The sequence below is a fragment of the Entelurus aequoreus genome, linkage group LG02 (genome assembly GCF_033978785.1).
Source record: "Entelurus aequoreus isolate RoL-2023_Sb linkage group LG02, RoL_Eaeq_v1.1, whole genome shotgun sequence".
Classification (NCBI taxonomy): Eukaryota; Metazoa; Chordata; class Actinopteri; order Syngnathiformes; family Syngnathidae; genus Entelurus; species Entelurus aequoreus.
Window position 1 is genome coordinate 96,213,977 of NC_084732.1, and position 69,334 is coordinate 96,283,310.

A 69,334-nucleotide genomic window follows, 5' to 3' on the forward strand; every position below is an offset into this window, starting at 1 on the left:
AACCATCCATCTTCCTCATTTTATTATTAACCCTCATCAACCATCCATCTTATTAACCCTCATCAACCATCCATCTTCCTCCTTTTATTATTAACTCTGGCTTTCCCGTCCTAGAGAATCTTTGCTGAACCAGGAAGTCTTTCCCTCGCCACGCTGACCAAACTGCGAGTGACGTGTCGAGATGTTATCAACGCTCAGGAAGACAACTGACTTTTTTTTACATTCCTTGTAGCACCTTCTAACATTCTCACTCTAATGTACAATTATCATGTACATGTACCATTATTACTAATTATCATGTACATGTACCATTATTACTATGTAGATGTGCAATTCTATCATATTTCTGTCTACCTGGTGAAAGGAGCTCAACTGATTAATTGTTCGTCTTAATTTGCACTTTTTCTTCAGACATGAATTGTTTTGTACACTAAGAAGATATTTGAGTCATCCTGACTCTTGCGACATACATTTCTTGCACATAAACTGTAGAAGCTGACATTTCAACATGGAATATAAAATATTTTTGCAGATATTACAGTGTGCACTTTGTTCAAGTCTTAGTGTCAGTGGTCAAAAATAAGCCTGCGCTGGTTGGTTGTGATATTGTCTCAAATTGCCTGAAGATTCTTTTTATGTAATATTTTTATCAGTAAATTGATTTATAATTCATATGTAAACATTTTTATTAAATTGAGTTTATGGTTGATTTATTTGTAATATTTTTATTAAATTAGGGTGCTTTCATTCATCGTTAAAATGATTTAATTTATAATTCACATGTAATATTTTAATTAAATTGAGTATCAATGATTTAATCTTTGTAATTATTAAATTATGGCATTTATGTAAAATGTTTTATTAAATGTTTTTATGTAGTTTATTGTTGAATTGATTCAATTTATAAATTGTATGTAATATTTATAGCTATTAAATTGAGTTTATCATTAAATTGATGTAATTTCTATTGAGTTTTCATTGTTAGTTTTACATAAGCAGGGCCACTCCTGGATAATTTGGGGCCTTGAGTTGAATTTTATTTGGAGGCCCCCCCCCCATTACAAAAAAACGCACTATGAAACAAATTTTACACTTTTTCATGATTAAGATTTTATGCTCGTTTCCAATTTGCTTTAGTGCAAAATAAATGTAGCAAGATTCAAAGATGACTAGGTCAACCTTCCTCAGATAACGCTGTGGGTCAGACCAAGTGGGACTCCCAAGACCAGCAGTTCGGAAAAAAGGATTATTTCATCGGAAATTAACAAATGGTTTAAGATTCTGAATAAGTTAAGAATCATGATTCTGATGTGAGCACTTTTTTTGTAGAACCCATATTGAAAATATTTTTTCAGTGACTGAGCAGGAAGAGGCTGGGGAGAATTCAAATTCCATAAAGCACAGTCAGATTACTTTTATGCACACTCTCAAAACGCGTGTAAATGTTGAAAAGCCCTCAATCACCCCTGAACAAAATGTTAAAGTCACCAGCAAAATGTTTATTATTTTCAGTAAAATGTGCAACACAAAAACAGTTTAAATTGCTTCCTATAAAACATAATGATGTAATCACTGAAATGATTATGTTGATAATCCCAGGGATGGACAAGAAGCCACCATGCATGAAATAGTAGTAAGTGTATTTCATACTCACAATGATGTGGAGGAGCAGACATGTCTCTTCTTGGAGTGTCAGGGATGAGAATATTTACATTCTTAACTGTCCACTTTTCTTACAAAAGCCAAGAAATTCCATCTGTTAAAAATAAATCTTCATCCTTCTGGTCGTGGAGGAGAAAGATGACCTATAAATAACTTCATCAGATTCCATATGAGAACACTGACAGGTGAATATTTTTCTTAAAAAAAACAACAATTGTGCTAACTGACTGGAAAAGTTTGTCTGGATGCAAACTTTGTTGCACTTTTATCAACAACACAGCAAGTCAAGCAAATATAGAAAGTCACCACAAACATGCTGACTTGGCAATTTTGTTCCATTCTCTTCACGCTCGTCTGCAGTCTTCTTGTGCGCTCTTTGTCACACTCAGTCCTCATCACTCAGTCTCACTTGTCATCACTCAGTCATCATCACTCAGTCATCATCACGCAGTCTCACTTGTCATCACTCAGTCCTCACTCAGTCGTCCACACGTCAGGGTCGTCCTCACTCAGTCATCCCATCAGGATCTTCATTACTCAGTCGTACCCACGTCAGGATTTTCATCACTCAGTCCTCATTACTCAGTCGTCCTCGCGTCAGAATCTTCACTCAGTCCCCACGTCAGGATCTTCATCAGTCGTCCTCATACCAAGATCGTCATCACTCAGTCCTCATTACTCACTCAGTCATACTCACGTCAGGATCGTCATTACTCAGTCGTCAGTCATCCTCACTTCAAGATTTTCATCACTCAGTCCTCATTACTCAGTCGTCCTCGCGTCAGAATCTTCACTCAGTCCTCATCACTCGGTCCCCACGACGGGATTTTCATCAGTCGTCCTCATACCAGGATCATCATCACTCAGTCCTCATTACTCACTCAGTCATACTCACGTCAGGATCTTCCTCACCCAGTCCTCATTACTCACTCAGTCGTCCTCATGTCAGGATCTTCCTCACTCGGTCGTCGTCACTCTGTCCCCACGTCAAGATTTTCATCAATCAATCGTCCTCATGCCAGGATCGTCATCACTCAGTCCTCATTACTCACTCAGTCATACTCACGTCAGGATCTTCCTCACCCAGTCCTCATTACTCACTCAGTCGTCCTCATGTCAGGATCTTCCTCACTCGGTCGTCGTCACTCTGTCCCCACGTCAAGATTTTCATCAATCAATCGTCCTCACGTCAGGATCTTCCTCACTCAGTCCTCATTACTCACTCAGTCATACTCACGTCAGGATCTTCCTCACTCAGTCCTCATTACTCACTCAGTCATACTCACGTCAGGATCTTCCTCACTCAGTCCTTATTACTCACTCAGTCCTCATTACTCACTCAGTCGTCCTCATGTCAGGATCTTCCTCACTCAGTCGTCGTCACTCAGTCCCCACGTCAAGATTTTCATCAATCAGTCGTCCTCATGCCAGGATCGTCATCACTCAGTCCTCATTACTCACTCAGTCATACTCACGTCAGGATCTTCCTCACTCAGTCCTCATTACTCACTCAGTCGTCCTCATGTCAGGATCTTCCTCACTCAGTCCTCATTACTCACTCAGTCCTCATTACTCACTCAGTCGTCCTCATGTCAGGATCTTCCTCACTCAGTCCTCATTACTCGCTCAGTCCTCATTACTCACTCAGTCGTCCTCATGTCAGAATCTTCCTCACTCAGTCGTCGTCACTCAGTCCCCACGTCAAGATTTTCATCAGTCGTCCTCATGCCAGGATCGTCATCACTCAGTCCTCATTACTTACTCAGTCATACTCACGTCAGGATCTTCCTCACTCAGTCCTCATTACTCACTCAGTCGTCCTCATGTCAGGATCGTCATCACTCAGTCCTCATTACTCACTCAGTCGTCCTCATGTCAGGATCTTCCTCACTCAGTCGTCGTCACTCTGTCCCCACATCAGGATTTTCATCAGTCGTCCTCATACCAGGATCGTCATCACTCAGTCCTCATTACTTACTTAGTCATACTCACGTCAGGATCGTCATCACTCAGTCCTCATTACTCACTCAGTCGTCGTCATCGTCACTCAGTCCCCACGTCAGGATTTTCATCAGTCGTCATCACTCGGTCCTCATTACTCACTCAGTCGTCCTCATGTCAGGATCTTCCTCACTCAGTCGTCGTCGTCACTCAGTCCCCACGTCAGGATTTTCATCAATCAGTCGTCATCACTCAGTCCTCATTACTCACTCAGTCATCCTCACGTCAGGATCTTCCTCACTCAGTCGTCGTCACTCAGTCCCCACATCAGGATTTTCATCAATCAGTCCTCATTACTCAGTCGTCAATCAGTCATCCTCACTTCAAGATCTTCATCACTCAGTCGTCCTCACGTCAGGATCCTCATCACTCACTCAGTCCTCCAGGATCTCCTGAGAACAGAATCCAGTTCAGATGGTTTGATAGCCAGCATGGCTCCTCTTGCGGCCGATGAGGTAGGCGACCAGCACGATGAGCACCAGGCCGGCCAGTGCGGCTCCCACGATGATGGGGATCAGCATCTGGTCCTGGTCTATCTGACACTCCTCAGCTGTAGACCCAGGACACAAACAACACTTCATTTGTTGTTGTTGTTTTGAAATCATTACAGTTGCTACAAAACTGTTTGTCAATGTGCTGCAACCCTGGGAAGATATTTCATGTTGTGTTTCCTGGACTAAAAGGGAATGGAATCAACTAAAAATAATACAAAAATTATTGAAAGTAAAAAAAAGTATGACTTAATTTTAGCACTTTTATGAGTGGGACCGTTTCGGATCCCTGAGAAATTTAGTTTAAAAAAATAAAAATAAAAACTCATCAAAAAATAATGAATCAAAATTCATGTTATGATTTATTGAATGTAAGGCTCCACTTATTCCACATCCAATATTACACTTGAAAATGTTTTTTTACGGATTTGCCCTTTTTTTTTTTTTACGGATTTGCCCTTTTTTTTCCGGGTTAGCCGCCCTATGAAATACAACATTTTCCTGGACAAAAAAAGTGTATGAAACCAAAAAAATGATCAACTCATCTGAAGCTGATTGAGATTTTTAAGCATTCAGAATAAAAAAAATTTAAATTGTTTTAAAAAGTGACTTATTTTTTAGCACTTTCGTGAGTGGGACCCTTTTAGATCTCTGAGAATTGTAGTTCTTTTTTTTTAGAAAAAAACATCTTATTGCTCAAAAAATAATGGATCAAAATTCATGTTATGATTTATTGAATGTAAGGCTCCACTTATTTCACATCCAATATTACACTTGAAAATATATTTTTTACGGGTTTGCCCTTTTTTTTTTTTTTACGGGTTTGCCCTATGAAATACAAAATTTTCCTGGACAAAAAAAAGTGTATGAAACCAAAAAAATTTATAAAAAAATGACACTCATCTGAAGCTGATTGAGATTTTTAAGCATTCAGAATAAAAAAAAATTGTTTTAAAAGTGACTTATTTTTTAGCACTTTCGTGAGTGGGACCCTTTTAGATCTCTGAGAATTTTAGTTTTTGTTTTTTTTTTAGAAAAAAACAAATCTTATTGCTCAAAAAATAATGGATCAAAATTCATAAACTATTTTCAGGCTCCAATTGCTTCACATCAAATATTACACTTTAAAAAGAGTTTGGGGAAAAATTTTGCATAATTTGTGTGTGCCATAAAAAAAATTTCTATAAACAAAATAGGGCATACTACTAAAAAAAATATATTAAAAATTATCAACGGATTTGAAGTTGATCTATAGATTTAAGTAAAGCAAGTAATAAAAAAAAGAGAAGTACGACTTATTTTTTAGCACTTTTATAAGTTTTGGATCCCTGAGAATTTTAGTTAGTGTTGTTTTTTAGAAAAACAAACTCATTGCTCAAAAAATAATAATGATTCAAAATTCATGTTATGAATTATTGACCTGCGTAAGGCTCCAAATATTTCACATCAAATATTACAGTTTAAAATGTGTTTTGGTGAAAATATTGCACATTTTAGCGTGTTTGCCATATTAAAAAAAAAAACGTTTTCCTGGACAAAAAAGGGTATAAAACCAACAAAAAAATAATGATTGACTGATCTTAATTTTTAAGCATTAAAAGTAAAAAATTATAAAAAGTACGCTTTAATTTTAGCCCTTATGACCCCGAAAGGGACAATCAGTAGCAAATGGATGGAGTGGACCCTTTTAGATCCCTGAGAATTTTAGTGTTTAACAAAAAAAATTTAAATAAAAAATGATTGACTGATCTAAAGTTTTCTCTATCAAAAAAGGGCATAAAACAAAAATATATATATATAAAAAAATAAACGGATCTGAAGTTGATCTCTAAGTATTGAAAGTAAAATGAAATAAAAATTACTAAAAAAAAAAAAAAAAAGGTACAGCTTATTTTTAGCATTTTTTTGAGTGGGACTTTGGATCCCTGCAAATTTTAGTGGGGTTCAAAAAACAAAACAAACGCATTGCTCCAAAAAATAATGAATAATTATTGAACTATTTAAGACTCCAAATATACTTCACATCAAATATTACAACTTAAAAAGAGTTTGGGGAAAAATATTGCATAATTTGTGTGCCATAAAAAAAACATTTTCTATGACAAAAAAGGGCATATAAAAAATTATGAACAGATTTGAAGTTGATCTATAGATTTAAGTAAAGCAACTAAATAAAAAAAAAAGTATGACTTATTTTTAGCACTTTTATAAGTGGGACCCTTTTAGATCCCTGAAAATTTTAGTGTTTTTTAGAAGAAAAAAAACTCTTCGCTCAAAAAATAATGATTCAAAATTCATATGAATTTTTGACCTGTGTAAGGCTCCAATTACTTCACATCAAATGTTAGTTTAAAATGTGTTTTGGGGAAAATATTGCCCATTTTAGCGTATCTGCCATATTAAAAAAAAAAAAAAAAGCTTTCCTGGACAAAAAAGGGTATAAAACCAACAAAAAAAGAATGATTGACCGATCTAAATTTTTAAGCATTAAAAGTAAAAAAAAAAGAAAAAATGTATGCCTTATTTTTAGCACGTATGACCCTGAAAGGGACATGCGGTAGAAAATGGATGGATGGAGTGGTACCCTTTTAGATCCCTGATAATTTTAAAATAAAGAATGATCGACTGATCTAAATTTTCAATGGCAAAAAAGGGCATAAAACAAAAAAATATATATATATATAAAAAATAAACAACGGTTCTGAAGTTGATCTCTAAGTATTGAAAGTAAAATTAAATAAATAGTATTAAAAAAAAAAGGTATGACTTATTTTTAGCATTGAGTGGGACCCTTTTGGATCCCTGAAAATTTTAGTGGGGTTCAAAATATAAACAAAAACACATTGCTCATAAAAATAATGAATAATTATTGAGCTATTTAAGACTCCAAATATACTTCACATCAAATAATACTTACATTTTTTTGGGGGGGGGAATATCGCATATTTTGTGTTTATTCCATAAAAAGACCATAAAACATTTAAAAAAATACTTTATATCGATAGACTTGAAGTTCATTTACACATTTAAATGTAAAAAAATATATATTTTTGGCATTTTTATGACAGACCCTTTTGGGTCCCTGAGACCAAAAATCGATATATTTGTTTTGAAAATGACTAATATCAAAATGGCCCCTGCATGCTTACCTCAGTGGAAAAAGTTTGGACACCCCTGAGGTAGCGCGAATGTTTTGACTTCCTGTGAGAGGACTATTACCTGTGGCAAACTGGTTGGTGGTGACATTGAAGGCCTGCACCTGCAGCCTGAAGGTGTTGAGGGAGAAGCCGGGCTGCACCGGCAGACTTTGCTCCATGTTGCACTTGTACGAGCGCCCCAGTGTGGTGCGCAGGTAGTCCAGGTCCGTGCTGCCGGCGGAGACGGGCACTGCAAGGAGACGTTTGACATTCTCAGAACAAAGTCTGATCAAAGACGACATTCTTCTGAGCTTAGTACCTGTCATGTCAGGCCAGTCAGCAGACATGTTGATGGCACTCAGGTAGAACTTGTTGCTGGTGGAGTTCTGCACAGAGAACTATTGTCAACAAACTATTCAAGTAGCAAGAAAGCAGACTTAAATACAGTATCTCTACTTAAGTGTTTTAATGTAGAAAATAATCATATTATGTCCTTCAAAAAGGCAAAGATCGACCCCCGATTCTATCCCATCATTGGTACATCACTTGTATTTTCATTATTATTATGTTGTAAATACATAAAAGAAAACCACACAGTAAATTAGTAAAAACAGATTGGGAAACAATTTGAATTGATTCTGTTAAGAATAATTGTATCTAAGTTATCACAAAACTTTGTGTTTCAATGAGTTCCCAGCGAGCAGACAAAAGCTGTCTTTAATCCTACCAAGCAGAAGGCTTGTAAAACTCCACTGTGTAGGATGGGAAGCAACATGAAGGTGTTCTGTTTCTTTCATGTATTGTAATCAACAGAAAGATATTGTCTTGACCCGAGATTTACAAAGTGAAGAGGAAGCAGGACCAGACTCCCCTCCAGGCACCGCTTCTTTGAACTGTTTTACGACCTTTTCTTTGAACTATTGTGATCAAAGGCGATGGCTGTTTACGACCCCCGACCCCCCGACCCCTAGAAACAGCTGTTGCCATGTAATCAGTGAAAGTCCAAATAAAAGAGGATGCGTACAATCTTTCGCCAGAGCGTGGTGAGACTGTACAAGAGTACAGCCCGGACGTCTGGAGCCAAATTCAATTCTGTCTGTTTAATTCCTTGCTTCTTGTCTTGTGTTAATACATGTCATCAGTGTTTGAACCTGACAGTTTCAGAACCTAATAAAAATCTCCATTTGGATGTGACTTGATTTTTTTTCCCCCTGCATCCCTAGTTAACGTCTATAAACTTTGGTTCCCGACTAGATGTTAGTAATGGTGTACTCAACGGTACCGATTTTCAGTACTTGTGTGAGTAAATATTCATTTTTAAAATATCAAATCTTGTATTTTATTGTAACATTTAAAAAGTGACCTTTATCCAGTTGTTACATTATCACATTTGAGTTGCGATGAGGTGGCGACTTGTCCAGGGTGTACCCCGCCTACCGCCCGAATGCAGCTGAGATAGGCTTCAGCAACACCCGCGACCCCTAAAGGGACAAGCGGTAGAAAATGGATGGATGGAGTTGCAATTATACCATACCAACTTTATTTATAAAGCCCTTTAAAAACAACCACAGTTGAAGAACAAAGGGCTGTACACCACAAATAGTTGCAAGTCCAAAACATTAGGTGGCAGTAGTGTATCTATCAATCAATCAAAGTTTACTTATATAGCCCTAAATTATGAGTGTCTCAAAGGGCTGCACAAGCCACAACGACATCCTTGGCTCAGATCCCACATCAGGGCAAGAAAAAAACTCAACCCAATGGGATGACAATGATAAACCTTTTTTATGGTGGGGGTTTTTTTTGCGCCTTAAAAAGTGTTAATACTGCAAGTACAGTACGCACCAGCCGTTTATTGTAAAGTGCATCTTAGTGGTTTTTTGTCATATTTGGAGGTGTTGAAATCACTATGAAAAATTACTAATGCTAATCAGTAGTATGTCAATGGCAATGCCAATGTATATTAGCACCGAGCTAGCGCATTTTTGAAAAAGTGGATCCTTACTTAACTTGCATTGAGTCAATTGCTTTCTTGGCATTGAGAATTGCAACATTACTAGGGGTAGATTGGCAGAGTCCACTCTCAGTGCTGCTGGAGTGACAACCGGGCGTGACATTGCGTGCTACAGGAGCTGTTAATAATAACGCCAACTTTTATGTTTTGCCCACGGCTTTATTCGGCCACCTCCGTCTTCACCGACCCTACAGGATATCTGTTCCAACACTTCCTGTTCCAACAATACTCCCTTCACAATAAGAGTTTGTGCTTTACTAAGGGAATAATAATAGTAATAAAATGTACACAAATGAGTCTTGACAGAACCATTGGGTTTTAGGAACGGCAGGATACAGTGTTTCCCACACATTTATTTATTTGTGGCGGCCCGCCACGAAAGAATTACGTCCGCCACAAATAAAAAAAATAAAAACTTTTTTTTGTCCTGTCCAGCTTCTCAGGCAAATCATATAGTTGATGTAGATGCCCATATAGGCTGTTCAGATTTACTTTACAAAAGAGAAGTGTAGGATACCTCTCTTGTTGCCTTATTTGTATTTGACCACTACTGTTTTCTGTTTATTTGTTACTGACTGTGGCAGGACACCTCTGCCTCTGTTTCACTTTATGTTGCTGGTAAATAATATGGTTGTAGTAGTAGGCTAAAGCTAAATTATTTAGTATGCACTAATTAAAGGGGCAGGGCTTTAAGAGACATTTTAGCTTTTATATTTTATAAGATATATTTTTTGTAAGAACCACAATTAATAAATATATTTCAGTGAATAACTTATTGTTCAAATCTGTATATAAATATGTACATAAAGTGTTGTAATTATATTGTAAAATGGATGGATGGATGAACATTTAAAACAAAGCTGTTATTATTAATTAGTAAGTATACATTTTTTGAGCCTTTTTAGAGAAAATCATATTGTAGTAAATCATGCAAATTAATCGATGATGTCGTTGTGACCACGCCCATAGCCACGCCCCCACCGCCACAGGTATCTTGGCAGTTTATGGGAAACACTGGGATATCTGTTCCAACAATACTCCCTTCACAACAAGAGTTTGTGCTTACTAAAGGGAATAATAATAGTAATAAAACGTACACAAATGAGTCTTAACAGAACCATTGGGTTTTAGGAACGGTGGGATTCGGTCCATGCCAAAATAGTACCGGGTTCAGTACTCTTCCCTAGCGTTGAACGGATATTCCTACTTATGACTTCTCCGGGAGAAAGCCTCACAAACTAAGATGGAAGGCTTTAGAAACAAAAGTTTGTCGATCTCCAGCTAGAAGCTAATGCTTGCAAGGAAGACCGGATGTTTTTGGGCGGATCTCACGCCTCAAATCTATGCCTAAAGCAGACCGAGAGGCTGAATTACCACGCTGAAGGTGAATCCCAGTGTGGTCGTTCTGTCTTGGGTCAGAACTAAAGTAGCTCTTGATGCCTCGCATGATCCGGACGAACTTGTCAGATTTGGGGTGAGATTGAAAATTTCTTGGATGGTCTGAAACACAAGTGTGAGGTTAGCATGGTAACTTGATAAAATAAAAAATAAAAAGGTTCCAAGACTACGATACCTTATTCTGCGATTGAGAGACGTAGGAGAAATTGAGCTGCAGTCCCATTTGGGCCAGGAAACAAATGGTCCCATTGACATTTCTAACGGAGTACACCCCTTGTTCAGGTGTGCTTGGTTCTGGGGGTGGTGTGCTGGGAGTCTGGGTGGTGGTGGGAGCGACGGTGCTGGCTTGGTCTGCTGCACAGGTGGTTTCTGCGACAAAAAGGGGAGGACAAGTTGGCAAAAAAAGAAAAAGGAAAAAACGAAGACAAGAAACGTGGTACCGGCTGGACTCAGGTCGTCTCCTGGCATGTAGGCCTGGAGCCTCATGTCGGAGAAGGTGACCACTTGTGCTCCCATGGCGACGGACGTGGCGCTCACACAGCGGTAGGTGGTGTTGATGGCGGCCCGGATTCCAACGGAGGCTGACACGACAGTGACCACGTCTGAAGGAAAAGAACATGGGTTACAAAAGCAGGGGCGTCAAAAGTGTGTTGTCTATTGAAGTCAGACAAAACACATTAAAACGTAAGGGAAAAAAAAAAGATGAAATGTTGAGAAGTATAACTAGTAATGGGTAAAACGATACTGAAGCATGGATGCATAACGTGATGTGGGTGTCACTTTAAAGGGGAACTGCACTGTTCTTTTCTTTTTTAATTATGAAAAGATTTAGAATAGAGTTAAAATGGCAATTTGAATGACTATTGTATGTTATAAGGAGATGCTTTGATGTGGTGTTATTGTTGTGAATTAGTGTATTCCTTTTGCCTTAATGTTGTACATTTATCAATAAAGTTATTAATTTAGACCACAGAGAACAGCTGCTACTATTGAAGCAGCTATTAATAATAAATAATAAACTAATTTGAAGGTCAAATGTAAGGACTTATACAATCCAGCATATGGCGGATGACCTTTATGAAACAATGATGCAGCGTTGATACTAGGGGTGTAACGGTACGTGTATTTGTATTGAACCGTTTTGGTACGGGGGTTTCGGTTCAGGTGTGTACCGAACGAGTTTCCACACGAACATATGAAGTAGCCGCTTAAGCTAAAGTCTTAACAAGCTGCTCTGCTTTCTGCCTCTTCCCTGTCAGTACTCTACACAGCACCCAACATTGTCCCACTCACACAACCATCTGATTGGTTACAACCATAGCGGTAACAGCCAATCAGCAGTGCGTATTCAGAGCGGTAACAGCCAATCAGCAGTGCATATTCAGAGCGCAGCGTTTAGCAGGTAAGCATCAGGCAGCGGACTCTCTCCAAATGATAATAAACACCTCCCAGTCAACTACTAGTAACATCACTATGAACCCGTTGACCTTCTAGAAATATAAAAGGCAGCTCAGCTCGCTCGTAGTCCTGGCTTGAGGTGAAGGCTAATTCGCTTTTAGCGTAATGTTAGCTCATTTTGCGGCGTGTGTGTGCATGTGTGTTACGGACAGCAAAGCCCTGTCTCGCGGTTATTTCACTTTACCTTTTTCTGTGTTGATTGAGCTGTGTTGAAGCAGCAAAAAAGGACATTATGTTAAATGAAGTTTCTGTCTCTGATAATTGATATAATAATGTAAGTGCATCATTAAGCCTACATGAACTCCATGGTGTTCAGGGATGAATAGCCTCTCCTATTGCTATTGTACTATTTTTTCAGCTTTAGTTACATTAATCATTAGTAATAGAGCAGCCTAGTTTTGAATGGCAGGGTCCCTGCTATCACATGTTGATAAAAAAATATAACATTTACATAATAAAAATCAACTACAGGCTTCCCAAATGCTGTAATAAATTAAACATGATGAGTTGACTTGAAACTGTTTAATGTTGCACTTTTTATATGTAGAAGAAAAGTTTTGTCATTTTATTTAATCTGGGCAACAACTTGAGGCAGTTTAATGTTGATTAACGTGGGCAGAATTATAATAGTGTTCCCAATGTTAAAAGGATAAAGCCATTGTTTACAAATTTGGTAAATAAATAACCAAAAAATTTATATTTTGTTGTTTTGTTACTGTACCGAAAATGAACCGAACCGTGACCTCTAAACCGAGGTACGTACCGAAACGAAATTTTTGTGTACCGTTACACCCCTAGTTGATACAGGTAGGTAGTGTGCCATGCACTCACTGAGGCGTCATTTAAACATCAGTCTTTGTCACCTACCACACAAAGATTGGTATTTAAATACACAATGGCTTTTATTTAGCATATCTAAAGACAAAAAATAAATACCAAAATGGCCCCTGCGTGCTTCGACTTTTCAGGGTAGAAAAAATTGAATTACAACAATTTAGGTCATGTGTTATCGAACAGTAATAAATAAATAGACACACGTGTACAAAAGAGTAATGGAGATCAACACATGCTTTGCAGTTCTCACCAGAGCTGTTGGCATCGGGGAAAATGGAGGCGTCGCTGAGGTTGTATTGCAGGGTCAGGTTGTCCACGCTGTAGAGACTTCCGTTCCTCGAGAAGCTCAGGCCCAGGGCGTGACCAGGTCCGAAGGTTGCCACCAGGCCCGGGAGGCCACCTCCTGTGCCGCACGTGCTGCTGCTTGCATCCACCCTGGTTGTGTTGGGCAGCGGCACCTGCACACTCCTCTGTGGAGAGACACTTGTGGTTTACTGTATATTCTACTGTATATTCTACTGTATATTCTACTGCATACGTACTGCACCGCTGGAGGCGTTGTAAGTGATGAAGAAAAAGGCGGAGATTTCTGCCTTGATGCATGTGGAGTTCCCCTCCCGTACTTCAAGAGTAACAGCTTGGATGCATCCTGCAATAGTAGAATGGAAACAATTTTTTTAATCACATAGCTATTAAAAATGATTAAAGGTGAGACATTAGCAAACGAATAGAGTCTTTTGAACGGGCCCCTTTAAGCAGTTGGGAGCCGTTTTTTTTTTAATGCACATGCAGATAGTGTTGGCATCGAGATAGTGTTGGCATTGCCCATCCGACTGGCCCCTGGACTACAAGATTAGTCAGAGGAAACGGCAGAATTTAGATTTACCTTTTTTTATTTAAAATATTGCCTCCATCCATTTTCTACCGCTTGTCCCTTTCGGGGTCGCCATTTATTCTATTTTATTTTGATTCATGTGTATGCACATTTTTGTTATGTCCTAATTTTTATTCTGATGGTAGTTACACTTCTTAAATCCATACATTTTATTCATGTCTATTTGTTTCTCTATTGTAAAAATGCTCTTGTGCTACAAAGTTTTTAAGGTGAGGGAAAAATCTAAATAATGATGTTACTGTTAAAGCACGGGGATATGGCGCTACCTCATGTATTTAGAATCAAAACAACAAATACACAATTATAGCCAATCTGTGCATGATTAATTACATGAGTTAACTTATTTTTGACAGCCCTAATATTTATGTAAATATTTTTTTCTAATTTATTTTAATTTACTTTTCAGGCGCATTCACATTTGTATTGTCTTAATTCTTATTCTAGTTGTATTTATACTTTTTATATCCATAAATACATTTTATATTCTTATTTGTATTATTAAAATGCTCTCCAGCTACACATTTTTAAGTGAGAGAAAACTCTTAATACTGATGTCACTGTCAAATGATAGGAATATGACAACACTTTATGGAACGTTTACCATGTAAACCAAAATAAAATTATAGCCAATATTGTGGAATAATTCCCACAAATAGTGTGATATTTGTGTACATTTCGGATTCCGCAACTGATATTTGTGATTGTTTCCAAAAACAAGGACACAAAAACTTAACTATAATAACAAGCCAGTTAGTAGACATTTATATGAAAACATGACAATGATAAAATAAAGAAATATGAATAAAACCTCCTGTGTGCCTTATTAACTTAGCGAATAGACTGTAAACAAGATGACAATGTCACAGAATGTATCAAACTACATGCAGAATACAAAAACATTTTGTACATTTGTTATCTTTCTTGTTGCTATTGGTCCTGTCTGGTTAGATAAAAGCTTTATTGCGCAACATTGACCTACATTTACTGTGACGCAGTTAGCAATACGACCACTAGAGGTCTCTCTCCAACGGTCCACAATAAAGTCCCAAATGCTGTCAACTGCTGAAATTATTTTACATATATTTACTTTTTTGCTAATAGGAGCATGTTATATAACCTTTGTTGTGTATAAGTGATATATTCATAAGAGAGGCACGTTTCAATGTTAAAACAATGCACAAAAGGAGTACATTGTAGCTGTTACTGACACATTGTAATACTTTTACAGACCGAACACCCTCGAAACTGGCTGTGTGTGTGTGTGTGTGTGTTCTTGTATTTCTACTCTTCTTGAGACAACAAAGGAAAAGTAGCTTCCATATGAGGAGGTGTGAACAAGTGATGACATAAATCCTGGTCCCAATAGAGAAAACCATTGCATCTAATAGAGAATGTCTCATTTGCAACACTGGTGGTGAAATCCATCAAAATGAGGGTGGACCCAAAAAAGAGGGATTTTTCAAATTGGAAAATAAAATAAATATGTATATAGAGACATACTGTAATAACTTGAAGTAAATAACTAAGATTAAAAGCCAAATACAAACAAAAAATTAAATTAAATAAAAGCAGTCTCTCACAATGTGTCGACTTTTTTCCTATAAAACTGGGAACTGTTTCTCATATTCTTTCTGTTTCTGTAATATTGCAATATTTTCTTGTAAAAATATTACTTTTTTATGTAACATTTTTACTTTTTAATGCAAAATGGTGACATTTGTCATAAAATTCTGACTTTTTATCACAATATTGCCAATTTTTTGTCGTTCTTGTAAAATAGTGACATTTTTTGAGTAAAATTATGACATTTGTCATAATTTTGCCAAGTAAAATTCTGATTATTATTATAATATTGCCAACATTTTTAAGTTTTCTTATAAAATTGTGACTTGTCGAGTAAAATTACGACTCTTTTCATAAAATTGCACAAATGTTCAGTTTTTCTTGTAAAATTTTGACTTGCGTTAAGTAAAATTACGACTTTTATTATAATGCTGCCAACATTTTTAGTTTTTCCTTTTAAAATTGAGACCTTTTTCTTGTGAAATTCCAACTAATTTTTTTTACAACAAGCTTTCATATATTTTCTTAGTATGTATATATTATTAATGTTGTAAATACACATCTTTATATATCTAGAAAGGGTGGTCCTAAAGAGGTAGGCATTATTGAGAGGTCTCCACAAGGTAACAAATACAAGATGTTGAATGTGTGCGTGTTGGGAAGCGTTTGCTGCAGACAACTGGCTGTAAAGTGCCACATGTTGAGGTGGCGACTTGTCCAGGGTATACCCCGCCTTCCGCCCGATTGTAGCTGAGATAGGCTCCAGCGCCCCCGAAGGGAATAAGTGGTAGAAAATGGATGGATGTTTGAAAAAAAAAAAAAAAAACTCCCACATGTGAAAATTATGTAAAGTGAATCTGGACTATTTCACCAGGTTTTATTTTTGCTACATGCATTTACCACAACAGTGGTAAATGCTTTCCTGCATATATGATTCTAATATTCACATGCATCAAACTCATCATTTAATGCAGCCCGCGATAGCCCTGAAATAATATGAGGCAATTAAGCATACGATAGCCCTGAAATAATATGAGGCAATTAAGCATTTTATTATTTACTAAATGTAATCTTTTCATTTTGACGGACAGAAATGCATGTGCATGCTACTGAGTATATTTTAAACTTTACTATCTAATAATGCAACAAATAATATTATCATTAATTTCAAACTTTTAAAAATTCAAACAAAATAAATATCTGCTTGAGTTATACCAAAGCAAGTTATTCATCAAATTGTACACTGCATTTTGGCCATACAATAATCTTTGCAGTGTTTTACTCCATCATGATTTCTCCTTTTTTCATGCTAAATTTATTTAAAATTACACAAAAAGCAAACACATTATGGATTTATTAATTTGTATTTTATTTTATTATTTTTGTAAATGTTCTCAAAAAAACTCAACTGTTGACCCTAAGCAAAAATACCAAACTTGTAATGTTTTTTTTATTTTAGCCCTTTGGAGGCCATTTAATCAAATGATGAATTAGTATCAATTTGCAGAACATTTGAGTGATTTTACTAATTTAAACCTGTAACATTATCTGATCCTTCCAAAGAGTCAAAATTCAAAACCATTGCAATGTTTGAGAAATTTGAGCAAAAAAAAGTTTGGGGAATTTTATGTCCTTTGAAGATCATTTAAATTTAACGTCCTCAGATGGTTAATTTACATAAAAATATGCAGGTAATTATTTTTGAAATAGTCATTAAGGCCTCATTTATACTGCAGGTCAATTCTCATGTTTTTGCCCATCAGACCTGTATCAGATTTGTCATGTCAACATGAATTCCGATTTTTATTTTTATTTTATTTTGTTAAAATCAGACCCAGGCCTCTCTCGTATGTGGATATAAAATCTGATTTGTATGGAATGAAACTGCAGTGGCAACGCTCTGGTCGCATTCATCTGACTGATATGTAATAAAACGGGGATAAGAGTCATAATCTTTGGCCAAAATAAACGTTTACAAAATAAATAGTTGACAAATGAGCAGAAAACAGGCGAAAATAATACCATCTTTTCCGGTCTATAAGCCGCTACTTTTTTCTCAATGCTTTGAACCCTGCCGTTTATAAAACGGTGCAGCTAATTTAGGGATTTTTCTCAGCAAATGGCTATGATTTGTATACAACAAATAGTTTTCATACTACTTAGATGGAGACAATGAGAGGGTGCGTTTGCGCTATGACACCATCTTTTGGACGAGTTGGCTTACTGCAGGTTGAAAATGTAATGCCTTAAACCAAACGTAAAGCCGTCCATAGCGTTTCTACTCATGGATTATTCATTCATCACTCCTAGCAACGTTTGCAAGTTTTACAATAAAACTAAATCAATCCATACTTACTAAACCGTCCCATGTGTGATGTCTGTAGTGCACGTCCTTTCGTTAAGTAATCAAGCTAGCGTTGGTAGCATTAGCCAATATGCTAACACATTTACGAGTGTCTGTTTTATTATTATAACTTACAATAGCATTCTTTGTAGTTTTAGTTTCACAAATTCCTCAGTAGACGTCACTGTGGAGTTTGTTTAGCTTATTGGAGAGCTAGCTTCCGCAGTTAGTGAGTCCTTGACGATGACATCTGTTGTTTGATCAGCCATTTCCCTGTTGTGTGACAGGCACCGTTTGGAAACAATTAAGGTATGTAAATAAACACAAAATATTTTATACAGGTATATAACTGCAGCTTATAGTCCGGTGCGGCTAATATATGTATAATATTTTTTCCCTCTAAAATTTAGGGGGGTGTGGCTTAGATTGCTGCACACCTCAATGTTCCACCACTCCTGTCTCCGACTGCTCGCTCACACCCTCTTCGGAGCAGGCATCGAAGCAAATGTCCCGCAAACTACCACAAAAAAATGCTGGCTCTCTTCCTTCTTATTCTTCTTTGCGCAACAATTCGGGTTCAACGATAGTTTACTTTGACCGCACAAAATCCTTGAAATTGCCACAAATGCACCGGGATTGAGACTAGAGATGTCCGATAATGGCTTTTTTGCCGATATTGTCCAACTCTTAATTACCGATTCCGATATCAGCCGATACCGATATATACAGTCGTGGAATTAACACATTATTATGCCTAATTTTGTTGTGATGCCCCGTTGGATGCATTAAACAATGTAACAAGGTTTTCCAAAATAAATCAACTCAAGTTATGGAAAAAAATGCCAACATGGCACTGCCATATTTATTATTGAAGTCACAAAGTGCATTGGTTTTTTTTTAACATGCCTCAAAACAGCAGCTTGGAATTTGGGACTCTCAGGGAGAGCATGAGGAGGTTGAGGTGGGCGGGGTTGAGGTGGTGGGGGGTGTAGGGGTTAGCGGGGGGTGTAGATTGTAGCGTCCCAGAAGAGTTAGTGCTGCAAGAGGTTCTGGGTATTTGTTCTGTTGTGTTTGTTGTGTTACGGTGCGGATGTTCTCCCGAAATGTGTTTGTCATTCTTGTTTGGTGTGGGTTCACAGTGTGGCGCATATTTGTAACAGTGTTAAAGTTATTGACACGGCCACCCTCAGTGTGACCTGTATGGCTGTTGACCAAGTATGCTTTGCATTCACTTGTGTGTGAGAAAACCCGTAGATATTACGTGATTGGACCGGCACGCTAAGGCAGTGCCTTAAAGGTTTATTGGCACTCTGTACTTCTCCCTACGTCCGTGTAGCACTCCGTAGAGCGGCGTTTTAAAAAGTCATAAATTTTACTTTTTGAAACAGATACCGATAATTTCCAAACCGATACCGATAATTTCTGATATTACATTTTGAAGCATTTATCGGCCGATAATATCGGCAGCCCGATATTATCGGACATCTCTAATTGAGACCGACAAAAATTGGAGCCACGTTTACTTCTGTAAACACTGCAGCACGTGTGATGACATTTCGCGTGCGGGTCGGATTGCGTTCACATTGGACATCTCATTTTCTTTGTATTGTGAACAATTACGTGAAAAAATCAGGAGCTACAAACCTGAAAGAGCGATCTAGCGACTGTATATCCCTGTTAAAACTAACACTAAAAACAATTGCTGAACCTGTGTTGACTGTGGTTGGTTAGTTGCCCACCATGTCAACATGTTATTAAATGCCTCAATTTCCATTCATATCAACTGGATATACTAAACCCATTATTTGACCTTCCCCTCCAATGCTGCCCGCTGTAACTTGAACTTCACACAACTAAGATCATGACATAAACGCCTCTGTAAACCGAAACCAAAGTAGCAAAGAGAAGCTAATACCACAACAACAGTACACTCCCCTGATTAGACATGTTCTAAAGTACCAGTCATTAAATACTGATAGCATATTCCTATCCAGGGAAAAAAAAACAGTTCTGGGTTTACTGACTCCCAGCTGGGCTCTGGGAGATGAATGCCCCAAACAAACAGTAGCGGACAAGGAAGAAGCGCATGGTTGTGTGTGCACAACAAAGCAACACAAACACACACAGCAGTCACATGAAGCTCTCAGATGACAACGAAGCTGCAGCTGTTGCATAACATCAACACAACCTGGATGTTAAATTAATATTCAACAGTTAAGTAGAGATACTCTAATGACCAAGACAAGACAAGACAAATGGTTGCGATTAATCACAAAAAATGATCGCATCAATCATGTACAGACACAGACTAATCACAACCTTAGCTGCTAAGTGGCGTGGGTTTATATACGGTTTTACACCAGCGCAAAGATGTTTGGAACATACATAGTTACAATATGGTAGATCACATGTCGAAAAGGAGTAAGAAGAAACGGAGCTAAATCAATCCTACCCCTTTTTGGTTTCTTAGCAATTCCTTACATGTTTGTTTGTACTCAACCAGTAACACAAACTGTGGATGAATAAGTAAATACTTATCAATTTATGGTTCACATAAATAGTTAAGTTGATTATATCATTTTTCAGTAGGATTCAAGATGTTTATCCTAATTATTCTTTGTACTTTGTAAACACTTTTGAGTGTCTTAAACTGGTTCATATTATTAGTAGATTGTTTAATTTAATTCCACATACTGATATAATAAAGGTTTTAAGTGTTGTGTTTGTTTGAGTGTCTTAAACTGGCTTATTCATGTTGTTTATCAATCCATTCTATAATTTAATTCTAAAAGGGTTTAAGTGTTGTACATGCATAAATGTTTTGAATTAGATTGTGCTCAAAGGTTTTAGGTCTCTTTTGTTGAGAACAATTGTACATTCTTGGGTAGCAGGTTATAGTTTGCTTTGTGCATAATTTCCGTGGTTTGCAAATGCACCAAATCATTGAACTTCAATTTTTGATTCAATAAAGTATTTGTAAGTTCTCCAACGGACCATTTTTGTAACAGTTAGTGACGGAAGTGTACTTTATTAGTTATTTCCCCATATTTCTGCACAATAACCCAGATATGGTAACACTAGCGAGCAGGATGAAGTGATTTTTGCTCGAGAAGATATTTTCCTTTATTAATTATTCACATATTTCTTTCCACTTTGTTTTATATTGTTTAGATTCCAATATTACAATTATTTTTATCATCTATCACCTGAAAATTGTCTTTTACTTACCGTATATACTCCTCTATTTGTGTTTAACTTTCCCTTCTACTGTTACCAAATAACATTATTTTCGTTTTACTGAGATTCAAATAGTTTGTTTTTGTCAAACCATCTCTTTAATTTGTTCATTTCTTTTGTTACCATTTGTATTACCTTGTGTGTGTCCTCTCCTGAACAAAACACAGCCATGTCGTAACTTTAAAGTCTCTTGTAACTTTACAAATGTCCTTTAAAGATTGAACAATTTTGGTCAAAGTATTGATCCCTGAGGTTCGCCACAGTATATTCAGCATTGTAGAAATATGTTTGCCTCGCTTCATAGTGGTAAGTCGCTTCTGACCCAGTTCAAGACCAAACCTCGGATGCTATATCGTTCTAATTTGTTAATTAAGATATGATTAATTTTGTCAAATGCTAACACTGCAACAGCACACTGTTTAACATACATTGCAATGGCAATTCCTGTTATTTCCATTTACGCCATCCATGTTGAACTGATAGCGCTGAATCTGTATTGGTTCTACTTTTATTCATAAGCTTGTCTATAATCTGTTTGACAATTTTTCAAACATTTTTAAAAATCGGTCTATAGTTTGTATACTGCTATTTGTCTCCAGTCTTAGAAATCGGAACTTTTGCTATTTTAATTTTGTTTGGGAATTTGCTTGTTTTAAAATGATAGGTAGTTGAAATACATTAAAGGTTCTAGAATCTCTTCAATAACCTTTTATGTTGTTTCTATAATAAATCCATTACAACCAGCTGAGGTCTTGACTTTACCTTCAGTTACAATATTGATTATTTCCTCTTCTGTCACTTCAACATCAAGGTGGCATTTCTGTCTATGATGTCCTCAACGGATCTGGAATCCTTTCCTCCAGATTTGGTTTGATTTGTTCATATTGTCATTTCTTACGTTTCCGTATGAAAAGTATTTTGAACCTTTGAATCATTTTAATGACGCCTTTAAGAAACCCTATGTTGCTCTCACAATAACCTTAAAAACAGGTTTAGCTTTAAAAATATTCAATTTATAACTACTATGCGGAAACGTATGGCCTGGTGGTCTGTCAAAATGTGTTGCTTCGTTGAAAAAAAAAGCTACCACTTGGCTCTTTCTGTATGGCGATGAAAACGAAAATGTAGCCTACCATTATTTGCGAAGTGAAGTGAATTATATTTATATAGCGCTTTTCTCTAGTGACTCAAAGCGCTTTACATAGTGAAACCCAATATCTAAGTTACATTTAAACCAGTGTGGGCGGCACTGGGAGCAGGTGGGTAAAGTGTCTTGCCCAAGGACACAACGGCAGTGACTAGGATGGCAGAAGCTGGGATCGAACCCGGAACCCTCGAGTTGCTGGCACGGCCAGTCTACCAACCGAGCTATACTCTATCCTCCTTCAAAACCGCACTAAAAGAACACCTCCAGGCAACTTCAACCGTTAATTAACACCCTCCCCCTTCCACATCCCACCTCCCCGGATTGTAAATAATCTAATGTAAATAATCAAATGTAGATACTTATTCTTATGCTTTCTGATCTCTCTCTATGTCCACTGCTCGCTGTACATATCCTACCAATTCAGTCTTACACTGTCTCAATGTCCATTTCTCTGATGATGCAATTGTTGATGACTGTATCAACCAAACCTTTTACTCATTTTCATTAATTACTAGTTTCTATGTAACTGTTTTTATATTGTTTTAATTTCTTTCTTATTCAAGAAAATGTTTTTAATTTATTTATCTTAATTTATTTTATTAATTAAAAAATAAAAAAAAAGACCTTATCTTCACCATACCTGGTTGTCCAAATTAGGCATGATAATGTGTTAATTCCATGACTGTATATATCGGTATCGGTTGATATCAGTATCGGTAATTAAGAGTTGGACAATATCGGATATCGGCAAAAAAGCCATTATAGTCTAATAATAATGTCAATGAGGGATTTTTAATCACTGCTATGTTGAAATTGTAACTAATATTGATACTGTTGTTGATAATATTCATTTTTGTTTCACTACTTTTGGTTTGTTCTGTGTCGTGTTTGTGTCTCCTCTCAATTGCTCTGTTTATTGCAGTTCTGAGTGTTGCTGGGTCGGGTTTGGTTTTGGAGTTGGATTGCATTGTTATGGTATTGCTGTGTATTGTTTTGTTGGATTGATTAATTTAAAAAATAATAAATAAAAATAAAAAAATAAAAATAAATGTCGATTTTTTTAAAAATGAGAATCGATTCTGAATCGCGATTCGAATTCGAGTCGCTTTTTCCCCACACCCCTTGTAGCGCATTTCGACAAAACAACGGAACCCGTTGACCGCGATAAACGAGGGACGACTCTATGACGACTCTTTGACGTTCTGCCAAAAATATTGGGGTCTTTTTTTTTCATGTTAATTTTAAATTACATATATGTAAGTAAGTAATTAACCCAAATTCATGCATAATTAATTAGAAAAGGAATAGTTTTGAACTTTTGACAGCACGACTTTAAAAAAAAAACACAACTCGCTTTGATGACCAAACCGGAAGTTCTTGTTCATTTATTTCACCGGGCAATTATTCAAGATTGGAGTTATTAACCGAACATAGGGGTGAAAACGTTAAAAATAAAATGAGTAAAACACAGCATTTTGTGACATTTATTACAAAACAAAACATTTGCTAGAGCCAAGTCTTATCGAAGCGAGCGTTACCATGCTAATGCTAGCTGCTAGCGAGCCGAGCCGCGTCGTGCATGAAGCCCAATAAACACTCACCTAAGCCCGCAACGCAGACAAGGAGCAGCAAGGTACCACACGCCTGGAAATATCTCATCTTTGGAGTCTTTATTGTCACAACTGGGGAGGATTTTCTGTCACCGGCTGGATGCTGAACTCCTGCCGCCGACGCAGGTGGGTCGTGCCGAGCCAAGTGCGCTTGACTCGACGTCACCTTGGAATAAAAAGCAGAGACGCTTTTTTTTTTTAATCGGCGCCTTGTTCTTCTTTGTCGCCGCTGGAAGACGCGGATGACGCAGGTTGTCGTCGTCGGTCTTAGTTTCCACCAGAAGCGAAGCTTTTGAGCGTCATGTGAACTGTGGCGTCTGCTGCTAGCGTGTCACGTGAGTACAGACGTGACGTTCACGAACGAGTCGGGTCTTTTGAACGGTTCTTTTTAAGGGAACGATGGGAACCGATTCGCGTTGAGAGCCGTTTTTTTTATGCACATGCAGATATGATATTATTTTTATTATTTCCTGATTTTTATTTGTATTTACACATTATTAAACATGTTATTCTTACTTGTTTTGTGTATTTATATCTGTAATATTTAAATACTACAACGTTATTTAAGTTAGGGGGAAATTCAAAATAGTGATATCACTGTTAAAATATCACCCGACTTGTAACTGGACTAAAAATGTAAATGTTTTGTATTATTTATATTTTATTTATGTTTTGTTTATTATTTTCTATTTTATTATATTATTTATAATTTAATTATATTTTATTTATTATTTTCTATTTTATTTAGTTACTTTTTTATTTGGATTCACTTCTATGGCTTATTGTTCCGATGTCAATCATACACACACTAGGTAGGGAGGTACTATTGTATTCACATTTTTATTATTTCCTGATTTTTATTTGTATTTACACATTATTAAACATGGATTTTTTACTTGTTTTGTGTATTTATATCTGTAATAGTAAAATACTACAACTTTATTTAAGTTAGGGGAAAATTAAAATATCACTCAACTCGCAACTGGACTTAAAATGTAACTTTTTTATATTATTTATATTTTGTTTATTATTTTCTATTTTATTTAGTTACTTTTTTATTTGGATTCACTTCTATGGTTTATTGTTCTGATGTCAATCATACACACACTAGGTAGAGAGGTACTTTTGTATTCAAATTTTTATTATTTCCTGATTTTTATTCGTATTTACACATTATTAAACATTTTATTCTTACTAGTTTTGTGTATTTATATCTGTAATATTTAAATAGTACAACATTATTTAAGTTAGGGGAAAATTCAAAATAGTGATATCACTGTTAAAATATCACCCGACTCGCAACTGGACTAAGAATTAAAGTTTTTTTTATATTATTTATATTTGATTTATATTTTGTTTATTATTTTCTATTTTATTTAGTAACTTTTTAATTCGGATTCACTTCTATGGTTTATTGTTCTGATGTCAATCATACACACACTAGGTAGGGAGGTACTTTTTTATTCAAATGTTTATTATTTCCTGATTTTTATTTGTATTTACACATTATTTAATATTTATTCTTACTTGTTTTGTGTATTTCTATCTGTTATATTAAAATACTACAACGTTATTTAAGTTAGGGGAAAATTCTAAATAGTGATGTCACTGTTAAAATATCCCCCTTTTGTATTCACATTTTTATTATTTTGCCTGATTTTTATTTGTATTTACACATTATTAAACATTTTATTCTTACTTGTATTGTGTATTTCTATCTATAATATTAAAATATTACAACGTTATTTAAGTTAGGGGAAAATTCAAAATAGTGATATCACTGTTAAAATATCACCCGAGTCGCAACTGGACTAAAAATTGAACTTTTTAAAATTAATTATATTTTAATTATATTTTGTTTGTTATTTTCTATTTTATTATTATTATCATTTTAAATTTGGATTCACTTCTATGGTTTATTGTTCTGACGCCAGGTAGGGAGGTACTTTTGTATTCACATTTTTAATATTTCCTGATTTTTATTTGTATTTACACATTATTAAACATTTTATTCTTACTTGTTTTGTCTATTTCTATCTGTAATATTAAAATACTACAACGTTATTTAAGTTAGGGGTAACATTCTAAATAGTGATATCACTGTTAAAATATCACCCGACTCGCAACTGGACTAAAAATTTAACTTTTTTATATTATTTAAATGTTTATTATATTTTGTTTATCATTTTCTATTTTAATTAGTTACTTTTTTATTTGGATTCACTTCTATGGTTTATTGTTCTGATGTCAATCATACACACACTAGGTAGGGAGGTACTTTTGTATTCACATTTTTATTATTTCCTGATTTTTATTTGTATTTACACATTATTAAACATTTTATTCTTATTTGTTTTGTGTATTTATATCCGTAATGTTAAAATGCTACAAAGTTCTTTAAGTTAGGGGGAAATTCAAAACAGCTGTTAAAGCATGGTGAAATTAATTTAATTAATTAATATTTACAGTAAAAAAATACACTTATTGCCAATATTTAAAAATAACCCTTACCAATACAGTAATATTTGTCTATATGTCAATTATTTTATTCCACTTCTTATCTTATTATGGCTACCAGTAATTTTTTTATATATATTTAAAAAAAAATGTTATTGAACAACAAACATACATTTATAATTCACACAAAAGTCAAGGCACTTTCAACATCAAGGAAAGAAAACAAAAAAGCAAATACAGATAGTAATAATACTAAAAAAAATATGAAAAAAGACCAAAGAAAATCACTTTAAATGTTTTTAACAAAGATATCAATTTAAGGGCTTTTCTACTCTTAATCCTTCTCCAAGATTTGATTGATAATTGTAACTCCATCCATCCATCCATTTTCTACCGCTTGTCCCTTTTGGGGTCGCGGGGGGTGCTGGAGCCTATCTCAGCTGCATTCAGGCGGAAGGCGGGGTACACCCTGGACAAGTCGCCACCTCATCGCAGGGCCAACACAGATAAACAACATTCACACACTCAAAAAAATGACTCATTGGATGAACTCAATTAAAATGAGGGCAGGATTTCCATCCAATTGACTTCGATTTGATGTCTTTTGCAGTATATATTGATATCGTTTTATCGCCCAGCCCTATCAGCCTTTTTAAAAAAAAAAGTTTTCTTTCAATTTATTTGTTATCAATTATGTGTCCATCATGATATATATTTTTGTTTTATGGCCCAGCCCTATGGGGATTTTTTCAGAATATTTTTAATTTTTTGAACTGATTTTGATTTTATTTATTTTGCGATGTATATTGCTAACATTTTATTGTCCAGCCTTACTGGGATTTTTTCAGAATTTTTAGAAATTTTTTATCGATATCGATTTTATGTCTTTGAGGTGGCGACTTGTCCAGGGTGTACCCCGCCTTCCGCCCGAATGCAGCTGAGATAGGCACCCCCCGCGACCCCAAAAGGGACAAGCGGTAGAAAATGGATGGATGGATGGATTTTATGTCTTTTGCAATATATATTGCAATTGTTTTATCGCCCAGCCTTATCGGCCTTTTTCCGTTTTTTTTTCATTTTTTTATATCTACGTGTCTGTAATGATATATATTGTTATCGTTTTATCGCCCAGCCCTATGGGGATTTTTTCAGAATATTTTTAGTTTTTTGAACTGATTTTGATTTTATTTATTTTGCACGGGACATGGGGGAAAAAAATGTTTTATAATTATTTTTTATTTTTTTAGACATGTAAACAGAGAAACTTTTTTATAAAGTTATAAAGAAAAAAATAATAATTTTATAATTTTTTATTTTTTATTTTTTTTAGACATGTATCTTGTGCGCACGAGAAACTATCTCGTGTGCACGAGATACACGTCTTAAAAAAAAAAAAAAAAAAAAATTGTATTTTTTAGACGTGTATCTCGTGCGCACGAGAAAGTTTCTCGATACATGTCTATAAAAAAAAAAAACTAAAAAAAATTGAAATTTTTTTTAGTTTTTTTAAAAATAACTTTATAAAACGTTTCTCGTGCGCACGAGATAGTTTCTGGTGCGCACGAGATAGATGTCTAAAAAAAAAAAAAAATTATTAAAAAATGTTTTCCCCCCATGTCCCTTTATATCGTAATTTTGCGATATATATTTATAACATTTTATTGTCCAGCCCTACGGGGATTTTTTCAGAATTTTAAATTTTTTTTTAATCGATATCGATTTTATGTCTTTTGCAATATGAATTGCAATTGTCTTATCACCCAGCCTTATCGGCCTTTTTCCATTTTTTTTCCATTTTTTTTATATCTATGTGTCTGTAATGATATATATTGATATCGTTTTATCGCCCCAGCGCTATCGGCCTTTTTCCTATTTATTTTTTTTGTTATCAATTATGTGTCTCTCATATTTATTAGATAGATAGTACTTTATTGATTCCTTCAGGAGAGTTCCCTCAGGAACATTTAAACTTATTATTATTATTATTATTATCGCTCATTAAGCCAATTAGAAAATGTAGGCCTTCCATCCATCCATCCATTTTCTACCGCTTGTCCCTTTTACTTTCATAAATCGACATTTAAGTCGAAAAATTTTTGCCTGGAGCATAAAAATGTTGACAAACAATTCTATGTTACAGTCATTTATAACAATACCACATTTGATCTTGGCTACCAGTAATTATTTTGTTGCTAAAAAACAACAACTTTGGTAACGAGCCGGACTTTTGAACGGTTCTTTTAAAAGAGCCGGATCCTCAAAATCCGGCTCCCTTCAAAGAGCCATCAATCTCTCTCTACTCGATACTTGACGGCTGCAAAATGTCAATAACGTGCTCTTCTAAGTGTGTCAATATTTGATCTCATGTATCTAAAGAACAATATATTGCGCCAAGTGTGATTTGCTAAAAGCGAGATTCTGAAGGCTCTTAGTATAGCACTTCCAGGAACAATATGCCAGCTTTTTTTTTCAAAGAAGTCACACACGTATACAACTTTAGAAAAAAACACACACCCTCATTTGAATTATTATCCATTTCACTGTGACACCATATTCAAAATACAATTATTCATCAATAATGCAAAATCTGCGGACATTGTTAAGTACAATGAAGGATGAACTAAACCAGGGGTGTCCAAAGTGAGGCCCGTAGCACAATTATAATAATAAATAATAATAGATTTTATTTGTAAAAAGCACTTTACATTGAGCAAACAACCTCAAAGTGCTACAGCGTATCAAAATAAAAAGATAATAAAAAATAAATAAAAATAAAAACTACAAAAGCCAAATAGCTAAAACTACCTAAAAAAAGGCCTTTCCAAAAAGAAGGGTTTTTAAGCCTTTTTTAAAAGCATCCACAGTCTGTGGTGCCCTCAGGTGGTCAGGGAGAGCGTTCCACAGACTGGGAGCGGCGGAGCAGAAAGCTAATATTAGCATTCTAGCTTTATCGCTCATTTTGCAGGTATACACCTTAGCGTCAAATATTTTGTTACTTGACAAATGATACCTATTAGCATTTCAATGTTAGTAATGTGCTATTTTCTAAGCTAATTTTCCAAGTCATATGTTGGTACTTGATACATGCTAAGGTCAGCATGCTAGCATATTAAACACATTTTTTCAAGAACACACTTGGGGTTAATATACAGTTACATTTTATCATGCTAACATTAACGTGCTAGCTTTTTTAAAAAAATATCTAATTAGAGGTATACACGCCAGTGTCATATTTTGGTGTTTCACTAATGCTAACTGTAAGCATGCTAATTGTTAGCATGCAATCTTTTTTTAGCTCATTTTGCAAAATGTTTTTATTTGACAAATAATACCTGTTAGCATGTTAACTTTAGTATTTCTTTTAAAAAGGTACACACCTTAGAGTAAGATACTTTGGTAATTTGGGGCATATTTAGCATGCTAACATTAGCATGCCAGCTATTTTTTTAGCTAATTTAGCTGGTATAGACGTCAATGTCATATTTTGGTATTTCACTGATGTTAACTGTTTTAGCATAGTACTGTTAGTATGCCAGCTTTTTGTAAAGCTAATTTTTAAGGTAAACACCTTAGAGTAAGATACTTTGGAAATTGGCGCATAGTTAGCATTTTAGCATGCTAGCTTTTTTTTTTTAAAGCTAATTTAACAGGTATACACATCAGTGTCATATTTTGGTATTTCACTGTTGCTAACTGTAAGCATGCTATTGTTAGCATGCAATCTTTTTTTTAGCTAATTTTGCAAAATGCTTTTATTTGGCAAATACCTGTTAGCATGTTAACGTTAGTATTTTTTAGAAGGTACACACCTTAGAGTAAGATACTTTGCTAATTGGCGCATAGTTAGCATTTTAGCATGTTAGCTTTTTAAAAACAATTTTTTTAGCTAATTTAGCTGGCATAGACATCAATGTTATATTTTGGTATTTCACTGATGCTAACTGTAAGTGTGCTATTGTTAGCATAGTACTGTTAGCATTTTTACTTGACGATATCTGGCTAGCGTGTTAACTGTTAGCATTTCAGTTCGGCTTTGGATCTTTAGCATTCAAAATACATTTGTACCAAAATTGCATTTTCTAGTTCTTTGGAAAAAAAAGGTGTATATTTTGTACTAGTTTTTACAGAGCCCCTAAAGACATGGGGAGAATTTTTTTAATTAATTTTTTTATTATTTATTTTATTTTTTTAGACATGTATCTCGTGCGCACGAGAAACATTTTATAGTTATTAAAAAAAATTTTTAAAAATGTGAAAAATATTTTTTATTTTTTAGACATGTATCTCGTGCGCACAAGAACGTTTCTCGTGCGCACGAGATACATGTCTAAAAAAAATAATTAAAAAAAATTATTTAAAAAATTATTTCCCCCATGTCCCTTTAGGGGCTCCGTAAGTTTTGGAGTTGAAAATACCAAAAATGCCCCCCACATACTTTTGATTTCTCAGTTTGTGGCCCTTTATGGAAAAAGCTTGGGCCCCCCTGAACCAAACTAGAATTACATTATTCAATAATGACCCATGGGCTATGAGGAAGAAAAAAAAGGAAATTAATTAGGTTAATTAATCATACATTAGGGATGTCAAAAATAACGAGTTAACACGTGAATATTCACAAAAATGATTGCATTAATCATGCATATACCGTATTTGTCGGACTACAAGTCGCAGTTTTTTTCATAGTTTGGCCGTAAAATATCAAATAATATTATTTAGCTCATTCACGTAAGAGACTAGACGTATAAGATTTCATGGGATTTAGCGATTAGGAGTGAGAGATTGTTTGGTAAACGTATAGCATGTTCTATATGTTATAGTTATTTGAATGACTCTTACCTTAATATGTTACGTTAACATACCAGGCACATTCTCAGTTGGTTATTTATGCCTCATATAACGTACACTTATGCAGCCTGTTGTTAACTATTCTTTATTCATTTTAAATTGCCTTTCAAATGTCTATTCTTGGTGTTGGCTTTTATCAAATAATTTTCCCAAAAAAATGTGACTTATATGTGCTTTTTCCCTTCTTTATTATGCATTTTGGGCCGGTGCGATTTATACTCCGGAGCGATTTATAGTCCGAAAAATACGGTACACAGATTGACCACAATATGGTCAATTTTCACTTCAAAATACACCCTGGCTGGATTTAGATCAAATAGTGACCAAGTTTTGAACAAATGCAAAACCAATACTCCTGTATGATGTCGACATTATAAATTGCATTTAATTTGTCCAAGCAAGTTAAAACCTGTGATTAATCCAAATTGAAAACATCATTGTCGTCATGACAGCACTGGTATAAAAAATGATTTATGCATATGGATATCATTGGTGGGAAGCATGTGAGAATTCTTTCTTTGACCAAGACACACACACACACACACACACACACACACACACACACACACACACACACACACACACACACACACACACACACACACACACACACACACACACACACACACACACACACACACACACACACACACACACACACACACACACACACACAGCTGCAAAGTGCATGCATTGTGGTTAGTCAGCTGACACTTTCATCAATTCACGAGGGAGTGTAAAACCCCAGCAGGAACGCAGGGGCCACGCTAATAGTGCTCTCCAACTCTTGTCAGAATCCTGCAACATTCTCCTCTCACATCTCGACCACATTTTAAACAGCAGACTGGCTGCCTCTTGTTTGAAAACACTTAAAAAGCTCCTTAAAGACCCATTTTACGCACTGCACTGACAGCACCGACACTATTAATCAAGCTGGATGCCCTAACACTTGCTTTAATAATTATAATAACTAGAAAAGGAGCTATAGAGCTAGCCTAAAACATTAGCATGTTTACATTAAAATGTAACATTTAGCATGTGAGCTAACAATGGTTAGCATGCCTCACATATCAAGTAACACGGCTGTAGGGTGTATGGCTGCGGAAGTAGAGGAAAAAAAGTGAAAAAAAAAAGAAAAAAAAAGTTAGCATGCTAATATTACCTTGCTAGCATACTGACGTTTGCATGCTAACAGTCAACAAGTGTCAAGTACCAAGTTATTTCACTCTGGGGTAAACGGAAGCATATTCAGCTCCAAAAATATAATGCTTATGTTAGCATGCAAGCACGCTAACATTAGCATGCTATCAGTTAGCCTGCGTCGAAAGTAGACAAGCGTGTGAACAAAATGAGACGCTAAGAACCGAGCTACGTGAAAGTATGGCTGAGCTACAAGAGGAGGCAATCGTCCATTAAAAGGGTATGTACCCATTCAAATGGCCCATTTTTTAAATTTGTGAATAGCGTCACCATGGTAACACGAAATGTTGCCAACTTAAAGTACCGCCGTAGGGGCGAGTGAGACCTTTCCGATGGTATAACATATGTGGGGGCTTGTTGGCCGATCCGTCTCGTATTAATCCTAAGAGAAACGTGTGGAACTATGATAATAACAATTGAAGTATGACGAATAATAATATGGGCTGCTTGCATTGCAGCAGGCCCATAATGGAGTAGAAGGAATAATATGGGCTGCTTGCATTGCAGCAGGCCCATAATGAAGTATGAGGAATTAATATGGGCTGCTTGCATTGCAGCAGGCCCATAATGAAGTATGAGGAATTAATATGGGCTGCTTGCATTGCAGCAGGCCCATAATGAAGTATGAGGAATTAATATGGGCTGCTTGCATTGCAGCAGGCCCATACTGAAGTATGAGGAATAAAAATATGGACTGCTTGCATTGCAGCAGGCCCATAATTAAAAAAAAAAACAAGGGCACTTGGTTGTCAACAAAGAATTAAATATCCATTTATTCGCTTTTCTCATTCTTACATAAAATACAATCTGATCTAGGAAACCAAATGTTCAGGACATGAGAGGTCATTAGAGCAGTTTGGTTAAACAAATAACAAGCAAGACGCCCCCAAAAATAGTTCTCTTCCTTTTCCAATTCGTAAATCTCAACGGTCTCGTCACGTCTGCGACGAGCGTGTCTATAAGGAAAAGGTTCTTGGACAAAAAGAAAACACTTAAAATGTGACAAACTACAAAATGAATGATTTCAGAGCCAAAGCCGTCGAGGGAACACCAAAATGAAAGCGAAAGAAAAACGCCAGAGCGGAAAAAACAAAGCAAAGTGCGAGTCATTTTTGAACCTGTGTCCTTTCACTGCCATGACAGACCCCAGGTCAGTCAGAGACATGTCTCCTGTGTGTGACATCCATGATGGTGGCTGCCAGGATGCGTTCCGGGACCGGCTGTTGGCTCGCCATGAGGGCAGTGCGGCTCGACAGTGGTGCCTCCTCAGGCAACGTAGTGGTACTGGTTGGGGGTCTCCTTGTCCCGCTCCATATAGTCTCTGTCTATGAGGGACTCGATCCGCTTCTTCAGATCGCCAGGCTGGGGAGACAAGCGGCAGTTTGATATTTTGGAGTGGAAATGATTGCATTCAAACTAAGCCTGGGCGATAATTTGATTAGATTAATACAGTGATCATTAATTACCGATGTGTGATACTGTTTTCAGGCATATCGCCCAGCCCGAGGTACCACTGTATTTCGTAATTGCCGCTATCTGGCCAGCTTGCTAAGGTTTAGACTTAGACAAACTTTAATGATCCACAAGGGAAATTGTTCCACACAGTAGCTCAGTTACAATGATGGAAAGTGTAAGGATGGAAAGGACAATGCCGGTATAAATAGACTAAATATAGCGATATAAAATATAACATGTATACGTAATATTTACATAGTATATGTACAGTATATTATACAAACCCCGTTTACATATGAGTTGGGAAATTGTGTTAGATGTAAATATAAACGGAATACAATGATTTGCAAATCATTTTCAACCCATATTCAGTTGAATATGCTACAAAGACAACATATTTGATGTTCAAACTGAAACTTTTTTTTGCAAATAATCATTAACATTAGAATTTGATGCCAGCAACACGTGACAAAGAAGTTGGGAAAGGTGGCAATAAATACTGATAAAGTTGAGGAATGCTCATCAAACACTTATTTGGAACATCCCACAGGTGAACAGGCAAATTGGGAACAGGTGGGTGCCATGATTGGGTATAAAAGTAGATTCCATGAAATGCTCAGTCATTCACAAACAAGGATGGGGCGAGGGTCACCACTTTGTCAACAAATGCATGAGCAAATTGTTGAACAGTTTAAGAAAAACCTTTCTCAACCAGCTATTGCAAGGAATTTAGGGATTTCACCATCTAAGGTCCGTAATATCATCAAAGGGTTCAGAGAATCTGGAGAAATCACTGCACGTAAGCAGCTAAGCCCGTGACCTTGGATCCCTCAGGCTGTACTGCATCAACAAGCGACATCAGTGTGTAAAGGATATCACCAAATGGGCTCAGGAACACTTCAGAAACCCACTGTCAGTAACTACAGTTGGTCGCTACATCTGTAAGTGCAAGTTAAAACTCTCCTATGCAAGGCGAAAACCGTTTATCAACAACACCCAAAAACGCCGTCAGCTTTGCTGGGCCTGAGCTCATCTAAGATGGACTGATACAAAGTGGAAAAGTGTTCTGTGGTCTGACGAGTCCACATTTCAAATTGTTTTTGGAAACTGTGGACGTCGTGTCCTCCGGACCAAAGAGGAAAAGAACCATCCGGATTGTTATAGGAGCAAAGTGGAAAAGCCAGCATGTGTGATGGTATGGGGGTGTATTAGTGCCCAAGACATGGGTAACTTACACATCTGTGAAGGTGCCATTAATGCTGAAAGGTACATACAGGTTTTGGAGCAACATATGTTGCCATCCAAGCAACGTTACCATGGACGCCCCTGCTTATTTCAGCAAGACAATGCCCAGCCACGTGTTACATCAACGTTGCTTCATAGTAAAAGAGTGCGGGTACTAGACTGGCCTGCCTGTAGTCCAGACCTGTCTCCCATTGAAAATGTGTGGTGCATTATGAAGCCTAAAATACCACAACGGAGACCCCCGGACTGTTGAACAACTTAAGCTGTACATCAAGCAAGAATGGGAAAGAATTCCACCTGAGAAGCTTCAAAAATGTGTCTCCTCAGTTCCCAAACTTTTACTGAGTGTTGTTAAAAGGAAAGGCCATGTAACACAGTGGTGAACATGCCCTTTCCCAACTACTTTGGCACGTGTTGCAGCCATGAAATTCTAAGTTAATTATTATTTGCAAAAAAAAAAAAAAGTTTATGAGTTTGAACATCAAATATCTTGTCTTTGTAGTGCATTCAATTGAATATGGGTTGAAAAGGATTTGCAAATCATTGTATTCCGTTTATATTTACATCTAACAATTTCCCAACTTATATGGAAACGGGTTTTGTATATACTGATATATTATGTCTATATCATATATACAATATATAACAATTACCATGTACAAAATGACAGTATATGTGACAGCTGCAGCATAAAATAGAGAGTAAATCCAGCAGAAAATAGAAAATAGACCTTAAAAACAAAGAGAAGTAGCTAACATAGAAGGTGTCAGGTAATAGACATCATCTATTGCTGTATGACGAGTGATTATACAGCTGGATGGAGTGCGGAAGGAAGGAGTTCTTGAATCGAACACTGTGGGAACAAAGCTGAAGGAGCCTGTTGGAGTATGAGCTCCACAGTTTAGCCTTTCAGTTCAGCTTTCACGTGCAACTTGTACCAAAACTGAATGTTGCATTTAGATAATGAGGTTGAGATGAAGTCACCTTGACAGGGAACTTCAGCTGGTTGTAGAGCTCCGACACTAGTAGGTTGTGACTGAGGGTCTTCCTCATCTTCATGATGCGCACCACAGCGGCGTCAATCTGATACTGCCGGTCTTGAAACACGCGCTCCGTGGTGCTAACTTGCTCCTCGACCTACGAGGAAATGGGAATGTCACGGCAGTTTAGTAAAACATGGCTTCGGGGAATGGATGCAAGAGGAAATGTAGTTCTTACGGTTTCTTTCATTTGGATCTGGTTGATTTTGATGCGGAAAAGTTTGTGTTTGAAATCAAGGTTGAAAGTGAAATGGTCGCCATTCTCCACGTCCTTTCCTCGTGGGTTCTTGTTGAGGACGCGGGCTTTTCCACAGGCCAGGGACTGCAACGTACGCTTTAGCTCGCCCTCCTCTGCGCAGGAAGGGGAATTTCATGGAACACCAAGACTTTCTACTGACTCACTTAGAGACAGACGCAAGAAAAACAGCGCTGACCTATTCCTGTGGCGGTGCCGATGTCTTCCACGCTGAAATCCTCTCCCTCATTGAACATCAACAGCACTAATGTCTGGAACAGGGACACCTGCAGCTCCTTTTTCCCCTGCAGGATGATCATTGTGGCGTTCAAGGTAAGCCCAGTCGTGGAAATGATGCATGGACTTACTTCTTTAAACTCGGCCTTTAGGACAGAGTGGCCAAGTGTGGGCTGCCACTGCAGCTTCCTCCCACTGTGCTTCCCCAAGTAGAACAGCTTGAACACCTCCTGGAGTTTCACCATCTCCAAATAGATAAAAAAGTACATCAGAGGTAATACTGGAACAACATGCATACAGTATTGTGTTGTTGTGATTGCAGTGGTGCAGACATTGAATCATACTAATGGTTTAACCCTCCCAGTATACTCCTTACTTAATAGGAGTGTTTAAAAAAACGTTTCACATCCAAATTGCGCTTTTTATCTATTCCGATTGTAAATAGATTCATAATTTTCGATTCTCAAACTGTGGTACTTCATCTGTGCGGGCTCCATGTAGTGCGCAGGGCCCAAGGCCCGAAGGCCAGATGTAGCCCACCACGTCATTTTATTTGGCCCTAGAAAGCCTGGAAATAATATGTATCAATAAAGTACTGAAACTTTTCTTACTAAATGTATTCTTTTTCTATTTTTGGAGAAAAAAAAAAGATATACTCCATGTAATCGCAAATTATGTTAACTTAAATATTGTCTGATTATGCAAAAAATATATTATCAAAGATTCAAACCATTTTTTAAACAGAAATAAATACTAATAATAATGATTTCAAAGCAGGTTATCCATCAAATTGTGCAATGTAAAAGTAGAAATAGATTTCATGGTAAAATTGTGAAGTTTATTGTGGTTTTTACAGCATTTTTCTCTAAATGAAAAAACAGTATTTTCTTTACAGTAATAAACTGTGGTGTCGTTTTGGCATTTACAGTAATACACCGAAAAATCTACAGTTGTTGATTTGCGGTAAAAACAAACTGGCAGCTCAGTTGCCAAAATGTTACTGTAAAATTGCATTTTTTTTTATTTATAGTAAAATAATACATTTTACAGTAAAAAAAATGTTTGCCATAAAAACAGCAGTTTTCCATTTACAGTAATATACACTACATTTTGAGGTAAAATTATTGCAACTTACAATTTTAGCTCTAAAAAAAAATCTATAATAAAAAGCATAAAAAATTGTGTAATAATAGTATTCACTGTTATAAGCGGCCCTCTGGGGCCAAACATAACTGTGATGTGGCCCTCAGTGAAAACCACATGACACCTCTGATGTAGTGGTACACAGAAGAATCACTTGATTGAAGAACAGTGTTTTATTTTCCTATATTCAAACAGTGTTACTGTTCTAACTGCGTGTAATGTTACAGACAGTGGTCAAAAATATTAAATATACTTGTTAAAAAAATAGTTTTTAATAAATACTACTACATTTCTGTATTTTAATGTTGCTCATTGTGGTGGTACCTGGAGAGCCAAGTTTTTTCCTAGGTGGTACTTGGTGATAAAGAGTTTGAGAACCTCTAGATTAAAAATAAATTTTTGGATTCAACACAATAAACAAACTATTATTGCTATTATTATTGATACTGTTTTGTATTGTATTGTGTTTGTATGTTTTCTCAATTGCATTGTTAATTTTTAGTTATTGTCAAACTATTTTCCCCTGCCCAAAACAGGTCTTGCTGTGAATTTAGTTTTTGAGATGATCCACAAAAACCTTACTAAAAGTTGCTTTGCAGCATAGTCCCAGTCTAAGACAGACATACTTGTACTATATCGTATTGAAGGCTTTTAATGCCATTTAAGGCCTTAATTTTTGCAAAATCCATTTCCATTAGGTGACTTTTTATGCTTTTTAATGACCAAGAAGCTCGTTCTTTCAAGACTACGCAGCCTGTACTGTAATATTATGTTGTATTATTACAGTTTTAATGACACATTGGCTCTTTCTTAGCAAATATGTAACCTGTTCTGAAATTAATTTTTTATCATTCATATGTCAAATATAGCGTGATTCAGATCATTGCAAGAGGCTGAACAGTAAAGGCTGTATTGATGCTAGACTGTATATTGCAATATGTATTTTAGGCCAAATTGCTCTTATCATATACAATGCAGTTCCATAGTACCACTACTACTACAAACCACAATGAGACGGTTTGTGTCACCCAAAAGTTTCCTAAATACTTACCTCTGAGGGCAAGTGGACCTCCATGGGCAAGTATGAAGGCCAGTAACCCATGGTGAGGATGTTGACTGTTAGTTCTATGTTGCTTGGCTCACTCTGGTTCTGCATGTACTGAGTACAAACACCAGAACGTCATAAAACAGGCATCGCTTGGCTGCCTGAGTGCATTTTCAAGTCACATTTTTCAAGGCAACAATATGTAGAAAGAGAATGGAAAGTACCTGTTTGAACTGAATCATAACGTCTTTGGAGAGTTCCATGTCCTTAAACATCCCTTCTAGCTTGCTGGTAAAGGCTGCGCCACATTCTGAAAAATGTAGGAAATGCCTTGTTAAAAATATATTGTGACAGCAAACAGGAATTATAGACAATTTAGTTGTCTACTAGTTAGTCCCCCACAATCCTTTTATGTACAGTTATCTGTAAAGTGACAGCAAACAGGAATTAATGACAATTTACTTGTTTACTAGTTGGTCTCCCACAATCCTTTTATATACACTTATGTGTAGTGTGACAGCAAACAGAAATTAATGACAATGTACTTGTTTACTAGTTGGTCTCCCACAATCCTTTTGTATACAGTTATGTGTAGTGTGACAGCAAACAGGAATTAATGACAATTTACTTGTTTACTAGTTGGTCTCCCACAATCCTTTTATATACAGTTATCTGTAGTGTGACAGCAAACAGGAATTAATGACAATTTACTTGTTTACTAGTTGGTCTCCCACAATCCTTTTATATACAGTTATCTGTAGTGTGACAGCAAACAGGGATTATAGACAATTTACTTGTCTACTAGTTAGTCTCCCACAATCCTTTTATATACAGTTTATGTGTACAGTAGAGACCCGGTATTTGTGAGGTTTACATTCCAAACCCAACACAAAACAAAACACTAAAGTACTATTGTTGTATAGCAGTGATTCTCAAACTGTGGTACGCGTAAAGCATCACTAAATTAAATATTCAAACACATTTACTGTTCAACATGTGTGTAATGTTACAGTGGCCAATAATATTAAATATACTTGTTAAATAAAACCTGCCTTGTTTTTAATGAATATTTACGCCTGCTACGCTAGTGTATTTAAAGGTTGATGGTACTTGGAGAGTGTTTTCTGAGGGGGTACTTGGTGAAAAAAGTTTGAGAACCACTAGTATAGAGGAACTTGGACCACTCGAAACACTTCGGCTGATCCTGGCAGTGACAGTTTAACCTTGCTAGCAAACATAGAACAGTGGGGTCCAAACTTATGATTGACATAACTGAGGCGTTCCTCAAGGCACACCTTTAAGTCCTCTCCTTTTTGGCAGTTACAAATTTTTTCCCATGTGATTCTTGTCATTATCTTGTCATTTTTACTTCAGATACAGTCAGTTGTTCAACTTAATTTGTCATACTACTGCCGTTCCTCACAGTTCCAATTTAGGTCCTCTTTTCTTCATCATTTTGGGCATTCAATTGTTCAGCAGATTCTTAAAAACACTTGCACGCTGTGATAGAGATGATCTTTGACTGGCTTTTTTGTAGTCTTTTAAAACAGCAGAGCGCTTCTGTGACTCTTGACAAAATGAACAGACCAAAATAAAATGTCCACTGTAACTTGTTCTCCAGAATATAACAAATAAGATTAATAGTAACGGGTCCAAACCACTAGTCCTCACCTTCCTGGAAATACAATTTACCGTATTTTTCGGACTATAAGACGCAGTTTTTTTCGTAGTTTGGCCGGGGGTGCGACTTATACTCAGGAGCGACTTATGTGTGAAATTATTAACACATTACGGTAAAATATCAAATAATATTATTTAGCTCATTCACGTAAGAGACTAGACGTATAAGATTTCATGGGATTTAGCGATTAGGAGTGATAGATTGTTTGGTAAACGTATAGCATGTTCTATATGTTATAGTTATTTGAATGACTCTTACCATAATATGTTACGTTAACATCCCAGGCACGTTCTCAGTTGGTTATTTATGCCTCATATAACGTACACTTATTCAGCCTGTTGTTCACTATTCTTTACTCATTTTAAATTGCCTTTCAAATGTCTATTCTTGGTGTTGGCTTTTATCAAATAAATTTCCCCCAAAAATGCGACTTATACTGCAGTGCGACTTATATGTTTTTTTCCTTCTTTATTATGCATTTTCGGCCGGTGCGACTTATACTCCAAAAAATACGGTAGTTGAATATCACTGCTCTAAGCTCTGTAATATACCTCTAAAAGATATCAAACACATTTTAATATTCTATTTTACACATTGGAGTACACACTATTGTACGGACTCAACGTACAGTTACACAACATCACGCCTTGTCAACGCATCTTCCTGCTGGAAAATCTTTGAATGTATTGACTTCTAAGACCTTCATACTGTATCTGCAGTACTGGTTCCTCTGCAGATATTGCCATAAAACCACTTTCAATTTGAGTTTCCTTAAAAATCCAGAAAATGTTGACAATTGAACACAAATTGAAGAAATCTGAGGGAGAAAATGCTAAAGTGTGAAAAGACGAGGGGGATGTAATGTGTTGGACTAGAGATTCACCATGTTTCAGCTTGGACAGCATTGACTTTTCAGCATCGACAGAAGCACTCTTGCCCACCAGCAGACGCTTGGCCAAGTCTTTCTTGTAAAAAGCTTCAAAGACATCTTTTCCTGCGGGGAAAAATACGAGTAAAATAAATGTTTAGTCAATGGAGACACTGGGATAAATATCATGGCTTCTTCAGCGTGTTTGTCAAAAACAATTTCAGGCCATTTTAAAAGGATCGAGAAACTGATTTTATTGGGTATTGTACTTGTTTTTAAGTTGTTGTTACTGAAACATTTACATTGTTGGCCTATCACATGTTTTCATGTAAATATACAGTATGTAAGGAATTTATTTTTTAATTGTGGTTTGTGACTGCTGCTGTTTTTGTTGTTCTTCTATGTATTTATGTAACTTTGTGTTGCTGTCCTCTTGGCCAGGCACTCTTGGAAAATAGATTTTAATCTCAATGATTTTTATTTTTTAACCTGGGTAAATTAAATAAAGAATATTGATTGACTGATTGATTCAACATGACAACCTGACCAAAAACTGACCTGTACACTGTCTTTGACCTGTGTGAAGTTTGCTGCCCTTATCATTCCAAATATTAAAATAGCACTGCCATTCATTTGTGCCCTGACGGTTTTTATTAGGGCTGTGAATCTTTGATTCTTGGGGGTAACGATTATGATTCAGAATCGATTCTCAATTCAAAACGATTCGATTTAACTTTTTTTTTTTAATTTTATAAAATTGGGTGCCATTTCTATGATTAACTACATTATTTCATAAAATAAATAAACAGCTGTGATGAATTTCTATTATTTAAACGAAAACTGGTTTTGTTTAATAAAAATCTATATAAATACAAATAAGGCAAAAAGAGAAGTATCCAACATTTTTCTTCTCTAAAGTAAATCTGTACAGCATATATGGACATCTACATCAACAATATGATTTGCCTGTGTGCCAGGACAGGACAGATGTATAAAAAACACACCCCCGCCTTGTCAAAACCTCCCCAAGCTTGTCTTATTCAGTTGTGCTACTTACTACATTTGGGCTGCAAACATGTTTTTGTCCAAATATTACAGTTTTTATGTTATTAACGTGTCATTATTCATAACCAGCCCCATAACATAAAAACTAAGAAGGACCAAAAAAATGTTTGCAGCCTAAATGTAGTAAGTAGCACAACTGAATGAGACAAGTTTGGGGACATTTTGACAAGGTGGGGGAGCTGGTTGTCCTCACCAGTCAGAAAATGTATTTTAGAATGGCATGAAAATGAGGGGTGTCAAAAAAAAAAAAAAAGATTTTCAAACGACTCGCGATTCTTACCTGTAACAATTATTAATCGATTAAAATTTTTTATAAAAAAACTATTAAAACAATTTTTTTTAAATGTATTTGCCAAAATTGTTTGTCTCACTATTATAGTTGTTATATTATTAACAAATTATTATTCATAACCAGCCTCATAACATAAAAACTATAATGTTAGACATAAAATGAGTGGGACAAGTTTGGGGAGGTTTTGACAAGGCGTGGGAGTGGCTATGAATCATAACATGTTAACATAAAAACTATAATAGCTTAAATATTTTTGCAGCACAAACGTAGAAAAAAATAATGCGACAATTTGTGAGAGATTTTGGCAAGTTTGGGGGGCTGGTTATGAATATTGTAGTCACACGTTAATAACAAAAACTATACTACTTTAACAAAACATTTTGCAGCACAAACGTAGAAAAAATACTGAGACAATTTTAGGGAGTTTTTGACATGGTTGGGAGGCTGGTTATGAATAATAACATGTTAATAACATAAAAACTATAACGACAAACATTTTGCAGCACAAATGATTAGGACATGTTTGGGGAGGTTTTGACAAGGTGGAGGAGTGGGGGGATGGCTATGAACATGTTAACATAAAAACTATAATAGTTTAACAAAACATTTTTGCAGCACAAAGGTAGAAAAAAATAATGCATCAATTTTGGGGAGATTTTGACAAGATTGGGGGCTAGTTATGAATATTGTAGTAACACGTTAATAACAAAAACTACATTGTTTAACAAAACGTTTCTGCAGCACAAACTTAGAAAAAAATAATGTGACAAATTTGGGGAGATTTTGACTAAATTACTATGAATATCGTAGTAACACGTTAATTACCAAAAACTATATTAGTTTAACAAAGCATTTTTGCAGCAAAAACGTAGAAAAGAAGAGACAATTTGGGGGAAATTTTAACATGGTTGGGAGGCTGTTATGAATGATAACATGTTAACATAAAAACTATAATGACAAAAACATTTTGCAGCACAAATTAATGGGACACATTTGGGAAGCTTTTGACAAGGTGGGGGGCTGGATGACAGTACCCTATTTTTCGGATTATAAATCTCAGTTTTTTTCATAGTTTGGCCGGGGGTGCGATTTATACTGTATCGGGGGCGGCATGGCGTAGTGGGTAGAGCAACCGTGCCAGAAACCTGAGGGTTGCAGGTTCGCTCCCCGCCTCTTACCATCCAAAAATCGCTGCCGTTGTGTCCTTGGGTGGGACACTTCACCGGTGAATTGAATGATGAATGATAGGTGGTGGTCGGAGGGGCCGTTGGCGCAAATTGCAGCCACGCTTCCGTCAGTCTACCCCAGGGCAGCTGTGGCTATGAAAGTAGCTTACCACCACCAGGTGTGAATGAATGATGGGTTCTACATGTAAAGCGACTTTGGGTACTTAGAAAAGCACTATATAAATCCCAGGTTTTATTATTATTATACTGTGGAGCAACTTATGTGTGAAATTATTAACCCATTACCGTAAAATATCAAATAATATTATTTATCTCATTCACGAAACCATCCTGTCCGGATTCAGAAAGGCTGGAATAATTGGAACTGCAACTGACGATGACTCTGACGTAAGCGACGTACCGATAGAAGAGGAAGTGGTGCATTGTCTACCTTTGGAGTTGGCAGAGTTGTTTAGAAGCGACACAAAGGAAGAAGATTTCATGGGATTTAGCGATTAGGAGTGACAGATTGTTTGGTAAACGTATAGCATGTTCTATATGTTATAGTTATTTGAATGACTCTTACCATAATATGTTACGTTAACATACCAGGCACGTTCTCAGTTAGTTAGTTATGCCTCATATAACGTACACTTATTCAGCCTGTTGTTCACTATTCTTTATTTCTTTTAAATTGCCTTTCAAATGACTATTCTTGGTGTTGGGTTTTATCAAATAAATTTGCCCAAAAAATGCGACTTATATATGTTTTTTTCCTTCTTTATTATGCATTTTTGGCCGGTGCGATTTATACTCCGGAGCGATTTATAATCCGAAAAATACGGTACTAGTCAGAAAATGTATTTTCGAATAACAAAAACCGTGACGGCACAAACAAAAAATGTTACGGCACAAACAAATGGCAGTGTTATTATATTTTCAATGATAAAGGGCGCCAACTTCACACAGGTGTGTCTTTGTGGTAGATTGTATCATAACTTGTTCAATGCAAAAACATAGAAAAACAAAATACTGGCAACTCACCATGTATGAAACGGAATATTATCATTATCTTGTCAAGAATCCTCTCCAGCTCTTCCTCTGTAGCCTCCTTGTTGCCAGCTCTTAACTTAGAATCCACATATTTAGCTGAAAAGAAACAAGTGAAATAGTTGTACAAAAACCTGTTACAAACAAGGCTACAGTCGTGCCTGTCACAACGTGTCCATTCTGAAGCCCGACGTACCAATGAGTTCTGCGGGTTTGTTGGGCCTTTTGTTGATGAACGTCTCAAAAGCCTCCTTCATGGCATTGATGAATCCCTCGTTCCGTGTAAAGCAGCACTGTGTCACATTGTCCATCTTGTCCTTAAAATCCAGCAGCTCCTGTACCATGTCCTTGTCCTTCTCTGGCGTGCAGACAATCTCTCCACCAAATGTCTACAGGGATAGGTACAACGCATTGGTAGGAACAAAGAAAGAACATCTTAAGGCTTTCCGTGACAATGACGATACCTTGATGTAGTCTCTCCAAAACTGCAGTAACGTGGGCAGTCCTCCCTTCACCTTACTAAGCAGTTGGTAAAGGAGGGCCAGCTCAGCCACACGGTTCTCATCTAACAAAACGCTCAAACCTGTAAAATATGTCACACAAAACGTCATTATAAGCTATATTTTTTTAGGAATTTTTTGATAAGGATTTTATGCTGCCGATTCCGATATACAGTACAGGCCAAAAGTTTGGACACACCTTCTCATTCAATGCGTTTTCTTTATTTTCATGACTATTTACATTGTAGATTGTCACTGAAGGCATCAAAACTATGAATGAACACATGTGGAGTTATGTACTTAACAAAAAAAGGTGAAATAACTGAAAACATGTTTTATATTCTAGTTTCTTCAAAATAGCCACACTTTGCTCCGATTACCGCTTTGCACACTCTTGGCATTCTCTCGATGAGCTTCAAGAGGTAGTCACCTGAAATGGTTTTCACTTCACACTACAGGTGTCATAGTTTTGACGCCTTCAGTGACAATCCACATGAAAATGAAGAAAACGCATTGAAATGAGAAGGTGTGTCCAAACTTTTGGCCTGTACTGTAGGTCATTCATGGGTGAGATCGGCCCATACCTATACCGATCACAAGTATCAACTGTTCATGGCCTTTTAAGAATATCAACACCATATCTAAATTACTTCCTTGTTCTCTTGTATTGCATGCAAATGTTTGGGCAAAACAAAGTCAGTAGTACACAATTACTAAAGAAAAGCCAACTCATTGAAGTCCCTTGGTTTTAGACCTCAAAATCCTCCTCTGTCCAGGAAATTATTCCCAGAGTTTGTATACAATAAAAAAAAAAATATTTTGAGAAAATAAAAATTTCAATCCAATCAGTCAAGTATCAAGTATTTATGGATCGAAAGGCCCTTCTCTTACGGGTGGTGTACTATTGGCTGTGACAGTAGTAACACACCAACAGAGCACAGTTGTTGTTGTATTAACATCTTTTTAATCCAGACTCTTATTTGTACTTATTAGTTTCCTGTTAATAGCTACTTACTTTCTGCTGTAACGCTGTTAAATCTACACATCTTAAACTCTACTCAGCACTTATTTCTAATGTTTCAAATTAGGTTAGCGTCTAGCTTAGCTATTATCCTGGCTTGCTCTCTGTGTACTTAAGACATTTGCCACAATGGAGGTGATGATTATTAACATAGGGGAGCGACCCCACAGTTACACAGGACTTACACAGTTTAACGGCTAGTCACTTGTCAGCCAGGGGGACCAAAATTAAATCAAATATTAGCAAGAGGGGTTTGGTTTATGTAATTGGCATTGAAAGGCATTAATCGACAAAGGACGATCATTTACTTTTCCACGAACCAGACCGATACTGATCGGTGGTTTGTGAACTGTGGCCCTTTGCGTCGTGTAATTGCAGCCCACATGCCGTGTGCGGGTAATATTTAAATATTCTGACAATCTTGACTCCTACTAGACGCTAACCACAATGACTGTGCAAACACAAAAATGACAAAAACTCAGTGGGCATCACAAAGAGCAACTTCCTATAAGCAAGCTGAAGTGTCTCTGATCGCCTCGTGGGGAACAGTTTTATAATTACATTTTACATTTATATCGACTTAAAGCTCAGGGTCACTATAGCTGCTGGTAAAAGTAGCTAACAAATTTAGTCAGGTGGGTTAAAATGTGATTCTGAAGGGAATACTTAGTGTGGCCAAGCCTCATCCCGACTACCTCCAGGCCATACGTAAATTAAGTTTGAGACCCCAGCTGTAGTCCCTATGATGGCAACGGCTTATCTGCAAGCCTTGATGGAGGAAGTCCACGTAATAAGTATTAGTGCTTGGTTTTTCCAAATGGTCATATGGTACATACTGTAGGAACAAAAATACGCAGACGAAAATATATCACAAAACTTGGGCAGACGTACCCTTTTGCAGAATTGCAGTCATGTGCTCTCCTAAAAGTTGTTTCTCAACACAGCTAATAAGAGGTTTTCTGCAAGACAGGAAAGAAAACAAAATATAAATAAAAGCATTCAGATGTGTCAAGTCAGCAGAATTTATTAAGTCAATGATAAAAAAAAACTGTTTAAACCAGAGGTGTCCAAACTGTGGCCCGTAGCTAATATTTTAACAATTGTAGCATTCTGATATTAGCATGCTATTTTTTTTTCAAATTTTGCAGGTATAGACTTTAGTGTCAGATATTTTGATACTTGAGGAATGATCTCTTTTAATATGTTAACCTTAGAATGCTAGCTTTAAAAAAAAATCTCATTCTGTAGGTTTACACATCAGTCGTATTTTGGTACTTGATGCATGCTAATAATAATAATAATAGATTTTATTTGTAAAAAGCACTTTACATTGAGTAAACAACCTCAAAGTGCTATGGTGTATTAAAAAAATAAAAATAAAAAGATAATAAAAAATAAATGAATAGCTAAAACTAGTATGCATATATCTAAAAAAGGCTTTTTTAAAAAGAAGGGTTTTTAAGCCTTTTTTAAAAGCATCCACAATCTGTGGTGCCCTCAGGTGGTCAGGGAGAGCGTTCCACAGACTGGGAGCGGCGGAGCAGAAAGCCCGGTCCAATATTATCATGCTAGCTTTTTGCACATTTTTTTATTTATTTTATTTTATTTTTTAATAAAAAAGGTACACACCTGAGTAATATACTTCGCTAATTGACACATGTTACTGTACAGATAGCAATTTAGCATGCTAGCTTTTTTATAGCTAATTTAGCAGGTTTAAACACCAGTGTCATATATTTAGGTATCTCACTAATGCTAACTGTAAACATGCTCTTGTTAGCGTGTTAAAATATTACTGTTAGCATGCTGGCTTTATTAGCTTATTTTGCTCATATATTTTGTTATTTGACGCTATCTGGCCAGCGTGCTAACTGTTAGCATTTCAGTTCAACTTTGGCTCTTCAGCATTAAAACAAAATTTATACTAAAACTGCATTGTCTCGTTCTTTGAAAATAATCTGTTTATTGTACTAATTTAGAAGGTGAAAACTAGCAAAATGGTCTTCGCACCCTGTGATTTGCAAGTCTGTGGCCCTCAGGTTAAAACGTTTGGGCACCCCTGGTTTAAACTGTAATAATAACAACATTTGTGAACGCATACAGTACAGGCCAAAAGTTTGGACACACCTTCGCCTCATTCAATGCGTTTTCTTTATTTTCATGACTATTTATATTGTAGATTGTCACTGAAAGCATCAAAACTATGCAAAAAGGTGAAATAACTGAAAACATGTTTTATATTCTATCCATGCATCCATTTTCTACTGCTTGTCCCTTACAGGGTCGCGGGGGTGCTGGAGCCTATCTCAGCTGCATTCGGGCGGAAGGCAGGGTACGCCCTGGACAAGTCGCCACCTCATCGTAGGGCCAACACAGATAGACATACAACATTCACACTCACATTCACACACTCGGGACAATTTAGTGTTGCCAATCAGTCTAGTTTCTTCAAAAAAGTCACCCTTTGCTCTGATTACTGACTGCTTCGCACACTCTTGGCATTCTCTCGATGAGCTTCAAGAGGTAGTCACCTTTTTTTGTTAAGTACATAACTCCACATGCGTTCATTCATAGTTTTGATGCCTTCAGTGACAATCTACAATGTAAATAGTCATGAAAATAAAGAAAATGCATTGAATGAGGTGTGTCCAAACTTTTGGCCTGTACTGTATATTGGGAGCTAAAAAAAAAATGACAAAGATTTAAAAAAATCTCTGAATAGTTAAAACATATGTTGACATTGTAAGGATGTTTTTATCCTCACAGGTGGTGCGTATGTGTTGCATTGAGTTTTTTTAGTGGTAAGTTTGTGAGTATTACTGGGTGCTCTGGTCGAGGTAGCTCACGATACGATCATTCTCCTCCTCCAACCGACGAGCCACGTGGTGCAGGTACTCAGGCACCTGGTTAGATAAAAAAACGTTTATATTGATGCACAAGGATAACGGCTAACATTATAGATTCTGTCACTCACATCTCTTTCTTGCATTAACCGCTGTCCCTCTGTAGCGTACAGACGATTTGTCTCGAGCAAAAATCTTTCCTCAAAAGACTCTTTATACACCTTTAAAAGACACGAGACGGTCAACGGCTCAGAGAAGAAAGAAAGACCGAGTGCTGGTTCTATTTTCGGTCAACTGTGTACCTGCAGGTCTGAAAGCATTCCCAGCAGGCTCCTCAACAGACTGCGGTCGGCCGTCTCGCCGTGGCGCTCCAGTTCGATCTGCTCCAAAATGCCGTCGACTGTGCGCTTCTGAACGGCGCTGTCACTTACAATGTGGGTACGGAACAGTTCCAGGCCCGTGTCCCTGTGAGACACAAACAACCTAGGTCTCTGCCATTCACCTTAGCAAAGTGACTCAGACTTACCAGATAGATGGGAGCAGCGAGCTCTGCAGCACATAAGTACGATCCAGGAAGAGAAATATGCTTCGGATCATTATCTGTGCAAAAGTCGGAGAAAGAAAATTAATCTAGACGTAACATTTATGCACGTCACGACGACGTTTGAAGTGATTATCAGACATAAAATCTTACGGTTTGCCTGCAGTGATCCTGCCAGCAGCGATTCATCCTCTTCAGGTAGGAAAAGTTGTCTAAAGACTCTGTGAGCTCCAAGTTAAGGAAACATATTCTACATATTGTACCTGCTTCAAGTATATACTTTAACTTATTTAGCAGTATTACTGACAAAAATTATGTTTCAAAATACAAGAGGATCTCTACCTTGCAACTACGGTTGTACCGGTGCCAAAATGTATTTCGATACTTTTCGGTACTTTTCTAAATAAAGGGGACCACAAAAAATTGCATTATTGGTAGGGATGTCCAATAATGGCTTTTTGCCGATATCCGATATGCCGATATTGTCCAACTCTTTAATTACCGATACCAATATCAACCGATACCGATATCAACCGATATATACAGTCGTGGAATTAACACATTATTATGCCTAATTTGGACAACCAGGTATGGTGAAGATAAGGTACTTTTTTAAAAAATTAATCAAATAAAATAAGATAAATAAATTAAAAACATTTTCTTGAATAAAAAAGAAAGTAAAACAATATAAAAACAGTTACATAGAAACTAGTAATCAATGAAAATTTGTATTATTAGTGGACCAGCAGCACGCACAATCATGTGTGCTTACGGACTGTATCCCTTGCAGACTGTATTGATATATATTGATATATAATGTAGGAACCAGAATATTAATAACAGACAGAAACAACCCTTTTGTGTGAATGAGTGTGAATGAGTGTAAATGGGGGAGGGAGGTTTTTTGGGTTGGTGCACTAATTGTAAGTGTATCTTGTGTCTTTTATGTGGATTTAATAAAAAAATAAAAATAAAAATAAAAAAACCGATACTGATAATAAAAAAAACGATACCGATACTTCCCGATATTACATTTTGACGCATTTATCGGCCGATAATATCGGCAGACCGATATTATCGGACATCTCTAATTATTGGCTTTATTTTTAACAAAAAGTCTTAGGGTACATTTAACATATGTTTCTTATTGCAATTTTGTCCTTAAATAAAATAGTGAACATACGAGACAACTTTTCTTGTATTACTAAGTAAGCAAACAAATGCTCCTAATTTAGCTGCTGACTACATTGTGTCATTTTCCATTTTATTTTGTCAAAATTCTTAAGGACAAGTGGTAGAAAATGAATTATTAATCTACTTGTTCATTTACTGTGAATATCTGCTTACTTTCTCCTTTAACATGTTCTATCTACACTTCTGTTGAAATGTAATAATCAATTATTCTTCTGTTTGGATGCTTTACATTAGTTTTGGATAGAGATGTCCGATAATGGCTTTTTTGCCGATATCCGATATTTCGATATTGTCCAACTCTTAATTACCGACTCCGATATCAACCGATACCGATATATACAGTCGTGAAATTAACACATTATTATGCCTAATTTTGTTGTGATGCCCCGCTGGATGCATTAAACAATGTAACAAGGTTTTCCAAAATAAATCAACTCAAGTTATGGAAAAAAACGCCAACATGACACTGCCATATTTATTATTGAAGTCACAAAGTGCATTATTTTTTTTAACATGCCTCAAAACAGCAGCTTGGAATTTGGGGCATGCTCTCCCTGAGAAAGCATGAGTAGATTGAGGTGGGCGGGGTTGGGGGTAGCGGGGGCTGTATATTGTAGCGTCCCGGAAGAGTTAGTGCTGCAAGGGGTTCTGGGTATTTGTTCTGTTGTGTTTATGTTGTGTTACGGTGCGGATGTTCACCCGAAATGTGTTTGTCATTCTTGTTTGGTGTGGGTTCACAGTGTGGCGCATATTTGTAGCAGTGTTAAAGTTGTTTATACGGCTACCCTCAGTGTGACCTGTATGGCTGTTGACCAAGTATGCCTTGCATTCACTTGTGTGTGTGAAAAGCCGTAGATATTATGTGACTGGGGCGGTAGAGTACCGAATATGATTCATTAGTATCACGGTACTATACTAATACAACCCGACTTGCAACAAACAACAGAAACAATGTTTGAGCACTTCGATTAAATGTTTGAGCACTTCGATTAAAAGGGATATTCTTTAAACTGGTGGATCTGGGCCCGCACGTGATCCTCGCAGACTTGCCGTAACTGCTTGTACAGCGTGGGCGACACCTTATACGAACAAAGGTTCTCTACAGCCTGCAAGAAGAAAAGTGAAAGGAAAAATACAATTTAATTGGACAGTACTGAAAACAATGACATTATTAATCATACGGTAGGTACAAAGATAAGTCATTAGATAACAATTTATAAAGACAATTTTACTTGACTAAGTGGCGAGGATGGATAGTATCTGTTAATTGTGTACATGCCAATGAGAAGGATGCCTATCAAACTATTTTTTAAATAAATATGGCTGTAATATTGTATAATACATATCTTTGTTGTTCACGGACCACTATTTAAAAACCACTGCTACACAGTTATCACACAAAGGTTGGGCGATATGGCTGAAAACTGTATCACGATATAAGTGTTTTATATCGGTCGATGTCAATAATTACTGATATTTTCTATGACCTATGGGAAATAAGGAAAAATGTATGGAATGTAAACATATTTTTCCTCTGATTATAATCTCCTTAGCTAACAAGGCACCAAGGAAAGTAAATGTCAACACAAGCATGGAAAACAATGTAAAAAAATATTGTAAAATCCTATAGCTCGTTTGGTAGAGTGGCCGTGCCAGCAACCTGAGGGTTCCAGGTTCGATCCCCGCTTCCGCCATCCTAGTCACTTTACCCACCTGCTCCCAGTGTCACCCACACTGGTTTAAATGTATCTTACGTATTGGGTTTCACTATGTAAAGCGCTTTGAGTCACTAGAGAAAAAGCGCTATATAAATATAATTCACTTCACTTCACATTTAACACTGAACAATAAGCTCTTAAAATGAAAGTGCAAAAAAATAATAATAAACAAAAAGTATGTAAGAAATGCCTAATAAAGTGTAAGAAAATAGTGCAAAGTATGACAATGTTAACATAGAGAAACCTGATAATAACTATTTTCTGCAGGTTTAATGCCAGAAACTTACAGCTGTGCTCTAAATGGTGAGCATGGCTAAGGTGGTGTGGTACTAGCAGTCTTGGTGGAGACGAGCGCCTTGCATCCTTTACAGACCACATTGGTCTGACTACGGTGCCTTTGCAAAAATCCCCAAAACTGTCATACTGTCCAGGTGACTTTTCCTGTTTTATCCACAATTTCTTCATTTTTAAATTCTCTTCTCACTCCATGCAGAGAATCAACTGCGCGACAACAAGACGGCGCAACCAAATCGATACTGTTACCTGATTGGCTGTTATCAGTGATCACTTTCTGCGTTGCCGGGTTAGCGAGAACCTTTGTTCATGCAATATATATATATATATATATATATATATATATATATATATATATATATATATATATATATATATATATATATATACACACACACACACAAACAGTACAGACCAAAAGTTTGGACACACCTTCTCCTCATTCAATGCGTTTTTTTTATTTTCATGACTATTACATTGTAGATTGTCACTTAAGGCATCAAAACTATGAATGAACACACGTGGAGTTATGTACTTAACAAAAAAGGTGAAATAACTGAAAACATGTTTTATATTGAAGTTTCTTCAAAATAGCCACTGCTTGGCACACTCTTGGCATTCTCTCGATGACTTCAAGAGGTAGTCACCTGAAATGGTTTTCACTTCACAGATGTCATAGTTTTGATGCCTTCAGTGACAATCTACAATGCAAATATTCATGAAAATAAAGAAAACGCATTGAAATGAGAAGGTGTGTCCAAACTTTTGGCCTGTACTGTATGTATGTATGTATGTATGTATGTATGTATGTATGTATGTGTGTGTGTATATATATATATATATATATATATATATATATATATATATATATATATATATATATATATATATATATATATATTTTTTTTTTTTTTTTAATCGAATGCATTTTTTAAAATATCGATTAACGAGTATCACAAACATTGATATTGTTTATCGCCTAGCCCTAAGTCTAATTTAATGTCTTTATGTGCAACTACACACAACTCTTGCTGATTGAGCATAATCTATTACTGGTTCTCAACACGTCTGATTGGGTTACATTGGTTGCTAATAAAACAAACAGCAAACCTGATAGAGCTCTTCGAGATTGTACTTAATGGAGGTGCTGTTCTGGATGGCACTGACTGCATCTCGCAGTTTCAGCCAGGTGTCTTCAGTGTAGTTCTCAGCTAGTTTTGGCCGATCTGTAATCGGGAATAAAAAGATGAATATGTTGAAATGCTGTCAAAAAAGTACAACATACAATAAATTTGAACATCGTTGAAAAATGTAACTTAAGTCGTTATGCTCAAAAAGGAAAACTCCTTTTCCTATAAATTCACATCCACCCATGATTATAGCTTACAAAACCCAAAATTCAGTACAGCAATAATTATTGTCAACTACTGATTCATGCTCAAATTAACTGTTGAACTGGTGTTTTTGGACAGAATTACATTTCACAAGTAAAATAACTTTTGCACCATATGCTAATACTGTATATTAACACGCATCTATAGAGGTTAATTTCTGTCTTTATTAAAAGAGCATTTTTTTGGACAGTGAATTTATGTAACTTTATTTTTTGCTTAGAATTTAGTCAACTGAATTTTTTACATGTTTACAGTTTCATAGAATAAAATTGTGTGTGTTTTTTAATAAATGTAGTTTGTTAAAATACAGTGTTCTAAAATTCAGTGGAAAATTTTCCATTAAAAAAAAAAAATTTGTGTAAAAAATAAATCAGTGCAGGAAAATTCTGTGAAAAAATATTCTTTGCTTCCGAATTCAAGACTCACTTCCAGTAAATTAAGACTGAAACAATTGATCCTGTCTCAGAACCAGCTAATGAGGTGCTTCAGTCTTCATTTACCGGTTTTTAAGCAACTATTTTTTTTTTTGCACTCAATTTTTATACACTGTATTTTGCACAGATTTTGCTCACAAATTTTAATTCAATGAAATTGTCAGCATAATTCAGTGATTCTCAATTATTTTCTGTTCCCAGGAAGAAGAAAAAAGTGCCCCCCCCCACGATAGTAAAATGTTGTAAGTACACCTCTGCATACCATTGTATCCTTATTAGCATTAAAACAAATAGATCAATTTATAACAAAGAATAACTTTAACATTGTTTTTTAGTCTGTAACATAACACATTTCAAGTGCATCAATATGCCTGTAATAAAAAATGTTTTTATTTAAACTTAGCATTTTTTGACGAACCTAAATCATTTGATGTTAAATAATAATACAATTTAAAAAACTCAATAAATAATTTAATCAACTTGATCAGCAACATTAAGTCAGAAGCACAATATATAAAAATTAACCTAAAAAAACAAAATTAATAAAACAATTTGTGCTGATTTTTTTTGTTTTAATCAAAATAAGGAAGTCAGGATTAATGGCTAAAACAAGCACATTTAGTTAGTGGGGTTTGAAAGCATGATACTGATAAAGCCCGTCCCACTATTTGAGAAGGATTGGCATAATTTGTGCTCTGCCATGCACTGTCAAGTGTGGGATATCATACAAAGACAGGTGTGTTCCTTTCCAATTCATGTCCGACCAACTGATTTTACCACAGGTGGACTCCAATTAAGCTGTAGGAAACTCTCAGGGATGATCCGTTAAAACAGGATGCCCCTGAACTCACTTTGGAGCATCATGGCAAAAGCTGTGAATACTTATGTGTACATGGGGTTTCTTAGTTTTTCATTTTAAATGAATTTGATAAAAATATATAACAAAAACTACGTTTTCACATTGTCATTATGGGGTATTGTGTGTAGAATTTTGAGTCACTCCATTTTGGCATCGGATAAGTTTGAAAAAGGTAAGCTGATATAGAAACATTACTCACCGTAGATAAAGTGTACCTTTATAATAAAAAACAATTGCTATTTTCGGACAACTTACTGTCACAATTGGCTTCTAATAATACAACGATTACACTGTCAACAATATAGACCTACTGCAGTGTCAGGTGTCAAGTAAAAATCTACATGTGTTGACTAACGCTTTTAAAATATATAAAGACTACTGTCTTTCAAAAGGAATTAGGCCATTTATGACATTTTGAATACAATGTACACCTGTTGGGAGGGACTCTTTGCATACAGTGAGGTCCACAAGTATTTGCACACCCTGCAATTTTGCAAGTTCCCCTACTTAGAAATTAGGGAGAGGTCTGAAATGTTCATCATAGATGTATTTCCACTGTTAGAGACATAATCTAAAAAGAAAAATCCGGAAATCACATTGTATGATTTTTTAATGATTTATTTGTATGTTACTGGGGTTGATATGTATTTGCACACATGAGAATCAGCAAGAATTAAGACTCTCAAAGAGCTGTCAGTCTACCTTTAAAAAAGTCCAACTTTACCCCACAACTAATCAATGTTTGATTGTGAGGCATTAAGAGCCACACAATGCAATGGGTCCATCAGACCCAAAAATGCTGGCTGAGTAACAACAATATGAACATTACACAAGGGTTAAAGTCACCTGTGCAGCCCACAGTCAGTCAAGGTCCAACTGCTACCATGGGCAAGACCAAAGAGCTGTCAAATGGGACCAGAGACAAAATTGTAGAGCTCCACAAAGCTGGAAAAGGCTATGGGACAATTGGGAAGCAGCTTGGTGAGAATAGATCAACTGTTGCAGCAATTGTTAGAAAATGGAAGAGGCTAAACATGACTGCTAATCTACCTCGGACTGGGACTCCATGTAAGATCTCTCCTCGTGGGGCATCATCACTCATGATAAGAAAAGTGAGGAATCAGCCCAGAACTACACGGCAGGAGCTGGTGAACGACCTGAAGAGAGCAGGGACCACTGTTTCCAAGGCTACTATCAGTAGAACACTACGGCGTAGTGGCTTAAGTCAGCCCATGTCCAGGCCCGTCTGAAGTTTGCCAATGGCCATCTGGATGATCAAGAGGAGTCATGGGAGAAAGTAATGTGGTCAGATGAGACCAAAAAATAACTTTTTGGTATAAACTCCACTCGTCAGGTTTGGAGGAAAAAGGATGTGTATCATCCCAAGAAAACCATCCCTACAGTGGAGCATGGGGATGGAAACATCATGCTTTGGGGGTGCTTTTCAGCAAAAGGGGACAGGACGACTGTACTGTATTAAGGAGAGGATGAACATGGCCATGTATTGTGAGATTTGGCCCAAAAACCTCCTTCCCTCAGTCAAAGCATTGAAGATGGGTCGTGGCTGGGTCTTCCAACATGACAATGACCCAAAACACACAGCCAGGATAACCAAGGAGTGGCTCCGTACGAAGCATATCAAAATTCTGGAGTGGCCAAGCCAGTCTCCAGACCTAAATCCAATAGAAAATCTTTGGAGGGAGCTGAAACTTCATGTTGCTTGGCGACAGCCCCGAAACCTGACAGATCCAAAGAAGATTTGTGCGGAGGAGTGGGCCAAAATCCTTAAATAAAAACGGGTCCCACAGACCCAAACACCTTGTGTGGTGTTCGGGTCTGTGAGCTCAAAGGGGTTGTGGGGTAAAGGTAGACTGACAGCTCTTCGAGAGTCATAATTCTTGCTGATTCTCATGTGTGCAAATACTTATGAACCCCAATAACATACAAATAAATCATACAATGTGATTTCCGGATTTTTCTTTTTAGATCAGACCTGGGAAAATTAAGGCCCTGGGGCCACATGCAGCCCGTTAAGCTTTTCAATCTGGCCCGCCAGATATTTCCAAATAATTTTTTTTAGATCTTTAAGCTGGAAATTGTAGCTGCCATTATGATGTGCAGTCATGTTTTCAAATGACCGTAAGTCTTCAACTATACTAAGTCTTTCAATGCTTGAAATCTGCATCATATACTAGTTACTATGGTCATCTAATTAGTTACTATAGTAATGTAAGTCACAGCAGCTCAGACGAGGCACCAAGCAGTGTGGGTGGGGAGCGTTTCCACAGAGTGTTTCCAGAGTCTGAAATGTGGGTGTCAGGGACAGATGTGGAAGGAGATTTTTACAACAAAGTTCTAAAGCTTAGAGATGTATCAGATATATCGGATAGTAGGTGTTTTTTTTTTTACCCTTGGCTGTCATATTTTGCTGTGTTTGTATACGTGGATGGAAGGGGGGGGGGTGACGTTCAAATGTTGTCAATATTCAGTGTTTTATCCTTCATAGTTAATACTGTAAATCCCACATTCTTTATTTTCATGTACATTCTGGGTGTCTCATTCAGTAAAAAAAAAAGTGAAATTCCATTCCTTTTTTTAAAGCGGCCTGTCATAACGTTTTTAGCATTCAATCAGACATTATTGTGAGGTTTTGTATTAGTGTTCCTAAAAGTACACATTTTTTTCCTCTAAATTTGGCCCCGGAGTCAAAATAATTGCCAAGGCCTGTTTTAGATGATGTCTCTAACAGTGGAAAAACATCTATCATGAACACTTCAGACCTCTCCCTGATTTCTAAGTGGGAGAACTTGCAAAAGTGCAGGGTGTGCAAATACATGTGGACCTCCATCCATCCATCCATTTCCTACCGCTTGTCCCTACTGTGTTTAAAATGGCTCATTGTGGATAATCATCACGATGTCGGCAACAGTACCTTTGAAATTTTTAATCACTAATTTCTTGGAAGTGGCACTTTTCCCCGAGGCCATGGAGGAGGTCCTGGTCATCCCGTTGGTGTCCGTTAAAGCCGAGAAGTTGGATCTCTTGTCCTGTCTGGTGTCCTCGGCCATGATGAGATTAGCACTCTTCTGTCTTCTTAACGTGTCTTGGCTAACTTTTTCCTTGATGGCCTGTTTATTATCTAACGCCGGCTAATTCCTCAACCAAGACTCTTTGATGGCGAACAAAAGTGTCCCGAGCCTTAAATAGCACATCTGCGAGCAAACATTGAATAATGTCGGGTTATTTAACCAAGAAAAAACAACAACAAACAGGCAGTCAGCTAGCAAACAGTGACTGTAGCATACTCAAGGTAGTTAGCATTAGCATCGATGCTAACCCACACAACTTTTGAAGACTTACAATGGCGAGTCGCTTCGAGTTTAACATTCTGCGGTAGCAAACGACAACGTCGGCTCGGCATGTCTGCACTTTAGCGTCAGAGGTCCATCCTATTCGTGGCTGACAAGACTTTTCTCCGACCAAAGCGGGCTAGCTAGCACAACAAAATGGCTTTTCGCTTCATTTGGACAGGTGCATCTTGGGGGTAACAAAGTTGCGTTCGCGAGCGGCGGAACTTAGTGGGTTCGCGTCCGAATTGCAAAATCATGCTGCAGTTTAACAAGTGACTTTCTTTTGTGTTTGACTTACTAAGAAAAATATTGGTAGTTATGTTGATGAAAAACAAATGAGTGATTTCTACATTGTGTTGCCCGTACCACTAAAGGCTGAGGCGTGAGGCATACAAAAAAAAACACAGTGTACAATGGATCTTGAACGCACCGCTGGAAAACCAGCATCCGGTGTAGCTCGCGAAAAGAGATGGGCTTTATGGCTCTTTGTGGGAGAGCCGGAAAAGAGCCGAAGAGCCGTTCTTTCCAAAGAGCCGTTTTGAATATATATATATATATATATATATATATATATATATATATATATATATATATATATATATATATATATATATATATATATATATATATATATATATATATATATATATATATATATATATATATATGCATATGTATGTATATACATAAATATATATATATATATATATATATATATATATATATATATATATATATATATATATGCATATGTATGTATATACATAAATATATATATATATATATATATATATATATATATATATATATATATATATATATATATATATATATATATATATATATATATATATATATATATATATATATATATATATATATATATATATACCGGTATATATATATATGCATATGTGTATATATATTATATATATATATATATATATATATATATATATATATATATATATATATATATATATATATATATATATATATATATATATATATATATGCATATGTGTATATATATATATATATATATATGCATATGTGTATATATTATATATATATATATATATGCATATGTGTATATATATATATATATATATATATATATGCATATGTGTATATATATTATATATATATACATGTATATATATATACACATATGCATATGTATATATATATATATATGCACATATGCATATGCATATTTATATATATATATATGCATATGTATATATATATATATATATATATATATACATATGTATATATATATATATACATATGTATATATGTATATATATATATATATATATATATATATATATATATATATATATATATATATATATATATATATATATATATATATATATATATATAGAGTGATGTGATAATCAAACACTCTAGAAGTCTAGAATGAAAGAGTATATAAGAGAATTGACAGAGTGTGTGTACCTTCAGTGATGAATGATGAGCAGAGGCAGAGTTTGGAGTGTCTTCTTTAGCTTGCTTTCCATGTTTATGTACTCACTGTCCACTGTGTCCAGGAACTTGGGAAATGTTTTCGTGCCATTTGTCGTTTGACGCCCGCTATTATGCTAATTAGCTGCCTGAAATCGGGTGACTCCACTGTAGAAATAGCCTGCATGTCTTCTAGCACATACGCTGCAGTGGCTCTATCTATGTTGTCTTGGCTAGCAGTCCCTCCGTTAAAATCCAGCTGCTGTTGGGGGTGGAGGTGAAGTGTGTCTCTCTTTACTAGCTTTGTCGAAGCATGTTGCTTTTGTAGCTGTTTCAGCAGATTTGAATTGCTGTTTTGGGCAGTAGATGGGATCTTTGATCCAAGACACAACTTACATTTAACTAAAATTATTTTCTTTGTGCTCGACAAAAGAAAAGTAGTGAGAATATCTCCATGTTAAGAAACTTGACTGCGGCTCCGCCATGATGTCTTGTTAGTAAACACAGACCCCCCCCCCCTCTCCACACCCACACCCAGACACACACAGAGCGGGCCTCTTCTCTTGTCCCCGTTTTGACACAAGAACATTCAGAAGGACGACACTGCAACTTTCCAATAAAACACACTCAGATCTTCTGTTTCTAGCCGATACTACATAAAAAATAACGTAAAATAACGCAGTAACGCATCATGTAGTAACGGTAACTGAGTTACTGAATATAAAAAATAACGAGTTAGACTACTAGTTACCTACTTGTAACGCGTTAGTCCCAACACTGGGCGTAACACATAAATGAGGTGACACACTACATAAAATGATGTGGCGGGCCACCTTAAATAAAGTGGTGGACAACATAAATGAAGTGTCACACTACATAAAGTGATGTGGCCGGCCGCATAAATGATGTGGCAGGCCACGTAAAATGATGTGGCAGGCAAATTTAAATAAAGTGGCGTACCACATAAATGAGATGATACACCACATAAAATTGATGTGGCGAACCACATGAATGAGGTGCCACACTACATAAAATGATGTGGCGGGCCAATTTAAATAAAGTAACGGACCACATAAATGAGGTGTCACACTACATAAATTTAATGTGGTGAACCACATAAATGAGGTGTCACACTATATAAAATGATGTGGCGGGCCACTTAAATAATATGGTGCACCACATAAATGAGGTGAAACACCACATAAAATGATGTGGCGAAAGTACATAAATAATATGGTGCACCACATCACGTTAAATAATATTGTGGACCATATAAAATGATGTGGTGGACCACATAAATGAAGTGACACATTACATAAAATGATGTGGCTGGCCACACAAAATGATGTGGCAGGCCGCATTAAATAAAGTGGCGGACCACATAAATGAGATGATACACCACATAAAATTGATGTGGCGAACCACATAAATGAGGTGCCACACTACATAAAATGATGTGGCGGGCCAATTTAAATAAAGTAACGGACCACATAAATGACATGTCACACTACATAAATTTAACGGGGTGAACCACATAAATGAGGTGTCACACTATATAGAATGATGTGGCGGGCCACGTTAAATAATATGGTGCACCACATAAATGAGGTGAAACACCACATAAAATTATGTGGCGGGCCACTTTAAATAATATGGTGCACCACATAAATGAGGTGAAACACCACGTAAAATGATGTGGCGAAACCACATAAAATAATATGGTGCACCACATAAATGAGGTAGCGCACCACGATGAATAATATTGTGGACCATATAAAGTTATGTGGTGGACGACATTAAATGAAGTGGCAAGCCACATAAATGAAGTGACAGTCCGCCTAAAATTAAGTGATGGGCCAGATTTGGGCCCCGGGCTTTGAGTTGCAACATCACCATATTGAATTTTGTCTCACTTAAAAAAAACTTTGAAGTACAAGAGCATTTGAACAATACTGAAAAAAACACAAATAAGTAAGAATACATATTGTAATTGGGGAAAAAACGGTTCTCAATGGAACGGCTCGCAACTGCGAATCGGTTTTAATTTTTAAAATAGTCGTTCAGGGTATTTGACTGATGCAGGTTTATTTTTTTGTAGATTTTTATTTGAATTTTATTATATATATATAATTTGTGTGGGTTACTTGTTTGGGGTAGAAAACAAATGTGTTTAGTTATATTTTTTTCTGTCTTACCTCTGGTGAGGGCGGTCGCATTTTCCCCCGCTCCCTTCTTCTCCCAGCTTGCTGGCTTTGTTTTTGTCTTGTCTAAACTTTTTTAAAGCCTCTTTCTTTGTGCTGTCCTCAAATCTAAACATCAGACATGGAAATGATCAGCTGGACTCTCGACGCAATTGACAAAATATTTTCGACGAGGAAAAGAGGTTCGGGGAGCCTGGCTGCCCTGATGGAACCATTGCTTCGGGGTACGTGAGAGATTCCTGGGATAAATGGAGAATCGTGTGCCTTTTAGTCCTTTCCATCGAGGACGTGGAAGACATCTACCTATTTGGAACCGTGATCGCGGGGCACCTGCTGATTGGGCTGGGCATTGTTCTGGTGTATCGTCGAATTCGTAAGACGATGGCAGCCACTCAAGGAGCCCAAAGGCTGTTCGTCGCAATGGATGGTTTGGACAGGGCTGTGGGAACACAGGGCTGTGGGAACACAGACTGTGGCGATTTTGAACTGAATCGCAAGATGGATCACATCATGGAGAAGCTTGCTGAAAAGGAAAATTGAATTGAATTTGAGAGCACCCAGCATGGACGAATAGAACAGACAAGTCATTGTTTTGTCTGCTCGCGGAAAACAAACATCCTAATCTACGATTTGACTCCCTCGAATGGCCTTGACGCTGTGGAAACAGGACCAGGCTGTTCTGAAAAACACCCCCGAGGACACCTCAATGATGGACGCTTTTGACCTCCTTCCCTCCTCAACGACACCTGGAGTCGAACTTTTGCAGATCGTCCTCAGTCTATAAAAAACATTACATCATCACACCCAAGACAATTGGGCACACACGCACACACACACCCTCCCCCACCCCACGCCTTCACCACCGCTTGTTTCCCCTCTGGGTGATGGTCGGATGGCAGCGCTTCATAGCAGCGGTCGCCTTCCAGGGTCCCAACTCCCCGCCCCTCTGTTGCCAGTTTGTCGTGATTAAATGTAACGTGTTTATGTGTGGATGCACTGCCAAAACTGAAATATAAGTAAGATTAAATATCTCAAATAAGGGTGATATTTGCTTATTTTCTGTCTGATAAGATAATTCTTCTCACTAAGCAGATTTTATGTTAGAGTCTTTTACTTGTTTTAAGTGTTTTGGTCCCAAATGATCTCAGTAAGATATTACAGCTTGTTGCTGAGATTTGATGACCTATATTGAGTAAAACATGCTTGAAACTAGAATATCAACTGTTGCACAAATGTGTCATCAACACTCACATGTATAAAACTACTTTTTTAAAGTAATAATTTCTTATTTCAAGCATGAAAAAAAAAAGATCATGATTTTGACACAAATGTGTCTCATAATTAAAACAGATGACAGCCAAATGGACTTTGCTGTTTTATTTTCAATGAAACAATAGAAAACACGTACTCATATAGTAGTACAGTTGGCACAGTACAGTAAACTGACAGTTAATATTTAAACATTTGACATCTGACATTTCAAACTATTTTGAACAGAAATAGTTCATGCACATTCAGGTAAATTCTTCAAAATTACAATTTAAAAAAATTATATATGTATATATGCGCACTAATTGACTGAAAGAGCACGCACTTGGCGCGATGATGTCATGTTATCGATGGAAAAATGCATTTTTAGACCATATGATTTGCCTGAGCGGCTAGTAGACCCCGATAGAGTAACAATCGGTTGCCTTGTTGCCTTTCCATTAAGAACAATAAATTAATTTTTAGTATAAGTTTGCTGGTTTCAAGAAATGTAATGTCGAGTGCATATCATTATGTCAAGATAATGGCACTAGCGTTTACTTCATTTAAGAATATTTTTCAACATATTGAGAAAAAAGATCTCTTTTTTTTTCTACCAAGAAAAGTGCACTTGTTATTAGTGATAATATACTTATTTCAAGGTATTTTTTGGTTCATTTAAGTTAGCTAATTTTACTTGTTTTGGAAAGTCTTGACAAGCCAAAATTTCTTGTTCTATTGGCAGATAATTTTGCTTAGTTCAAATAAAATACCCCTCATTTTTGTATTTTTTTTTCTTCTTGTTTTTGAACACTAACTTTTTGCAGTGTGGCATGGAGGTTATTTCCCACTCCAGACTAGGCCCCCTTAGGAGCCCAGTCTAGATTGTATTTTTTTACTCATCTTTTTCCCCAGCGTTTTACCTTTTTCCCATCTTTTACGGGGCGCCTTGTGGCGACCCATCAGCGTTCCTGTTCTGTAACCCCGTACACCAGACCTGGGCAAATTAAGGCCCGGGGGCCACATGCGGCCCGTTAAGCTTTTCAATTTTGGCCCGCCGGACATTCCCAAATAATTTTTTTAGATCTTTAAGATGGAAAGTGTAGCTGCCATTATGATGTGCAGTCATGTTTTCTAATGACCGTAAGTCTTCAACTATACAAAGTATTTCATAGGTTGGAATCTGCGCTTATGGATGATATACTAGTTACTATGGTAATCTAATTAGTTACTATGGTAATATAATTAGTTGCTATGGTAATCTAAGTCACAGCAGCTCAGACAAGGCACCAAGCAGTGTGGGCGGGAAGCGTTTCCACAGACGCGGAAGGAGATTTTCACAACAAAGTTCTAAAGTTTAGTGATATATCCGATTGTAGGTGGGTTTATTTTGTACCCTTCACGTTCTTATTTCACTGTTTGTTGCATTTTTGTTGCGTTTCACTTGATTGTAAAATATGTCGATCGAAAAAGGGTGTGACATTCATATTTTGTCAATATTCAGTGTTTTATCCTTCATAGAAAAATGTAAAATTCCATTACGTTTTTTTAAGGCGGTCTGTCATAACGTTTTTAGCATTCAATCAGACATTATTTTGAGGTTTTGTATTAGTGTTCCTAAAAATAGATGGCCCCCAGACACATTTTTTTCTCTAAATGTGGCCCCCGAGTCAAAATAATTGCCCGGGCCTGCTGTACACTGTTTGTTTGTCTAATCTTGAACGGGTTTGTGCTGAAAACAAAGTTTCGTTGTACTTGTGCAATGACAATAAAGACCTATCTGATTTTTAGACTGTAAAAATCACATAAACAAATGTTTTATAAAAAGAGCCGTTCAGAAAAGTCGATTCGTTCGCAAACGTCACATGTGTACTGGCGTCCACAGCGGTGGTAATGGGCGGTGTTTGGCGTCACTTAGCCGCCACTGTTCACGCCGTAGCCCCGTCGGCTGTGTGCCGCCTGTCAACATGGTTATCTTGACGTGGGTTCGTCGGTATCTTCCGTGGTTATTCACCGAGGAGACCTAGTGCTCCTCCGTGCCCGGCCTGCCTCGGTGAGCAGCTCCGTCTGAGCGGTAAGTTGGGCGCACTGACGCCGACAGCGTGATGAGGGCAGCCGGGGAAGGGAGTCGGTGCTCATCGTCTGACGGGGAATGACAACTTTACATCATCTTACACACATTCCGCATTTAAATAAACACTTGGAAATGCAGTTTTCGCCACTTAGGCGCAACACGCCTCAAATAAACACACATGACCAGCAGTCATAATCATTAGCTCGCTAGCATAGCATTCTGTTTGTGCTAACGTATGCTCAGTTAGCTTCCTAACCGATGATTGAAATCAAACGGTGATCCCTTAACATACTTTAAATGTGCTGATAATCTGTAATAATATGTCATAATTGTTGAACTCATATGCTGTGTTAGTCATTTGACAGGCTCGCTAGCACCAAACGTCATTAGCTGGTAACGCTTGCAGGGGCGTAGCTATTTTGTCCATAAGGGGGGTTTAAGTGGCTAAAATTGTACTTTCTTTCTTTCTTTAGTTTATTTCGAACATGAACACACTTACAGTATAATACATCACACAGTTTCATATCATTTCACTTTACATCATGTCCGAAAAGGAGTAGGAAGAAGCAAAGCTTATTTAATCCTACCCCTTTCCCACTTCAGAGCGTTTACAAATATATAGAATCATTTACTGACCTTTTTATAATAAAATAACATCTGTGAATTAGTGTACACAACAGTTTTGTAATATGTAATTAATTAATTCAGTCATTAACATACTGAAATTAAGAATATCTTATTTTCAATAAGGTTGAAAGTATTTCTCAATAAGGTTGAAAGTATTTCTCATAATTCTTCTTCTTTGTACTTTGTAAGCACTATTGTTGTAAATACACATCTTTATGTCTAGAAAGGGTGGTCCGAAAGATGGAGGCATTTATCGGAGGTCTCAAGAAGGTGACAAATACACATTCTTGTGTGTGTGTGTGTGTGTGTGTGTGTGTGTGTGTGTGTGTTGACTAAGTAAAGGTACCGTTACTTAAGAGTAACTTTAGGAAAGTAAAAATTAAAGGTAGTCGTCCAATTAATTATTAATTGAAAAAAACTACTGAAGTAAGTGAATTGCTGAGAAACTTCTGGTTTATTTAGTCGCTATTTTTTAATGGTGCTTACCCCTATAATTGGTGTGTGTTTGTATGTGATGGAGCATATACTACAAAACATGCACATCTTACAGTCACTTATTACAAAGCCAAACTAGGGCTGGGCGATATGGCCTTTTTTTAATATCTCAATTTTTTTTAAGCCATATCGCGATACACGATATACACTACCGGTGAAAAGTTTGGGGTCACATTAAAATGTCCTTATTTTTGAAAGAAAAGCACTGTACTTCTTAATGAAGATAACTTTAAATTAGTCTTAACTTTAAAGAAATACACTCTATACATTGCTAATGTGGTAAATGACTATTCTAGCTGCAAATGTCTGGTTTTTGGTGCAATATCTACATATCCTATTTTGAAAATGTAATTTTGTTTATAAATTATATGCAATCTGTTGTATTCCCTAATTTTTTTCTGTGTACATGAATGAAGGTGTGTGTTGCTGAGTCCGACTTGGACATTATCTGGACTGGGCCTGGTTTAAAAAACCCTTTAAACAAATCTAATTTCATTGACAACCTGGTCTGTTGAAGATAAGGCCCTTTTTTTAAAAATAAAATAAAATAAGATAAATAAATAAAAAACATTTTCTTGGATAAAAAAGAAAGTAAAACAATATAAAAATAATTACATAAAAAATAGTAATTAATGAAAATGTTAGTGGACCAGCAGCCTATACAATCATGTGTGCTTCAGGGACTGTGTCCCTTGCAGATGTGTTGTCTATGTTGTGGGAACCAGAATATTGGTAGCAGAAAGAAATAACCCCTTTTGTGTGAGTGGGTGTGGATGAGTGTGCATGGGGGAGGTTGTTTGGGTTGATGCACTGATTGAAAGTGTATCTTGTGTTTTTTCTATGTAGATTTAATTTAAAAAAAAAATTATTTTTTAGAACAGGCCCGCGGGCGACTCATCTGGTCCTTACGGGCGACCTGGTGCCCGCGGGCACCGCGTTGGTGACCCCTGCAATAGGGCATGCATTTTACCTTCTGAAGAGGAGACTGAAGGTAGTAACCCCCCAAAACAAAAAACAAATGAAAGAGGCTGCGGTGAAGCCTGGAAAAGCATCACAAAAGAAGAATGCCACAGTTTGGTGATGTCATCAATGTCTCACAGGCTTGATGCACTTATTGAAAGCAAAGGATTTGCAACTAAATATCAAGTCTTATTAACTTTAATCTATTTTAAGTTTATATGTTCCAATACTTTTGCTCACCTAAAAATGTTGTGTTCTTTTACAAATAATGCTATCTTCTAAGTTGTGTATCAGATCCAGATGTAAATACCTGGAAATGAAAGCTGAAATGTTGATCTATTGTCTCATATTCATCTTTTGATGTCAAACCCAAATGTTTTTTGTCTACAACAAAAATAAAGGAATTGGCCTCACTGTTCCAATACTTTTGGAGGGCACTGTATATTTGTACCATGAATTGATTACGTGGACCCCGACTTAAACAAGTTGAAAAACTTATTCGGGTGTTACCATTTAGTGGTCAATTGTACGGAATATGTACTGAACTGTGCAATCTACTAATAAAAGTTTCAATCAATCAAAAAAGTCCAAGGCTGACCTAGAGATGTTGAAGTGTGATGATAATCTCTCATCGTCTCTCATTTACAGAGTCGAATCTTTTGAACGGCTCTTTTAGATGACTGATTAGTAGAGCTGTAAAAAAAACCAACAACATTTTCATATTGATCGGGGTTCTTATTTGTAACGATTCTTAATCGATTACAGAAAAGAAAGAAGCATATGTGCTGTTAAAACATTAAAAAACTAGAACATAGGTGTCAAACTCAAGGCCTGGGGGCCAAATTTGTCCCACTTTTACTGTGTCCCCCCCCCACATAATTTTACTGTGGCGTGGCCCGCCACATCCATTTACTGTGTCCCCCCACGTCATTTTGTGTTAGGCCACATCATTCTAATGTGGCCCGTCCACATCATTTTACTGTGTCCCCCCCACATCATTATAGTGTGGCCCGCCACATCATTTTACTCGGGCCACATCCTTTTACTGTGGCTCGCCACGTCCTTTTATCGTGTCGCCCCTCCCACATCATTTATGTGTTAGGCCACATCATTATAATGTGGCCCGCCACATCATTTAATGTGGTCTGCCATATAACTTTACAGCGTCGCCTCGGACAGGCGGACGGATGGGGAAGGTGCTGGGTGGGTGTAAGGAACTGTGTAACTCGGCCTGTCGCCATCACGTCTCCACCTCATCGCTGCCACCACAGCCTAGGGGGGGCAATAGACTAC

The 69,334-nt window shown here is 36.6% G+C and overlaps 4 protein-coding genes across 7 annotated transcripts in view; 2 read left to right on the forward strand and 2 right to left on the reverse strand.

The window, feature by feature from the left end:
- LOC133641677 (growth hormone-regulated TBC protein 1-A-like) overlaps positions 1-757 on the forward strand; it is a 31,089-nt gene extending 30,332 nt beyond the window's left edge. For both annotated transcript variants that reach the window (XM_062035582.1, XM_062035589.1), the window contains one exon: positions 115-757. In XM_062035582.1, coding sequence (XP_061891566.1) covers positions 115-210 — 96 coding nt within the window. In that variant the 3' untranslated portion in view covers positions 211-757. The remainder of the gene's footprint in view (positions 1-114) is intronic.
- Positions 758-1,482: 725 nt separating this feature from the next.
- Positions 1,483-24,148, reverse strand: lamp1a (lysosomal associated membrane protein 1a). Its single transcript, XM_062035670.1, has 9 exons — positions 23,783-24,148; positions 13,538-13,644; positions 13,246-13,465; positions 11,144-11,305; positions 10,879-11,072; positions 10,680-10,805; positions 7,611-7,677; positions 7,374-7,541; positions 1,483-4,213 (listed from the first exon to the last, which is right to left on the reverse strand). The coding sequence occupies exons 1-9, from the start codon at positions 23,838-23,840 to the stop codon at positions 4,074-4,076; spliced, it is 1,242 nt and encodes a 413-aa protein (XP_061891654.1). The 5' UTR covers positions 23,841-24,148; the 3' UTR covers positions 1,483-4,073.
- Positions 24,149-33,039: 8,891 nt separating this feature from the next.
- Positions 33,040-59,168, reverse strand: cul4a (cullin 4A). Its single transcript, XM_062070291.1, has 21 exons — positions 58,974-59,168; positions 58,546-58,825; positions 54,037-54,152; positions 51,916-52,020; positions 49,874-49,942; positions 49,706-49,779; positions 49,482-49,644; positions 49,311-49,400; positions 49,157-49,239; positions 47,228-47,295; positions 45,280-45,398; positions 45,012-45,204; positions 44,810-44,914; positions 41,258-41,368; positions 38,918-39,003; positions 38,700-38,807; positions 36,637-36,750; positions 36,468-36,573; positions 36,212-36,384; positions 35,978-36,130; positions 33,040-33,655 (listed from the first exon to the last, which is right to left on the reverse strand). Exons 2-21 carry the CDS (start codon positions 58,679-58,681, stop codon positions 33,560-33,562), a joined length of 2,268 nt encoding a protein of 755 aa, XP_061926275.1. The 5' UTR covers positions 58,682-58,825; positions 58,974-59,168; the 3' UTR covers positions 33,040-33,559.
- A 6,581-nt stretch (positions 59,169-65,749) lies between these two features.
- Positions 65,750-69,334, forward strand: part of tgfbrap1 (transforming growth factor, beta receptor associated protein 1) — a 30,989-nt gene continuing 27,404 nt past the window's right edge. For all 3 annotated transcript variants that reach the window (XM_062035689.1, XM_062035680.1, XM_062035699.1), the window contains exon 1: positions 65,750-65,959. The gene's annotated coding sequence lies outside the window, so the exon portion shown is untranslated. The remainder of the gene's footprint in view (positions 65,960-69,334) is intronic.

Excerpts from the sequence above, each read along its gene's own strand:
- lamp1a (XM_062035670.1), bottom strand. The coding sequence starts at position 23,840 with ATGAGATATTTCCAGGCGTGTGGTACCTTGCTGCTCCTTGTCTGCGTT. Across the intron at positions 10,806-10,878 it reads TCTCTCAATCGCAGAATAAG|ACCATCCAAGAAATTTTCAA; the intron begins GTATCGTAGTCT and ends CTTGTGTTTCAG. Across the intron at positions 7,678-10,679 it reads TGGGATTCACCTTCAGCGTG|AACTCCACCAGCAACAAGTT; the intron begins GTAATTCAGCCT and ends TTCTCTGTGCAG.
- cul4a (XM_062070291.1), bottom strand. The coding sequence starts at position 58,681 with ATGGCCGAGGACACCAGACAGGACAAGAGATCCAACTTCTCGGCTTTA. Across the intron at positions 49,645-49,705 it reads TCGCTGCTCCCATCTATCTG|GGACACGGGCCTGGAACTGT; the intron begins GTAAGTCTGAGT and ends TGTGTCTCACAG. Across the intron at positions 36,751-38,699 it reads AGGTCCACTTGCCCTCAGAG|ATGGTGAAACTCCAGGAGGT; the intron begins GTAAGTATTTAG and ends ATCTATTTGGAG.